The following is a 72,089-nucleotide window of genomic DNA, read 5'->3' on the forward strand; positions in this document are numbered from 1 at the left end:
TATCAGTTTTCTATGGAGATTTAAATGCTGCTTTAAAGGGTTGCTATGATCTGATTGTTGTTGGCTGCTAAGGTTTACTGACTATGATTTTCATACCTGAGCTCATTCTCTCTCGCTTTCTCCATTTTCTCTCTCTTTCTCTCTCTCTCTCTCTCTCTCTCTCTCTCTTTTATTTGGATTCCGTTATGTCTTGTATAAAGCTTACTGTTTGTATTGTCGTACGCATATTTACTCTATGTGATTTGTAGTTTGATGTATTACTAGTTGATTTATTAAAAACCCATATACTGACGATTGGCTTGGACTCCACCCCACTTACATTACGAGTCACTGAGATGTCTGATCTTTAGCTACAAGCTTTAAATTTAGAAACTAAATTTATCATAAGGATAGGATAATGTTTTCATGGCCAGAGAATATTTTTCCTTGAATTATCTGGACAAACCACTGTTTGATTTGCAGTAATTTACAGTAAGAGATATCACAATAATTGATATGAAGAATGGAATATTGACATATTAATGAGTAAGTTACAGTGCCCTGTAATTAGTTATTGGTATAGACAATTGAGCTATTTTTCATAATCAATAAAATTAAATATAACTGTCATCTGAGATTTATATTAATCATATTCCTGATTAATTATTCAAATTCCCTATATATCATTTGAGTTAATTACTATGTAAAACTCATTGTTGTTACATTTAGTACACAGCAGTCTCATCTGAAGAAATGCTCCAGGTTTAATCTGAGTTATGCTCTATCAGCAGCATTGCAACTTGTAATAGCAAAGTTGTTGGTAAATATATTTTGTGCTTATTCATGCTCCAGCTTTTCACTAGATGCTAGTTGAGTTGAGTTTTAAAATGTGACAAGGCAGGTTATTGGTGCAAAAAATTAATAAATAATTTTCTCTGAGCAGCACAACCTGAAATGCGTCAAAAATAACAAATTTAAAATGCCACAATAGGTCATTTAAAACAATTTCAAAGCATGGCGAATAAAAAAAAAAGGTTCATTAAAAATAAATTATAAAATGAACAATATCAACATCTAATTAAACCAGAGTTTCTGATATTAACACTATATTTTATAATTTCAAAATAATATCAAATATCATTACAATGATTAACAACCATTAATGTTTCTCTAATTATTAATTACTCAATAACTGATCATGGGTAATAATAATCATTTATTGTTGTTAGCTTAACAATAATTGAACAATAATTGTTAATAATAAAGTCTATTTAATGGATACATTTATAATTATCCATTTTAATATTTTAAAAGTCCTTTTCTTGTATCCCTGCACATCTCATGTGTAAATTACAGGGTATTCTGGCCTTCTGGCTAAACTGTCAAAACAGTGTGTATTTTAACATTCATTGCATTGCCCCATTTATTTCTGTCAACTAATATCTGTGCATCTGTGAAGGAGGAAGTATGTAACAAATTCATACATTTCATGTAATGTCGTTTCACATTCTACATTGCTCTTTTTCTCTGCCCCATTCGTCTGCTGCTCTTTCCTGTTTCATCTCTCTCTCTCTCTCTCTCTCCCTCACTCTCTCTCAAGAAAAGAGCAATTCTCCTGCCCTACAAATACTCCTCAAATTACCGCACTAGTCAATCAACAACTCTCGCCTGCCCCAACAGACACCCCCACCATAAATAGCAGCTACACACATACGCAACCAATGTGCACGCATGCTAAAAGAGGATGCGTGCAGCACTACCGAACCGATTACGCACCCCAGGATATGTGCCCCCCTACAGCAAATGACAAGTCCCTGCAGTTGGTGAGGTGTTTCCAACAATATTACAGCACTGAGCCAGAAAGAGAGAAGACGCATCCCCAATGGAACACTTCTAGATGAAAATATGGATGTAGGAAGGTAGTGGAGGGTAGCCCAACATCCCAAAGGCCCCACTGATGTGCTTGGAATTCGACAGGGCCTGCAGTTTGCCCATTTTCTGTAGGGACAAGAAGAAAAAAGGAAGAGGAAGAAGAAGAAGAAGAAAGAACAGGGTGGGTACATCCCTCTGAGTGGTGCGCATAAAATGGAGACAGATACAGCAGTGCTGGAGGAGGAAGAATTCATATGCACAGTTTCAGACACGAGGCTCCACTGCAGGAGGGAGAAAAGAGAGGGAGGGAGGGGCATCAAAAGCTCCAGATCCCACAGATAAATATTTACACAGTAAGAGACAAACCCCCCAGCCATGAAGAGAGAGAGAAAGAGATGCTCTAAAAAGAGGATGGTGAAGAACAATTCTGTTAAATTTACACAAAAGAAACAAAATACAAAGAGTAACATTTGAGAGTTTACAAAGGAACCTGGGAAATTGAATCCGTCAAACCGCCTGGGAAAACATTCAGGTCTTTTGCAGGGGTCAGGATGCTTGGAATGAAACTCCTGTATTCTAAAGATATCATCAGTGCAAAAATAAAAGGTAAGAGCAAAAGTGCATGTAAGCAACTTTTTGTGCTTCACAGTCCATCCAAATTTTCATCAGGCTCCGGATGAATAAATAAACCTGTCTAATAAAAACCTATCCACTATCACAACAACAACAAAAAAAAAAAAAAATCATCATCATCAATTATTTATATTATTAATCACAATATTAATAATTTCATTCATTTGAATTACTTATAATTATATGTGTGTGCAAATAATATTTATTCATGTCAGGGATCTGGGAAGGAGGACACAATTGCAGTGTAATAACAAAGTTTTATTGACAAGAAAGACTGATACAAGAGGTTGTGAAGAGCATAACAGATACCACAACAGGAACACAAAAAGAACAGCTAGGGAAGGCCACTGGGAAGGCTTCAGGAAACAACTGGCAGAAGACTTGGGCAACAGAGGGCGCAGCAAGACCAGGCTGATAGAGAAGGCCACACAAGCCACCATAGAGCAGAGCTCAGAAACTTGTTGACCACTGACTCTGGAGACAGACCAGATGACAAGCTGGTAGAACCAGGGCAGGACACATGGGGACAGGTCAGGAACGCAAACACAAGACTAAGACAAAGCTCCACAAAAACACAAGTTAAAGCCAAAACAAATAAATATAAACCAATGAACTAATAAAAAAGTAAAGTAACAATAAGAAATTACCAATTTAACCAACATAAGAGAATGATCAAACAAAACCAAGAACCAAGACTCGAAAACTAAATAAATATTACAAATGAAAGCAAAGGGCAAGAACAAACAAATTACTAAAACAAGGAGCAAGACAAGAACATAGAATAACAAGGACTAGACAAAACAAGGGCAAAAGAACAACCAGACATATTCAGCCACAGACAGAGGGGGTGAGAATGACAACGGAAAGGTGCACTATAAATAGGGAGGAAAATACATGAGGGACAGGTGAGCACAATTAGACCAACTAGGCTAACAAGAGGGTGTGCTAAAGAGGAAACAAGGAGGAGGGGCTAAAGGAGCACATGACCGAGAAAATAATCAACAAGGCCAAGTGCTGACACAATACACAAGAAACAAAAACATAAAACAAGGTGATAGTGCAAAACCCTGGGCCTGTACCATGAAGCTGGATTAGGTGGCTAGCCAGCTATGTTTCAGCTTAGTTTCCGCCAAACCCTGGGTTTTAGGTACTATGAAAGTAGCTCGGCTTTAATCGGTGTTCGTTGCCATGGTATCTTACGCTGCATGGCTAACCTGCTCCGGGGGAGGTTATGTTCTGGATTTAAGATCTCAAACTGAAGGTGAACCAATCAGATGTGAGAGAAGTGACACATGTCTGACACAAAGTCACTCCGGTTTATCTTGCTCCAAATTAAAGGTCCCTTATGCTTAAAAAAAAAAAATAAATAAATAAATAAATAAATAAATAAATAAATAAAATAAAAAAAAAAAAAATATATATATATATATATATATATATATATATATATATATATATATATATATATATATAAGTCTGGCTTTAATGATAACTGAGTCATTTTATGATTTATATAATTATTATGATTCATATTATTATTTATCTCTTACACACAAGCAATTTTAGTTTAACAGTTATTATAAATTATTTTAAATAAATATTAATGTATACAGATAATGTAATATAAATAAGCTGTAGTATCAAAAGATTGCACTATTTTAAAAATTACAAATCTGAACTTACATGTTCAAGTCCCTGTCGATATAATTTTTCAAATGTATAAACTAAGTTAACAAGTTCCACTTGTGACTAAACTGATGGAGCAAGATCATTTATTTTATTAGTCCTTCTTCATTTTTCATATGCCATTTAAATTTGTCATATTCTTCAATCTCTTAACCTTTAGCAAAACCTTTAACCTTTAGTTTTGAATCTCGCTGGGTCTCTCACGAGAAGTAAATCAAACTTGCTTTTTGTTGCAAGGCTCGTGATTGGCTGTTCGCCAGTGATGTCACACATTCATGTGCACGCGCTCCACAAACTCAGTATCAAAGCCTGAATTGACAAAGAAAGTTGATGAACAGCATCATGGTACCAACAAAGCCGGATTGGAGAGGTTTGGTTTTGTCAACTCAAAACTGATCCTGTAACTCTGAATTTGTTCAGCTACCATCATGGTACAGGCCCCCTGTCTCTCTCTCTCTCTCTCTCTCTCTCTCTCTCTCTCTCTCTCTCTCTCTCTCTATATATATATATATATATATATATATATATATATAAAATAGTAGTCAAATAAGTAATAATAATTAAGTACACCCCAAAACCTTACAGAAAATAAATGGTAATATACGTTGAATAATATACAGTAATGGTGTTTGGATTCTGGCTTAGCAAAAAGAACAAAACTAAAACAACTACAACAACAAATGTATGGCTATGAGTTTCCTGTTGTTTCGCAAGATAGGTAAGTTTGACAAGAAACGGTCAATAGATTGCTTCTCAAAGTACAGTATGAATGTTTGATGGTCTGAGGCATCAGAGCAGAGAGAGGACGGTGAGATGAGCAAGGTGATGAGAGGGAGTGGTGCTCCAGTCTGACAGCGGGGAGAGCAGGACGGCCATATGCGCCATCTCTCTGGGCCCTCGGGGAGACAGGGTGACGTACTGAACACGCACGTCCCTACAGGAGCACTGGAACAAAAACACAGGCCTGACAGTCACTCCAACAACCAGCCTCACACAGTGAAACGGCAGGAAACGGGACAAGATTAACGTAGTCAAAAGTTACAGTGATGAAGTCAATGATCATGTAAGATCATTAGTCTCGGCTCATCAGTTTTTCCTTACAAGACCTTGTGCACTAATCAATGTGCTGTATTTCACAAAAGATTAAAGTATACAGTGGCACTTTAATGAAACCCCCCTAAGGATGAATGAATTCTCTCTCTGTCTCCACAAGAACATGCTTTGCTTATTATGGTGGTATCATCTATTTTAGGTAAATCTGTCCTTTAACAACACATAAAAACAAAAGAAAAGATGTTTGAATACTTTACATGCCATTCAGAGCACACTAGTGTAGTATAGTTTAGTGTAGTAACTAGTGTACTGTACACTTCATGTACAGTACAACAATATTCTATTACTAATATTTATGGGTTTGCTATGACTGGATGACTAGTCAACCTGTTGAATCAGTATTAAATAGCCATGGATGGAGAAGTTTGTGTCTTTTATCATTATTAGTATGATTTTATGTTTTTCTATAGACAATCAAACACTGACTTTCTGACTAATCGAGTCAGAAGGATTAGTTATACAAGCCCTAGAATATGGTAATATGTAATACTGTTGCAGTGTTCATCTGGTTGCCAATTGTTTTGTACATTAATAGACTGTTTTCTCGTTGGAAGCTTTAAGATAATACACAACTAACAGTTCAATCAATATCCAATGTCTATGCGTTTATTTATTCATTGAGTGTCCATGAAATAAGTTCCACATCGGTCCTGATGACCATTAAACAGACTAACCATTTGCTATCCCTGATTAGAGCTGAAGACACACTCATTACTAAAATCATGTCTGGTCTGAGCACTATTAATGGTGATAAAGTCCATTAGCTGTGTGTTTACTGTAACTGGAAGCAATATCGGGCCCTCTGTGGTGTCTCATCCCACAAACACTCTCCCCATCTGTTCTCTGCATGAGGCTTAGATGAAATAATAAATGATCAATATCCACCCGGCAATTGCCACAGTGACTTAGCGCAGCCATCGATCTGGAGCCTGGAGGGATGTGATGAAAAAAGAAGTACCGTGACAGGTCGCATCGTCAGACATCAGCTCCCCAGACTCGGGATTGTATCTGGTAATCTAGAGCGTCATCTAAAGTCTGGGCACACCGCCGAGTGCAGGAGCCGCTGCGTTTGTCCTCGCTGTGTGTTTTTGGGTGAGGGAATGTGATTTGAGACAGAGTTGTGATTGAAAGAGTGATGGTTTGTAAGGGCTGACAAGGTATTGGTGCATTACTGAGTGCATGTGGAGCTGGGCAAAGGCCACGCGCTCACAGGCAAGGGAAGATTATCTACACTTATTTTCCCCGTCCACCTGAGCTTATTCCTATCAGTCCTATAGCTGAAAGAATCCCAAAAGAAATTGTACAGTGTTCTGATTAGCATTTTTCTGTAAAGCTGCCTTGAAACAATGTGTATTGTGAAAAGCACAATACAAATAAAATTGAATTTAATTGAACGGAGTTGAAAATGCTAAATTTTAATTGACTGTCATGGGAAACGTAAAATGTCCAGATATCATGAGAAATGCACAGCAAAACAACACTGAAACAGATAAGGTCCGATGAATCCAAACGACAGCATAATAATGGCTTAAAACCGCTCGTTTGATGATTTGATATTCTGGAACAGGGTGATTCAAGACAGCCTCTCACTGGAGGATTATCTCATCTGGTTTCTGAGGCCTTGATTAGTGCCTGATTTTAGTGATGTTGTTTTCGTGTGATTCAGGCTGAGAAGGATGCAGAGATACTTGACAGACTTGATTACACAAATACACGCTTTGCATTCATTGGCAGAAAATGTGCTGCTCACGCTTCACTAAGCAGAGGAATGGAAAACATCTTTAAGAGGCTGAAGATCAAAGAAAAACGCCTCATGTAAACATTCCTCTGTCAATCAAAGAGGCTGGCACATAAACGCCACTCATTTCAACCAGCTCCCATTTCCTCAATTAATATTCAAACTATATTATTAGCAACAACAACAACACAATAATTTATGAAAAAATATGGCATATACAATAATTATAAAGCATTACATACATTGCTAAGGAAGCTACTTTGATATCTCCCCAAATTATAATTTAAAAGTAGTTACAAAACTACTTGGAAACTATTTAAGGAATAGTTCAACCAAAAAGGAAAATTTGCTGAAATTTACCCACCCTCAGGTCAAGATGTAGCTGAGTTGGTTTCTTCATTGGAACAGATTTGGAGCAGTTTATCATTACATCACTTGCTCACCAGTGGATCCTCTGCAGTGAATGGGTGCCGTCAGAATAAGAGTACAGCTACAATAATAAAGACATCACAATAATCCACAACTTATTCATATGACTCCAGTCCATCAGTTAATGCTTATGAAGTGAAAAGTTTTGTTTTTAACTTCAAACCAAGGGTAAAATATTAGTTCGGTACTTATAATATTGCTATATTCTTAAGTGAAAAGGTAATCTAGCCTGAATCAGGAAATATACACAGATCAAGCAACGTTTACAAGCAAAAAAAAAAATAAAAATAAAAAAAAGTGAAAGTGTTTGTGGATTTGATGTGAAGGACAACAGGGAATGGGCTTTTTAATTGGAAGGAGCATTATTATGGATTGTGTACTTGTTTGTCTTGATGGATTTGTTTCTTAAACACGCAGCTTTTCATATCACAAGACACTAACTTATGGATTGTCGTGTTGTGAATTATTGTGATGTTTTATCAGCTGTTAGGACTCTCTCTCTGATGGCACCCATTCACTGCAGAGGATCCATTGGTGAGCAAGTGATGTGAAACCAAATCTGTTCAGTTGAAGAAACAACATCATCTACATCTTGGACGGCCTTAGGGTGAATACATTTTTGACAATTTTTAATTTTGAGGTGAACTATCCCTTTAGTTAGCAGCATTCATCCTTCATCCACACAATGATTATGCATAACTGTATAATGCATTACATATACAGCCTTCCCATAAAGATATATCAGATAAGTTTGTGTATGTCCTCATGTGGTTTATAGTGATGAAATGGGTGTAAAAAGCATTCAAAAGTTGGATCATTGATGCCTTAATATGATTTTGGTCCATACTTACTGCCGCTCCTCTATTAAAAGCACTTTCTAAAGCACTAAGATATCTCTAGGAGCATTTCCAAGCAGCAAAGGTGTATAGTTTTACTGCAGTAATACACTTGAGTGTTTGTTAGCACCCATTAGACTTATTCAATACCTTCTGCTCAAACTCGCAGAAGGTACAATGACCACAAAACGTCAAAACTAGCTGCAATGTCTCTCTTACACATCCAGTGATGAGAGAGGCTAGTTGCTCAGACACAGAACAAAGTGCTTGGGAAAAGATGCCAAATGTGATTAGCGTGAAACGCAATATTATAACTTGCTGCAGGTGTGCTTAAAACCTGACACAGGGCTGGAAATGGCTGTGGTTGCTTTGGAGCCATTGTCTCTCAAATCACTGGGGTGTATGACAGATGGGTAGAGTCATTTAGGCTTGTTGGCTTCTCTCCTTCCTGGAGCTATGGAGACTTCATAAAACTCTCATTCCTGGCAGCTCTGAAATACAGGAAACCTCCATGCTTTCTGAAACTGAGTAAAGCTTTTATCTGGGGCCTATCATTGAGATCCATTGTGACTGCAAGAGAAAGCATCACTAGTACTATTGTTCAGATTCATTTAAGCACACAGACATGAAAGTAAAAATAATAATAAAAAAAAGCTGGCACTTTCTTCTATCTCCCAGAGCCTCGTTTTCATTCCTGTCAGTTGCCTAGTATCCAGTCACCCAGCTTCGGTATTATGAAAATCTCCATATCAGTTCATTAACATTATATTCAGATAAACATATTTCAAATCAGGAATAAATTCTGACAACAGTGGGATCACATGTTGATCGAGTTAATGAGCATGCATATTCAAGAGTAAACAAACAAGTGATTGATTGTTTTAGCTCTATTCCAGCAGCCAAAATGCACTATTCAACACAGCACTGTAAACGTAAATTTTCTGACTGTTCTCTAAACTGTAAAGCAGTTGTCGTTTATTTTCTCATTCATAGCAAAAATGCTGTTGTTCCCTAGTGCCGCAGGTAATAACAACAAGCTGCATCTCAAAAAACATAACAAATGTGAGTGCCGTATTGCTTTTAGTTTAAAAAAAGAGGCAATGTTTAGCAATATTGCAGTTACAGTTTTACAATAAGCTCAAGTAAAACCAAAACAGAACTGACGGCTGTGTATCTCCTAGTGCGCGGTTTCATTCCTGAATGATTCAGTGTCCTGAACAAATCTGTTGAGTGAGACATTCGAATGGCTCACTCATCAGGGTTTGCTCCTGCTTTTGAACAAAGTGGTTGAATGAATCAATGAAATGACTCACACATTAAAACAGTTTATTTGTTCCTGAGAGAAAAAAAATAAAAAATAAAAAAGCAGATTTTTAACAAATCTTTTAAATGTATCAATTAAATGACTCACTTACTGAGAAGTTGTTTTGTTCGATTTTGAATGAATCGGTTGAATGAATCAAGCAAATGACTCACTTATAAACACAGTCACTTTTCACCCCCTACGATGTAACCTACATAAAGTATCACTGAAAATCATCTGTTGGCAAGCACCACTTCAAAAAATCTATTTTTTAATGAAAAAATTTAAATGTAGAACTTCAATTAATGTAAATCCACTCTAGAAGGATCAGTTCCATATTTTTCATCCGTGAAGCATTGTTACACCCTGGATTTACTTGCTAATACATAATGCAACAACTGCCACATAAAAATCATCTGCATGCATGCAATTTCCTCTTAGACATGTGATTATACATGTTGAACGCACCATCACGCATGTTGCCATGCCGAAATCAAAGATGTTGAGGAAGAGGTGGGCTAATCTTGCCTCCCCTTCCTATAAGTGCATTACACATCTCTGAGCCAACTTCATCTGCAAAGCAAATGCCTCGTGTAATGATTACAAACGCTGCTGATGTCAGCTCCAGCAGTAACACAGATACAGTTTACAGCAGATGTACTGTATGCTGGGTGATGCAACTGTCATTTAGACAAAAAAGGTTGTGAGAGAGATAGTGACGATGGGTCACTGGTACAGCTCATGACTCAGCTCTTCATATGAAAATATAAATGCATGTGTTTGTAAACCTTGCTTAGAAAAATCTGTTTCAACAAGATTGGTTGTAATGAGATGATATTACATAAAGTGCTCTTGAATGCAATGGCTTTTCTTGAATGGGAGGCTCAGTGCATATGTTTCTGGGTAGAAAACATTCCTTTGCACAATTCACCTTATGGATAAGAAATGCTGAAGGTCAGTAAGATTGTGTCTGTACCAATTCATAACCCAACACAATTGAGCCTCTACTGAGTGCTTTTTGTATTCACTGTAGCTCTTCGGGTCACTGGCTCAATTAAAAAGGCACAAAGCTTGTCAAAAAGCAGATTAATTATAGCCGGTTTCCTTGACTTCCCTGACAGCAAGCCCTTGCGGACAAAAACAATAAAAAGTTAGATTGATCTTGGTTAGTTTCAGTGTTCTGAAAATGAGACTACCAGAAATATGTCTACTAATCTACAATTTTTTTCAAATGACTCACTCACAAAGACACTTGTTAAGGGAAAGTCCGTTGTTTCGCTCCCGAATGAATCATCACAACAACAAATCAGCTGAATGAATGATTTAAATGACTCATTTATGGCCACCCACTGGCAATTCAAGGCAACCTAAGTCACTGAAAAATCACAGAACACATTAGCATCGCCCTAGCAGTCGCCCAGAAACGGTTTTCTACATAGATAGTAAACATTCCTTGAAATGTGCATATTAGAATGTGTATCAGTATTTCTGAAGGGTCAAGTGACACTGAAACTTTACTGAAAATTCAACTTTGCCATCATAGGAATCAATTACATTTTACAATATATTTAAAAAGAAAATAGTTCTATTAAATTGTAATCATATTTCACGATATAACAATTTTTACTGTATTTTGATCAAATAAATTTGGCACTGGAGGCCAAAAGCATTAATAGAACTTCATTAATAGAACACAATATTTTGAAATAAAATATCACATTAGATTAATCATGTTAAGTACTAAAGATCAATCATAATTCATTTTTAATCTACTAACCGTCTCAGCCTACATTCATTTATACAAAAGTGTTATATTTCGTTGTAATTTCATGCGTCATTGCAAGCCTTCATTTGCACCAAAGGAAGACCTTAGAGAGTCAATGAGCAGATTACTATCCTCCTACTGTCATCTCCACAGAAATAAAATAAGCACTGCATATCATCATTACCTCTGCAAGACAAAACACAAAAATATATAGTATGACACACATGTGAAAATAAAATGAATATTACGTGCTTTCCATTTGTGAACTGCATTGCAGGCTTTAAAATAAACCTCCAAAGATGTTCTCAGTTTGTTTCCTGGGGTTAGAGTTTACATCAATATATTAATGTGTGTTCCTCTCTGACGCCTGAACCAAAGGTGAAAATACCCTCAAAATCTAGTTATGAAGACAGAGCCAGTATCTCTGTAAACCACATATCCTTCATGTTCCTCAATGCCAAGGGCCATCCATACTTCTGCATCAGCTCCTAGTCCGTTGGATTTGTTACAGTCTGCTCATATATAACATGGCCAAATTCACATGTTTATACAGTAGTTAGCTATCACACATTCATGCATAAACTCTCCCACACTTGTTCATGCATGCTGATGACAGTGAGAGATTGAATTTCTGCCGTCTGCTCTCCAATTCCCAAAGTGTTCAGGTTGCATTAGGTGTGGCATCAGCTGATGGCCAGGCCTCAGAGATGACCCCACCACTGTCAGAGCTAGTTAGCCTCCGGCTGGCGAGCCAGGCGGGAATTCTGCATCTCCTTGCTGTTTCCGAACAATCTGACTTTGCTGTGCCCTGAGGCCTCTGCTAGAGAGCATGGAAGAGAGCAATGCTGTGGGACTCTTACCATAATTATAGCTGAGTAAGTGCTCCCTTCGGAGCTGGAGAGCAGGGTTGGCATTCGGACAGCCAGGCGCTGGGTTTAGAGACTGAGGGTGATTAGAGCTCACAGTGGGGCAGCAAGGGGACAAATCAGTCCAGGGCTAATAACGTCATATGAAAATGCATAATGAGATGGGGCCCTTTCCATAATACCAAAATATTCTCTTTGAGCTTAGAATCCTAATGAGCCAAGACATATTTTTCTGTCAGCTCCTCGCGATTAGGCAACAATTCCAGCTGACATAAATTAGGTTTTGTTTTGTAACTGCATACCAATGTTGTGGAAGTTTGATAGTGTAGATTGCAAAGCTACAAGATCAATTAAAGTCTTCAGAATTACTCTTTGAAAAAAATGGTTAACTATAAGCTTCAAAGAAAAAGCTATTTTGAAGCTTCTTAAGAGGACAATATCATTTAAATATAATTTATATATGACTATTTTTTTTTTTTTAATTTATACCAATTCATGCTAAATAGAACTGTGAACACTAGAATACAGGTCTAAAGCTTATGTTGAACAGCTGCATTTAGGGTAAATATTCTACAGAAATGTCATAAACTGACTCAGATCAGCACATCTGTTCTTTCATACAATCCAGAGGGCCATTTGAGAAGAAACAATTCACTAGAATTAACTGATGCTGGATCTCAATGTGCCTGTACTAAGCCCCTAAAGTATGTACTCTTTGGGTGAAGAAAATTTTGATTTGGCAAGCTAGGCAAGCTTTGGGACATACTATCACATCATACAATTGTGTCTTTAATGAACCGCTCTGTTTCATAGTTACACGCACCCAGTCACTGTAAACTGGCCTGTCAATCATTTTGTCACAGATAACATCCTTCACATTTCATTTCAAATTCCTACCGTACTGGAGAGAAAAGAAGTAGCACGTTGAGCTGCCAGCCATAGATCTTTCTGCGAGAACTCATAACATAATTAACTCAACCGGTTTAGTTGGTCGCGCTTCAACAGACTGCTTGAAGAGAGACACACATACATTACAGCTCTGAAAGAGCTCTGAGCAGCTCTGGTCTGAGAGATCAGAGAAAAGGTGGAAGGTCAGTGAAGTTTGAATGAATTAAAGAGCGTATAAAAAGAAATGCCGCTACACATACAGATAAATATATGTGGTGTCTCTGTTCGCTTCTGATCAGTAATGAAAGGACTGGATTTTTAAAGACTGCTACTGTATGTGATTGTGTTTTGCATTCATAATTGCTTATCAGTCTTTTTTCACCTTCTGTAAACTTCTTTCTATTGCTGACAGCTAAGACACAAGGACAATTAATCTTATTTACAGTGTTATTTACTGTTTCTTGTCGAGAGGACCTTCATTTGTGTCCGTCGGATAGCTGTACAGGTGTTTAAAGACAGCATAAAAAGATTCGATCGCAAGCTGTCTGCCATTGCCCTACACATTTAACATTATTCATTTACCTGTCCTTGCTGGTATCGCCATTATCGTCCTCTTCATTCAGAATCTTAAGAGTTTCTAAAGAAGAGCACAAGAAGGAGTTATTATAGCTCCTCTTCAGAACACTGGCAAAATGTTATATCATTTGGGACTAATGACTTCTTTGGTTTGTCTATTGATAGACTACATTGATGTTTCCAGTGAATAAGAAAGTTTCAAAGTACACAGTGCCAAAAAGAAAGGTCAAAAACTTGACGATATTAAAACTTTGACACTGGGCAAAAAACATACTTACTATAATGAGATTATATTTCGTTACCAAACTTTCCATTAAGCACTAATACATGTAGATATGAACTTTTAGTGCTCTCACAATTAACCAGAGGAATTATTGGAGATTTTTAAATCTTTCTTTGTTCATCCCTTTTCCTTTCATAAAAACCAACAGTTCTAAAAATTAACAGAATTAATTAGCAATAAATATAACTAAATTCCATTCATCTTCTTGGAATCAAGTGAGGCAACAACAAAGTAAACAAAATGTTTTTGCATGAAGCGTTTTAAGCATAATGGACAATAATATATTATTTTCTAGACAATGTGTCTTACTGACAGCAATTTTAACAGAATAGGACAGTTGTGAATTTTATCAGTGTACTACAATATGTCAGATTAAGGTGCATGTGTCAAATATGTACATTTCTTTTAGAGAAAAGGACTACCATATTTATATGCATATACCTATAAAGTTTTAGCATGATCAATTTATTGTTGTGGTAATATGCCACTTACTGTATTTACTTCATGACTGCAAATTGTGGTTAACGTAAAAAGATAAATGTTCATTCAAACAATCTTGTGCTCATTTTAAAACCATTTCTACCTAGGCTGCCAGTTGGCATTGTATGTCTTCATGTGCGATACGTTCTACTCAGTCGCCACAGGACATTCATAACAGCTGGCATTTCAACATGTCTGACAGACGAATCCCCTGCTATACTGATGCCACGGTGTATTCATAAAGCCAGACTTACAGATGTCTACATTTGGTTAAAACATTCATTTCCACAGTTCACTGCTGTTTTCCACATGTTGATGCAGCAGATCCAGACCTTCCTCCATGCTAATAGTGTGATGACTCTTCAGACTCATTCACACATCATTAAGCCCTGATTGGCTGCTTGATGACCTCAGGGCACCTGCCACCTGGCCCTTGAGTCTCCATGATGACCAATAGCTGACTGATATTCATCCTCTGCCTTGCACCCACAACACCTTCAAAAGCCAGTCCGGGGTCTCGGGTTGAGATAGTCGTGCTCGACACATATTGATTTTCCTCCGCTCGATATCAACGTGGATGTTTTCAACCTTAGACGGCACATATCTGTTATTATTTTACACCTCAGAGCATCGGACAGGCAGAAGCGAACAGAGACCAAGGAGCGAATTCTCACCGAATGTAGCTGGAAGGCAGAGCCTGCACGTCGACTCCCAGTGTGGGCTGATGGGAAATTGGAAGAAAGGGCACTAATGTACAAAGGGGGATATGGGAAAACAACACATAAGGAATGTTGAGAAAGCATGTTATATATATATATATATATATATATATATATATATATATATATATATATATATATATATATATATATATATATATATATATATATATATATATATATTTCAAGCCAGAGTTCTGCACACTGTCGACAGAGCAGACAGAATATTTAATTTGACGTGAACGAATATGAGACTGTGAGGGATGCAAGTGTAATCGTTCAATATGTTGAGCGATTGTGTAGTCGACTTGCGAGTCGATCGTACATCCCCAGGGTCTAAGAGCAGTCAGAAAAGTGCATGTGCACATAAAAACATACACTAAAGAGGCAAACTATATACTGTGCTTTCAGCTTGGCTTGAAAGAAAACATAACATGACATAATGGCCACACAGTACCCTTACTTCTTTTCACATATGAATGAGGCCTGAAACCGATCTGAGAATATCAGAATCCATGTGCTTTTTTTTCCTGCTTACACATTTATAGGACATATCCAAACTGTGCCACAATGGAGGAAAACATCAAAATTGGGCCACTTGAACATGCATTGTAAATGGGGCCTATAACTAAACAGAAGGTAGGTGGGTTTTCCATAATAAGATTACCAATCCAAACATATGGCTGCAAAAGAGACAGTAGGGGATCTGCAAAAACTTATGTAGAAACTGTAGATTTATGCAATTATTAACACTTTATTATTAATTAAAATTTACATATGTACATACATTTTTAATTTACATACATATTTAATATAGAATTAAATGTTGCCAACAACATGTCAATTATATATGAAAACTTGCTACCACCAAAGAAAAAAAAAAAAAAGTTTTATTATTATTACGAGTTTATAGCTTATAATTCAGAAAAAAATATATAGTATTTCCCTTTTTTCATGGTGGAAATGGACTTCCAAAACAATATGATATAATATCACACTTGCTGTTTTTCACACACAGAATACATTCGTTATATATTTTTATGAAAAAAGGGTCCTTTGAAAGAGATCATATTTGGGGGTCATTGGTTTCAAAAGGTTGGAAGATCTCTGTGCTATACTCCTTTTATCTCTTTTATAATTCTCTTTTATCATACACAATTTACAATCTCACATTTCACGGAGCAAACTGACCAAAAATGTTAAAATGCTGATTCATCCTGCACTGCGCTGATGTTTGTCCAATCAAATTCTCTCTAGACTGAGAAAGCTCCTCCCCCTAATACTACCAGCAACTGAACTGGCATATACACTGACTGAAGTCTTACTTTTTTAAAAACATCACTGTATTGTTGTAAAGATAGTACCTTTGTACAGAGAAAGAAGAACATCAACACCTTCTAATTTAAGAGTCATTTTTGGTTCCTTAAAAGAAGCATTTTTTTTCTTAGTGTGAAGAATGTTTTTTTAAGAGTGCACTTGGAGTTTTTCATGCCGGACTGATGACTGATGATTTACCGCACAATCACTGGGCCACACGCTGCGACACAAGCAGAGGGATACTAACAAGTCTCACCCTATGTTCATTTTCTCACTGATTTTCCTGTTTCACTCAAAATATTCCACACCAAGGCTACATTTATTTGATCAGAAGTACAGTAAGAATGGTAATATTGTGATGTGTTGTTTTCAAATATATAATATAAATGATTTCTGAAGGATCATGCAAGACTGAAAACTGGAGTTTTGGTTGTTGAAAATTCAGCTTTGCCATCACCTTTTAAAATATCGAAATACAAAACACACACAAAAAAAGTTTTACTCTAGCCTATTGTAGTTTAAATAAACACATTTGTGTGCATAATTATTCCCCACTACTAAGAGCGAAAGCACTGGTGCCAGATGCCACTATGGCTACGCTGTATGAGCTCAGAGCTCCTCATCCTTGTGTGAAGAGCTCTTGTCGTAGGCCTATGTGATTGTATTTAACTCATCCGTCCACATTCAATTTTAGCAATGCCACACTTGCAGGGTACTGGCTGCTGTCCCTGAGCTCAGATCGCTGATTAAAACCCAACCAAGGCCACAACGACACACACACACATACACACACACACACACACACACTACAGAGCTTCAACATACTAAACACAGCGTCAACCTCCGCACTGAACGGAGGAGAACGAGATCAAAGTACATTGCTCCTTTCCATTTCTTGTGTTTAACAAAGAGAGAAGGAAGCCAATCTGTTCAAAAGTAATCATTCAAATTGCCTACCTTTATTAGGCTACATTAGTGGAAAAGTTAGAACAGTCTCATTGATGTGACATCACCGCCACCCAGTGGTCGCAGGAGGACACTACACCCTTTGACGGACACGGAACCGGTTTGTCCCGCCGTGGGTTTATGCACAACCACTGATATCTATAATATATAACATAGTCACATATAGATCACTGTGCACAACAGTCTTCTGTGTTCTGTTAACATGGTCTCGTCGCTTCCGGTTCAAGCGTTGTGTATATGCTTCATTAATTATGAAGCAGTCCTCCCGAAAGCCACTTTCCAGCTAAATCGGCCCGTCCTTCTATAAAAACGGTGCTTAACACCTTGGCTTTATGAGCAAACAGGCTGATGAAACAGGTCAGCGCTTTTTAAAGTGTTTTTATTCGACCCCCGGGTGCTGTTGGTGTTAACTCTCAGGAAATGGTACATTCAGCACCCCAAAACAAACCCCTAAAATAACCCCTTCCCCGTAATTGTGTTTCTGTAGGCCTATTCTTCTTTGACATCGAGCTAAACATATCGATAACAACAACAACAACAAAAGCATTACCAAAAAGCATTATTAATAAAGAAAAAAAAAAAAAAAAAAACATTCATCACAGAGCATCATATCACTGTTTGTTTGCACACACTTATGTGTGTAATAATGGAATATGAATGGATTCAGTAAATGTGTTTTACTGAAACAATCACACTTTGACTTCAGACCAGATTTTTTTATTTATGATTATTTATTTTTTTAATAGAAACTCACTAGTCTGTTTCGGTATAAGTAGATACAAAAATGAAAATAAATCTAAAACAAACAAATAAATAAAATAATTAAAATGTCTAGACTGTGGCGTTCTTAAACTAAAGTCCAATAATAATAAAGTTTTTGTGACATATCAGGACACAACTCTGTATAATGACATGGTTATGACAGGTATTACAAGGAGAGGGTGACTTATGAGGACATAACCCATGGCCCCATTTTTCAAAACGCTTATAAACCATACAGAATTAGTTTTTTTGAGAAAGCAAAAATGCACAAAGTTTCCAGTGAGGGTTAGGGTTAGGTGTAGGGTTGGTGAAGGGCCATAGAATATACAGTTTGTACAGTATAAAAACCATTACGCCTATGGGATGTCCAAACGTGTGTGTGTGTGTGTGTCTTTAAAACCTTGAAAAAACAACATAAACTAGATTTTTACATTTTCTTAAAGTGAATAATGCATGCAGAACTTACAGCCAAGATGTAGTTGCAAGGGCATTGCTAGCCTTTTTATTCTAAATGGTTACTAGGACATTCCTAGGTAGTTTCTATGGTTTTCTGAGTGGTTGTCTACATGTCTAAGTCAAAAGAGAGTTCTCTGTGATATTCTGGTCCTCATGCCTTGGATCCACTCAATATACGTCTATAGTTTAGTCCATTCAACATGTGTATATGTATTTTCGTGTGATGTGGGACAAATTATGTACACATTATGAAGTGAACTGACATTGAAAAGACATCAAATTGATTGATCAAATATGCAAATCAAATTGACCTCAAAAACTTGACATGATGTTGATTTGATGTAAACTGAACATCAAACACATTGGCCTACGTATAGCCTACATTAAACCAATTTCAGCATGGGATCAACTTCCTGTTCACCCAATTACCGCTGGATGAAATTGTCATCCAAACTGGATGACATTAAAATGTTACAGCATTTTGATCAAGTCTTGACTAATATTAACGTCAAATTGATATCTAGGAGCAGGCTGGGCTGGTAATGTAAACAGATGTTTGTAAATCATTTTTTTGATCATGCAGAGAGAAAAAAAGAAGAAAAAAAAAACAGTCCTGCTCATCCTGTTGAAGATATCCCTCCAGAAGAGGGCAGCAGGATTTCACGCTTAAGTGATTGTAAATGGACAAAGACAGAGGGTCAACACAGACTCTTAACTCTTAAAATACTTTTCTGTAACAAAGGATTTAAACCTTTGCATTTGCAAACTCTCAAGGTTAAAACAAATCTCAGTTTGGTGTATTTTACCCCGGGCTGTTCTGGACCATCTGTGGATTCGGTATACTGTAAAATGGTTTTGATGACAGGGCATCTGCTAAATGATGAAGAAAATCTCATATCTAAAGCACTTGGGAGACATACAGAAACATCTCCATCTATCAAGTCAACAAAATAATATATATATATATATATATATATATATATATATATATATATATATTATTTTTTAAAATAAAGACAAACACAGGCAAAGTTGATAAATACTGTTGATTGAATAAGAGGTGAATAATACATTGAATATGAATATTACTGTACATGAATAGGTGAGATAATAAACACACTGTACATAGACAACATTTTTCAACTTTACATTGTCCGTAGCAGCTCACTATACATTCACCTGCCGTCTTTCTCACATACAAACATCAGAGAGAAGAGCAAACACACATGAACTCTGATGGACCACAGGCGTTTTTAGACACAAGGGAGGGAATTCAGAGTTGAAGTGCACCTGTTGTTGCTGTTTTCTGCATGCATGAACTGCCTCTTGTGAAGCCCATTTATGCCACATGAGGTGTAAGGTGCTTTGGTAAATCATACTTATTATTTAAAAAGGAAAAACATTAAGTCATATTTATGAGATGAAAAGTCAAAATTATGTCCTAAAAAGTCAAAATTCTAATATCAATCTGAGAAAAAAAAAGAAAAGAAAAAAAAAGTTATAACTAAATGAAACTGACAAAAGCTATAATTAGGACAAAACTGTCATACTTTTTACATTTATCTCATTATTATGACTACAGTGTATCATATTTTTTTCAGTCATAATTCCATTTTTTTTTTTTTTGCCAATTTCAACTTTTGATCTGAAATATGGAAGTATGACTTCCTGAAATGATTATGACTATATCTCACAATTACGACTTTTTATGTCATAATGATTATCTCATAAAATTAAACTGTTTTCAACTGTCATCTCAAAAATTTGACCTCAAATATGACTCAAATGTCTCATAATTTGGGCTTTTTATGTCAAAATTCTATCTCATAATTATGAGATATTTATTATAAATATGACTTTTATGTCATGATTATGATTTACCAAAGCATTTCCCCAAAAGGAACAAAATCTGTACTGCCATGTTTAACAGAAAATGTACACAAGCATCTCTTGAAATGAAAATAAAATGACATTTAACTGCAGTGTCTGGCTGTTAATTGCGGCAGGCAAACATCGGTAGGTTGTTTAAATAATTCACACTCCATAATGAGCCTAATTTGCATATGCATAAAGTAGGTATGTTTGCACTGAAAATAATGACAGTGACTTTATCGCCTGGTTAAGCAGGATTGCAGTTGCTTAAGGAATGTGATGCAGGTTTCGCACCGAAATACTGCAGATGAATTCGCCCCTCGATGTATCTTAGAAAAAAGTTCAGAACAAGCCGCTTCATCAGTCAGCATCTTCTAGGTTTCCTTAAACACAGGTTTCGTGTTGTTCCAAAGTAGAAAAAATCCCCAAAAACACTACTACTCAAAAACATTTGTTTCAATAAATGTTAAAGCCAAATGAGGTACCACTGAAGGGCTCTTTTGCCTTGTCTTGCTTTTTAGGAACACTAATCTCAATGTGTTCAACAACGTCCTTACATAACGACTTGTGCCTCAGGACTTACAAATTAAACTCATCCTTCATTTTTACCACCATAATTAGCATCGGGAGTGGATGGAATACAAACACTTACGAGTCATTACTCAGAGAGCTATTTGTTTAAGCCGACATGATTTTTGGATGTAATTTCCCAAGCTGATTGTTTTTGGAGGCAGGCCAGCACGAGAGAATGAAGCACTCGTGGAATGAGCGATCCAAGACCACACAAGAGATAAAATCACTCGGATTTATCTCACAACGGCTCTGATCTGAAAATCGGCTAAATTGATCGGTAAATTTCCTTTATTCCGATGTGCGCTCGCTTTGCTCTCTGTCCTGCAGAGATGCACATTTCGGCTTCAATGCATCTTTGCAGAATTACACACACTCTCTCACACACACACGCACAATTCAGTGAACATAAAATATCACACTCGTTCTTGGTTTTCACAACACTTAACATACACTGACAAAATGTGCATTTGGAATTAATACAGATATATTTACAAATATATAAAACCACCCAATGTGGACATAAAACGACACTGGAATGGAGGAGGCCAACATCTTATAAAGGTCTATGAGACCTACGAAAGAACTTGGAGTGAGTACCCCACTCCCACGACCACAGTATTTACAAAAAACATTTCCAAATCCTCCTCTGAATTCCGCTCTAAACCAAACATGGTGTATGGGAACCTCAGATGCTGATACGTTATGACAACTATGATTTTTTTGCCGCATGTCACTACAAGCAGGTCATGTCATCTCCGTTCAGGCTTGCGGACTAAATATCAACACTGGAAATGGATGGAAACACCTTTGACTATATAAACACCTACGCTGACGAATCGACAATCTGTAATGGCGACACGAGGAGGTGTTACTGAGGGACACAGTGACCTCTCTCATGTGTGTTTTCAAGTATTATCAGGAGCATAAACGCAAATAAAAAAGCCTTGTGTGTATACTCTTACCCATAGATTTTCGCTATGCTAACAGCTAACAGCTAATCGTTTATCGAGGGACTTTTTGAATGACACTGTTTATATGGGTTTTATATCAACAAGCACTTATAATCATAACACCCTCTTTCTCAATGAAGAGCGGCCGAAATATTTACGTCAGCTTTAACGCATTTAAAGAAAGGAACAACAGATTCCTGCTGGGATCGAAGTTTGTATCCATATATCAAGTCCTGGTCTGAATCCAGACTCAAACTTGGATTCAGTGTCTGATTCCAATATCCCAACTGAAGTACAGATTGTTAGTTTGATGGGTAATGTGTGGGTTGAATGTACATACGAATGCTTTGTAACGTACTGCAGCAAGATTTCTCTTCGAGGACTTGAGGTTTTTGGTTGGTGGCCAGGAATTGCTATTGATTCTTGAAACAGATTCTGGCTGCCCGTCCGCACTTCAGTCCAGTAATCTTTATCTTTCCGTATGGCTAGTTGTGAATTTAGCCTTTAGAGACTCTGTCTCCCAGCGCCTTGCTCTGCAGTTCTGGCATTATTAGGTGAACAAATTGCTTAAATACAGAGGAACAGTTTCAGCCGCAGTTCTAGCTCTTTGAGTAGTTTCTGAATATATGTTTCACGGCCAAGCTGGGAAAGTTCCCAAAAACGTTTTTTTTTAACAAGATGTAGTTCAGATGAACCCAAAATCAAGAAATGAACTGTCAGACTTATGGAGATTCTGTATTTTTGTTCTTATATCTCAGATCGTATGTTCAGTCCTGCTTATTCTCCATCAGTTGTTTATTTCTGAGTTTGGATAATGTTTGTATACTTTATGAATCCATCCAGTATAGAAGGCCACGTTCACAAAAATGGCTGGTCGGTTGTGTCGGGCACATCCTCTGCCGTTTATGCTCACGCCAACAATTACTTTACTGTTACTCTCTTGGCATACTAGAGGGCCGCCATAGTCCTTCTGTGAGAGTGGAAAAAAGGACTAAAATTAATATTTAGAAATACATCTAAAGTTTAACAAAAGTAAAAGTTCAACCAAAACCTTTATAATTTGATTCAGTTCAACAAAAAAATAATAATAAAAAGGTGGCATTTGTCTCAATATGTCAGTGATTTAAATAAGTAGCCGTTTACATAAAGAACCATTCAAAAGTTTGAGGTATGATTTAAATTTTTTATTTTTTTTATGTCTCACGAAAACTTTATTTATTTGATCAAAAATGTTTTCTATTTGAATATATTTTAAAATGTAATATATAAAAAAGTATTTCTGTAATGACAAAACTGAATTTTCAGGATCATTACTCCAGTCTTCAGTGTCACATGATTCTTCAGAAATCATTCTAGTATGATGATTGGCTGCTCAATAAACATTTATTGTTATAACTGACATTTTGCTGCCTATTATTTTTGTATAAAACCAAGATTCTTTTTTTTTCTTTTGTCCAGGGTTGTTTAATTAAAAGAACATTCAAAAGAATCATGTTAATTCTGAATAGGTTTTTTATTTTATTTTATTAAAATACTCTACTGGCAGTGAAATGAAAACTATTCATTACTGACCCCAAACTTCTGAATGGTAGCTCATTCTGCAGAGAGTAAATCTAGTGAATAAACTCACCTCACACACTCCTTCATCCCTTCTGCCACCAGCACACAGTTTTGAACTGGTGATCGGAATAGTACCTTTGTGAAGCTCCTGGCATCGTTCATTGCTCACTATGGGCAGATTTACCCATTTCAACGTTCCCTCATGTCCAGTGCCTGAGAAAGCCATAAAATACTTTATTAGAGACTATATTTGGCACATTTGCTTGAATGTGAACTCATATTTGTGTGCCTTCCCTCCTTCCATCCTGCTTTCACACTGTTACGCTATGTAATTCCAAACCGCAAAAAGCTTCCAAAATGCTTTCATCTCCAACATGAATTATTTTGGAAGCTGTTTATAAATGTTGCCTCTAGAAGCTAGAACTTTTTTTTGCACTCATGTTTTAAATATTTGTAGCTTTTTTGTTGCTTTTGGTAATTTTTTTTTCCCTAAGCCCTGGTTAATTTTCAACCCTGTCCCCATTTATAAAATATATTCAAATGCTGTTCTTTAGTCCGAACCCAGATTTGGGTAATGCATTTGTGTTAATAAAACAAACCAAACTTTATGGTCATTTGAAGCCACTGGGAGGTTGTTGTATTAGACTGGAAGCAAGACAGCAATGTTGTGTGCCTGTAAAGCAGTCAGGTGTTGGGGAGTCTCTGATGACTGAACCCACCTTTGGTCTCACCCCAGCCGTACACGGAGCATATGGTGTTCTCCTGAATGCTGCAGTCTGCCACAGGCAGCTGAATGACTCTCACATGCTCTCTTGGGAGCGCAGGCCTGTGAGAAAGAAGATCATGTCATCATCAACAAAGGAATAAGATCAGACATGGAATAAATTAATAATATACACATTTATTTATCGTCAGGTCTTACTGAGTCAGTCGGAGAAGAGCGAGACTTGAGCCTTCCGGGCCACAGATCACATGCGAGATTCTCCTCTCCTGTTTGTGGAAGTCATTGTCACCCGACTCATTCAAATGGGATATACCAAGCCAAACTCTGTATTCTGATAGGTCAGGCACACTGCGGTGAAAAAGCATTTCATAAAAATATGGTTTCAAGTTTTGGGCATAAATATTGTATAATGTGTGAATGTATGCATGTATTTATTTAGCCCAATAATTAAGTTTTTTTATAACCATTGTCTTCTCTTTTTGTACTCCTCCTCTACTGTGCCTTAAAAACTCTCACGTCAACAGCCTTTACGAATGTGGATTGAGAAATAGCTTATTTATTCTATTTTTTTATGACTATCTTCTAATCTTTCTCTGATGCTTAAAATGATACAGAACTGTTGTCTTTTTAAACTTTCCTGCCAACAGCGTTTTATAATGAGGTGCATTAAATTTACTAGCAAACTGAATGTTTACAAGTCCAAAATAGGTTTTCAGCCCCTTTGCAATGAAAAAGCTCAGAGTAGGCAATTATTGTAGCATTGATTTTATAAATTTTTTTAGAGTAGGAAGGATGTTACTGTATGTTTTCGTAGGAAAATGAATCTTCTTATCTCAAAAGTTCAAGCTCAATTTGATCCCTCATGACATGACCTCTTTAATATAAATTATTTTTGTGGATATGTTGATATATGGATGTTTCATGCTATAAGATGCATCATGTTCTAAAAGCATCCGCAGCTTTGATTTGTTGGGTTACATGCACAGGACAAATCATGAAAGCTTGCGGATCATTGACCCTGTGACCCTGAGAATCCAGAGGTCACGGCCAGGGCACGACGGTGACTGTGCAGCAAGGGTGGAGATAATTACCATGACGAGAAGCACTGTCTGTCTGTCAGCACCCACTCCTCCCTGACCAGAGATCCTCCGCACCAGTGAGTGCTCCTGAAGAGACCGAGAGACATGAGACATTGACGCATCTCCAACATGACTCTCTCACATTATAAAACATAACAGCGCAGGGCTTTACTTCTGAGGAGCTGTCGCAACTTCATGGATCACTGCACTTTTTTTTTGGGGGGGGGGGGGGGTTACAGACAATCTCCCTGCAATGGACTTATTAGGAAAACAGATTTTGTGTATACTTCTTGCTTGATATAAAGAAAGTGGATACAAAGATTTGGGAAAAAAAACACCCTGTAAAATTACTGTAACTTACTGTAAATACATTGGCAACACTTAATAGTATCACCTGTTAATAAGTCAGTAACATATACCTGTTAGTAGTTCGGTGGAGGATGAGTTGCATGCTAACATTTTTTATTTAAGAGGTTAGAGGTTTATTAAAAAAAATAAAAATAAATAAAAATGTGATACTTATTAGTGCACTATTTTTATTTATATATTTGTTTGGCTGTTTTTTTAATAATGCCATATGAGCAGCAAATTATATTTACAGTATTTTCCGGACTATAAGTCACACTTTTTTTCATAGTTTGGCTGGTCCTGCGACTTATAGTTAGGTGCAACTTTTTTATCAAAATGAATTTGACATGAACCAAGAGAAATGAACTGATACCTGAACCAAGAGAAAACATTGCCGTCTACAGCCGCGAGAGGGCGCTCTATGCTGCCAGAGATGCTGCTCAGTGCTCCTGTAGTCTACCCCTGAAAACATAGAGCGCCCTCCCGTGGCTGTAGACAGTAATGTTTTCTCTTGGTTCTTGGGTCTAAACAAATGCGACGTATAGTCAGTGCGACTTATATATGTTTTTTTCCTCGTCATGATATATTTTTGGGCTGATGCGATTTATAGTCCGAAAAATAGGTACATGGCAATTTCAAGAGTAGTAGATATAATAAAATAATCATGATAAGAGAAAAACTTCAGTGAATAAAGACAATTATATACTAGGGGTGTAAGGGGTGCTCCGATCATGATCGGCCGATTGTTATGCGCATCTCATCAGTAAAGCCGGTTCTCTAATCAGCGGTTAATTCCAAGAATACTAAGCTTCCAAGCTGTTACTACACAGAGCCGTTGTTAACTGAGAAGATGCGCCAATAAATGCTGAAAATGAACGTGGATTTGCGCATCTTCTCAGTTACCAACGGCTCTGTGTAGTAAATCACGCACCTGATGGAATTAACTGCTGATTAGAGAACCGGCTTTACTGACGAGATGCGCATTAACGATCAGCGGATCGTGATCGGATCACCCATATAGGGATGTGACAAGACACTTATCCCACGAGACGAGATGAGTCACGAGGTGAGATTTTCAATGGTGAAATATATAGGAAAAAATACTCTTTTATTCAACTGAAAAACACAAAATGCAAAAAATGTAGGTGCATTTTGAAATCAACTTATGAAATTAAACTTCTATTTTAATAAATGATATGCAGCAATAAAGAACATGTAAACTAGAGCTGCAAGATTCTGGATAAATTGAGAATCATGTTTATATAATATATATATAGGCCTTTAAATTGGAGATCACGATTCTCTCAATATTAGAAAATAAATAAATAAAAAAAATGGAAAATTAAACAAAATAACATAATTTACTAGTGGTTTTGATAAATTGTTCATTGCCTTTAAAAAAAAAATATTCATTTGAAAAAAAACAAAATTAAATGATGGAGTCAGTGTCTCAATTCATAAAGACCTGTTTCTCAATTAGAATCTTTTAAATGAACGATTCAATGACAAATACTTTTTTTAAACGGCAGTAGGAAGAGGATATTGCATTACAATACATACACGTGTTAAGATACTTAAGTTTTGATCACTACTCTGATATATAAATAGTGTTTAAAACCATAATCTAAACTTTAATCCCAGTCCTTCTGTTATCTAAATGTCTGTAAAACAGAAATAATGATGTGTGGTTGAAAAGACTGTTTGTGTTGCTCTCTCTGGATCACCTGCAGCATGAATTATTAATTAACAAAATGTGCTTCTCACGCTCCACTGCCACTCGTGATGTGAAACAGTCATAATAGACATAGCTGAATCGTTGTCATTCAGGAATAAGATCGCATGGGTGTTTGAATCAAGATCGCCATCTTTAAACAATTAATCTAGCAGCTCTTATGTAAACTGCTAATTGTTTTGCTAGGATTATCGTCTCGTGCCACGAGATCTCGTCACATCCCTATTATATGCCATAATTTAACAATATTTTTCTTAAAACAATACAAAAAAAAGCCCTTTACTAAAATAATACTAAAATGTTTAATAAACAAATAATATATAATGAAAAGTAGTAGTAGTAGTAATAATAATAATAATACATATATAAAAAAATGCCAATTAATTAAATCTCTGTTTTAAAACCATTGACTAATATCATTTAAAAGCAGGACATTCCATATAAATATGCATTATAGTCAATGAAGTCTTACAAAAATGACATACTGGTAGTTCATTCTTTTTTCTTCATCTTTCAATGATTACTCATGGGTAAGTCTTGAAGTACTGATTCTTAGTGCACCACAAATAATGTTTGTTAATAATGCTATTATTTATCAATGTTACCTACATTTTTTGCCAGTGGCTTACCCTCTCTGTATGCTGACCATCCAGCTGCCTTCTTCAATCCGGACAGGCCCACCACCGACGATTCTCACCTGCTTGTGAACAAAACATGAGGTCTTTGTACCCACATCTGAAAACAGATCGAAAAAAGACAAAATTAAGGGTTACACACAAGTTTATCAAAATACAGAAAAACACACAAATGCACAAACGTGTTTTTGAAACAATCGTTCTTAGGTAATCTGAAGCGAAAGAATCTCAGTTGGAAAACTGCACAGTTTAACTATACATGAAATAAGTGATTACCTTTTTGTGGCAGAATTTTATGTGAGGGTTCACCTAAAAAGAAAGGAAAAACAAAGGAACTTATTTTTGTTCTAAGCAATGAATAGGCATGAGAAATTAAAAAAAGATGTGGTCACCAGTGATGGCTGTTTAGAGTATAATTTGAGTGAAAGTGTGTGTGAGGTCTTTAGCATAGGACTAGTCTTGGTCCAGCATGTGGGACCAGTTAGACCCGCCCAGCACTGAAGTTTAACTTGTACATGCAAGTGTGTGTGAGACAGAGAGAGTGCTGAGTGCTGACAGTCTAAGCCACCTGGACTTTACACTCTTTAATTAAACTGAAACCTCTGTGGAAAGTGTGTGCATGTGTGTGTGAGTGATTGATGTGCGTATGTAGATTCGTAACACATGGCCTACATGCTGAACACAAGCCTGCGGTGTCAATGATGAGAGTATAAGTCAACAGGAAAGCATATGTGGGTACACAATGGTCAAATATATGGGTTTTTTATACAGAAAAAAATGCATGTATCAGCTAAGACACAAACTGATCAAAAGTGATAGTAAATACATTTATAATTTAAAACAAATATATATATATATATATATATATATATATATATATATATATATATATATACATACATATATATATATTAAATTCTATTCATCAAATAATTATGTTTCTTAAGCATCAAATCAGCATATTAAAATGATTTCTGAAGACAGTGATGACTGGAATGCAGCTTTGCCACCACATGAATAAATTGTATTTTAAAATATATTCAAATAGAAAACAATTGGGTTAGTTGTCTAACCGATTGAGACATTTGTGATTTCAATTCACAATTTAGTTCTAAATTAATTGTTCAGCTGCATTTTAGACTCAAACTGGTTCAACTAATTTAATACAAATAACAAGTTTAAACAAATATGAACATAATAAATCTACTTATTTGCACATTTACAACGGTTGGTAGTCACAAATTAAGTGTCTTGGAAAAGTGTTTAATTAAAAAATATCTAAAATATATATATTAATTATATTTAGTAGCCTTTCACACTTTTTATAGTTACTTTTTTATACTTCTATATTCTGCTCTAACTAGACACTTCTGGTTATTGTATGGTAACAGTTCATTCTAAATTAATAAAATACAGAATTTGTATCTATTTTAGGAATTATCTTTTTAGCATTTAACTATTTTGCTTTTAGTGGTTTACTTTACCCCCATTCTCAGCTTGTGTTAGACTCTTCATGTTTCACGTAGCATTTTTTGTGAACCCAAAGGTCTCAATCAGGTTGTAATGTTAGCACAGACAGCGTGCTGTTCACTCACAGGGTTTGAGAGAGCAGTAGTCCCAGGGGATGGATGAGCTGTTGGTATAACACCATGGGCCGTGTTTGTCCTTGTCCGGGTTTCTGCAGAAGTTCCCCGCCTGTTCAGCCATCAGCAAGTCCACATATCTTTCATTACTGAGAACAAAAACAAATCTCATCATTACAACACAGAAAATGTGCAGCTTTAATAGCAGCGTGCTATGAATGAAAATTAACTTATTAATATAAACATTCAAATTAGGTGTATCATTCAGGCAAATCCAGGGTCGTTTAACACTAATCAAACAGTTTATCCAGTGTTTGTAACAAAATAATAAATCCATAAATCTAAATCCATTTAAGAAAAGAATCCAAAGAAACCGCTTCTTCTCATAAGCCCCAGATGTGTGGAGCTCTTCTCAGGAGGCAAGGTGAAGTATTTAGCTTGTGCATTACTCATGACATGTTTCCCCAAGCTTTTCCACATTATCACTCAGATTCAGGAAGATGTAGAGATGCTACGATTCTCCAAAAAGTTCACCAGAGACCAAAAGTGCTGCGATGAAGAGCAAATGACACAGATGATTTTCTTGCCGTGCTACTCTAGGGTTCATACAAAGTAAACAATCTATTCCTAATGCCTGTCTGACAGTGACCTTTGAACCCGGACATAGTGGCTCACAGGCTGTGGGCCAAATAAAGGAGCTGATTGGCTTTGATGTGTTCATGGAGGAGGGTTAGGGCGAGGAAAAGGGTGAGAAGGTGGCTCTTAAGAATCCTGTTCCAGCTGGGTTGGCCTGTCTGTAATTTTTAAGGAATTGAGTCACTCCAACTGCTCCATGTTTACCATCAATTAGAGCTCTCCAGAAACGTGGTCCTGCACTAAAACGTGTTTTTCTTCCTCAAAAAACCACGAGGGTCTTATTTTCTCAACAAAGACAAACTCGACCTGACAATCCCTAAGCTCTGCATCAATGAGCTGCCGGGGTTCTGGAAAGGTCGACCTTTGACCTGGAACTTGTTCATAAAACACGGAAGTTATTTAACGCCACACATCTCAGGGTGAGTGTGGATGGCAGAAACAACACAGGCCTTTTGCGGAAACAATTGTTTGTCTCCTCTGAGACTTACACATGTGCTCATTGATAATGTGCCAATGCACATTAAACACAGGCAAAACCATAACGTAAAACTGTTAATGCATATTTGATAGCTCCATATGCTTACACATATACAAACACTTTCTGTGCTTGACCATTGAACCTAACCAAAGCAGCACAAAGGCATCATGAGATTGCCCTTGAGATCCTGCATAGCAAGATGTGGACCTAGTTTGGTTTCCATAGAAACTGAGTGAATGTCCATGACTGAATCTATGCACTGTACCACTATAAATGATGGTTCTGCGTAATACTAGATTATGGAAAATTCATAGAGAAAACTATGTATCTGCCCATACTGAATGACTATGAACAATCAATTTCTTATCTCTAAATATGAGCATGTTATTTATTCAGTTTAAAGCTGAAGTGATAAAAAAAAACCTCTCAAATTAATATGCAGATACATTTATTTTGAAGTCTAGACACGGATGGCCAACTCTCACCTTTCACTGTGATCATTCCATGGAGCACAAGGGATGCCAGAGCGTGTTTTAGATCGTTTTCCATTGTATTTGTCACCAATGCCTGTATAACACTCTGAAACAACACAGCCAAACAAAAAGCATTACATCTTCAAACTAAAGCAGATATTAGAAAGTGGGTGTGCAATAAAAGTAAAACGGAACATAAAATTTCCTCAACCAGCTGCCAGTAATTCATATTTTTTAATATACTAATACTTATTTAAAAAAAAATTAATTGTAGTTTTAGTAAGTTTGTTATGCTCTTCTGTTGTTTTTATTATAATTATTATATATATATATATATATATATATATATATATATATATATATATATATGCCGAGGTCTTAATTTGATTTTTAAATTCTTTTATTTTATTTTATTTTATTTTACTTAATTTTATTTTTATTAGTAACATGCCAACGTTTTTTTTTTATTCTGTTGTTTTAGTCCACGGCAGAAGGCTATTTTCATGGCAAAAAGAAAAAGAAATTAAAAAAAGGTAAATAAATTTAAAATGAAAGAAGTAATAAACAAATAGGCTAAACCAATTACACACAAAAAATAAAACCTACAGTATATAAGACTTTTTAGGTGCACTTTTGATAAAAAAAAAAATTATTGTGCCAAAGTTTAATTTCAAATTTTCGAAACCTACTAAGCCCACTAATATGCTTGGTAACCTTTGAATATATGCATAAAGTAAAAGATAAATGCAATGCAACATGATTAAATATAGATGTTTTAATGATTCCAATTAAAGCTTTGCTTTTAATCAATGCTGTTAACCTAAATGCCTCAAAATTATTATCAAACTCTGCAAGTCAAAGTGCTTAAAGAAACACAGCAGGTTTGTGGAAACATACTGCTTATGGAAACATAGCAGGGCTCCGAGCGCACAACAATAGTTGAACGATCATCCCAGTGGCCTCAATTGGAACACCGGCTAAATCGATCTTAACATCAGCGCTTGTGCGAGTCCTTCTATGAAGCGTCTCCTGGGCCCTGCCAGTCACATGAAGCTGTCAGCAGTGATTAATGCTTGACTCATGCTGTCTCATTCCCACACCACAGATCCTGCTCCCTGCACATGTTTCAAAGAGCCCCCATTAGTGGCCATAGAGATCGGACTACAGGGACCACCATATACCGATGCCAAGACAGCCAAGAAAGAGCAAATGAAAGAGAGAGAAAGGGAGGGAGAAAGTGCTACGACATTCTTGAGCAAAATGAAAATAAATTATATAGATATTATGTCTTGCTGGGGAGGATTAATAAGAACAAAGGCAAAGATGTTTTTTTGAGGGTCGTTTTGATATGCAAAGAAGGCACTACTTCAAAAGTTATAGCCTTCTTATTTTACCCAGCCAGAGGGACACAATTGGAAGAACGCCAGCGATAACATCATGGAAAACAAGATCAAGCTAGTAGATTATAAACATGTTTCTGAAAAGCAAATAAGTGTTTATGGTTACTGTCTCGCCTGGCGTACTGGAATTTTCACTCTTGCATAACTCACAGGACTGAAATACACATCTAGGCAGAGGTCAGACATGTCATAGTACTTCAGGAGCAATTCATGGGTTAAATGTCTCCGGTCAAGGGCACGGTGACAATGACTGGCTTGAAATACTCTACCAATAAGCTACAGCAGCCATGCTCCTTTTACAACATGAGTGATATATATAAAAAAAAAAAACAGTATGCAACAGTAACAACAAACTTAATATAATAAATATGAGGCAAATGCACTATAAATGACTCTTACCTTCATGTTCAGGTGGTGCAAAACCACAGCGAGGAATGTTGGAGCAGAATGCCACAGGTACATAGGGGTCAGTCGTAAAGCACCATGGGAGAGCACGACCATCAGGATTCCTACAGTAGTTCTCTCGGAGATCCCTGCAGTGTAGATGCTTACATTTAATCGTATAAACACACATCACACATGTTAGTGTTACAGAGCAAAAAGCTGAACAGACTGAGCTTGATCTTAAAAACTACTGGTTTGATGACATGTAATATTCAGGTTAGATTTTTCTGTTGACAGAAAAGAATCAACATACGAGGTGATTGTGTATTTTTTCTAAATATATCATAAGTGGTTAAATATATAAAACAATTTTGAATTGTATTTGTATTTACGTTGGTAATGGATATATGTATTGGTCTGTATTGGATATTTTATTTTGCATGTTCATCTTAAAATTGAGTTTAAATATAATGTTTATGTTTTTTTCTCTCTATTCTATATTTAAACAACATGGAATAAACTGTATCAATTGTGTTTAAATCATGTTTAATATCAGCCATTTATTAGTTTTCTGTCATAATAAAAAAATAATAATAATACATCCGCTTTCCACGATCAACCTAAATTCTAATATTCTAACAGAATATTCTAACAGAAAGAAATGTTGGTGTATGATGAAGGTCAATAAAAAGAACATCAAAGTTTTGCTGTACATGTGCACGAATCAAGTCTAAGTCCAGTCGACACATATTGCAACTGTACATGAATACTTAATGCATATGTTGCAGGAGCATTTTCTTACTTGCAATGGTAATTCTGTGGAGTATAAGAGTGTCGATGGGGAAACTGCGCATCCCATCTCTGACAGGTCACTCCCTCGGGGGTGATGCCAACCGTTCCACGATAACCCTCTCCACGTCCACGGAAACAAGTTGTTGTGTTGTCAGTGTCCCCACCGTTGTCTGAATCTGAGTAAATAGTGAAAAACATAAACAGAAAGACAAAGGGAGTGAGAGAATGAAGCATAATATCACTCCTTAGGCATGATGAACGCTGAATCATAGATTCACCATTAACTGTAAGACCGCACTGCCTGAGGGAGGAATAACAACAGCTTTATCCTGCTTAACAGAGAGAAATGCTTCCTGAATGAGTCAAAGCAGGCACTAAGTCTGTGACAAATGCTGAAACAGTACCCTACAGAGCTTTTTTAGGGTCAAACGTAAGCGTTTTATGAGTGCACAACAGATATATATTGTTTTTGCCCATGCATCTCATTGCAATAAATTACGCTCATTGGAGACACAGTTATTATGTTTACCTCCAATAAACTGATAGTGCTTCAGTCTGCTAATAATGAGGCTGGCAGTATGGGTATTTAGGCCAAGTCCTGCTAATAAAACCTGAAGTCAAACTCTCAAATGCATCCAATACACTGATAATATGAATAGTTGTACAGTGGATTTTATCCTAGCTAACAAAAAAAAAAATGTTTTAAGAACATTTTGATAAAGTTCCAATGAAGTTATGAAAACATTATTTCTAAATGTTTCATTTCTGAAACTTTTATTCATAACTTAGAGAGAACCTTAACAGAACATTAGCCAAAGTCCAGACAACATTCTCTGTTAGCTAGGATTATATTCATACAATGTTTGGTTAGCATTTTTTGCTGCGTTAAGGCAGTGGAGCGTAGCATCATGAAGACAAATGCGAAGGTCAAGCAATTGGAAACAATGAGGCACTTTGTTTACTGCAGCGCACGCACTGTATATTTTTAAGAGCGTGTTTAGGTTTATGGAGGATCAAATAGTCTTGTTAAGGACAACGTTCCTTCTGCTAGTGGATGAAAGCCATGTCTTGTAAAAGCAGATGCACCTATGGTGATTTCCATAGGTGGGACGCGTGAGACATAGATAGCTAAAGTCTGTTTTGCTGCTTATTGAGATGCCGAGGTGTTTGAAAAAAAGCTGTGTTCTGCCAAACAGCAAAGAGTGTGGTGAAAAGTTCTTACCATTACGGTGATCTTTGAGTATCCATCCCAGGGTTTTGCTCAAAGTTACAACTTGCACTTGCCAAGTAGCAAATGCGACCCCCGTTGCTCAGTCTAGAACGGTGAAGAGCGTGAGTGTCGGACGCCTGAGTTTATACTACATTTCCCACTTGAACCAACATGCCGTCGCCTCACTAATGAAAATAAACGAACGCAGTGCGGGGGTGGGGTCATTATAATAATAGGTTTTTGGGCACTTGTGAGCTTGTGTGTTTGAGTGACTTAACCCACATACGGTTTGTCTTTAGTATGGAAGGTTTACATAGCACTTGAAACTCAAGCACATTTCTCTTGTGCAGATAAGCCAGTGCTCTACTGCGCTGATGAGGAAAAATAAACACAGAGGCACGTTACCATAAAGATGGGGCAAGAGCGAGGAAAGAGAAAGAGAGGACAGAGAGTTTTATAAGTGGACCCTCCTCTTTCTCTTCTCCCGGTTACAAACAACATTCCTGTGAGGGTCCCAAACGAGAGGGGAGCCTTTGCTACAGGAAGAGGAAGTTGTAAATTTGGCAAACTCTGTCTCTTTTAATTCAATTTTTCCCTGGCTTCTTTTTGTTCTTCTCTCTGTCTCTTCATCTTACATATAAGACACAGACTCGCACACTCACCACACTGTTTGATGTTACAGTATTCCCATGGAGTGCTTGGATCGGTGGTGAAACACCAGGGTCTCTGGCGCCCGTCTGGGTTCCTGCAGTAGTTGTCCTTTAGACCTTTATCGGGGTACCTGTCATAGGAGGGGCAAAATGAACACGCTTAACACACCACATATCAACTATCCCAGTTCTGCGGAAGCTTTGATTTATAGGCAGGATAAAATTCTAATAACCTCCAGAAAACACGTTACATGCTTTCTGCTACTGGTACAACAGGACCTTTTAGGCAAAGCGCACAAAACAGAAGCCAATTGCTCTGCACAAATGCAAAGTCTCATAGTTATACAGCGATCAAAAGTGACAGAATGTTATGTACATTTATGATGTTACAAAATATTTATTTTCAGTGAATGCTGTTCTTTTAAACTTTCTGTTCACCAAAAAATCATGAGCACTTAATCAGCATATTAGAAAGGTTTCTGAAAGATCATGTGACACTGAAGACTGGAGTAATGACTGCTGAAAATTCAGCTTTGTCATCATAGGAATACTGTATATTACACTTACATATATTAAAACAGAATACAGTTATTTTTGTACAAATATTTCACAATATCACAAAAATAAATGTAGCCTTGCAGGGGACTTCTTTACATCAAATATTCAACAGTAGTGTATATTGGCTGACACTTATATTAATACATTTTTTATATATATATAACTTAGTCAATTTGAAATGAATATCTGATTGATTAAAATAGTAATGTTGTATTTACAATACAAACTGACACTTTTTGTGGCAGACTTGTCATGAAAGGAAAAAGAGCTTCTGTCTTGTTATGTTCAATGGGTTTTCATAGTTGCTTGCACTTCTGAAAAATAATAATAAAAAAGACTGGGTTCACACAAAGCAGTCATTTGATTTAGTGATTTATATCAAACGGGGGCATGACACAGTTCCCATGAGGTCAAGTGGAAAAAAATCTATTGATTTTTCAAATATTCTAAAAAGTTGCTCACAAATGCCATCCCGGATTAGGCCCGGATCATTTACCCTGAATGCAATCTGACATTTAAAAAAAAAAAGAAAACACTTTGATTATTTAGAGACTCTTGAGGGAGAGTATTCAAACAAACTGACATTTATTTCAAGATTAATGATATTGTTGTTTCCCAGAAATAGGAAAGATGTAACTGGGTCACTGGGAATGTCATGCAAAATGAAAATTCCATTTACTGAATGGAAAGTGCATGTACATCAGGTAACAATGTGGTCAACTATTTCAGTTGTTATTTTCCTCAAAATACTTGTGTAATTGCGTAAATATGTGCAAGGAAATTTAGAACTTTTTTTGTCCAATATGAACATGGTCCAAACAGATGATAGTTTTCCAAAACAAAGTGCAATTTTTCATATCTGCTGTTGGCCATCACTTTAAGATGCCTGCTCAAATTGTGGTTTCAGACAGATTAAAGCATAGCTGAGTTGTTTTTTTCACAATTAACATTAAATGACATGAGGCCAATGATCCACTCATGACCCCAGCTTTAATAACTTTCATCACCTAGAAAAGTAACAGCACACCTTTTTTCAACAAGCCACATGATCTGAGATATGATCAATAGTATCCAACAGGTGAACAAGAGATTTGCATTTTTGTAAGTATGCCAAATTGGCCAAGCCTCTCATATTGACTGAAAATCCGGACCTGAAGTTTTTCTGATGTTCGATGTTGTCCCTTACTGTTAGCATTTTTCTGGTGGGTCTCATACCTTTTAGGATGGAAAAGGTGTTTATGTGGTTCCTCAAGGTCCCAGCGCTGGCATTCCCGACCGCTCTTGGTGTGGTCCATTGGTCCACGGTAACTTTCTCCATTACACGTCATGCATTCCACTATGGATAAGGAACATGCCTGGTAAGAATGTTAATCAGGACGAGGCCCAAAAGATTCCAGCTGAGCAACATTACCATGCACGTAGAGGATGACTCAACAGGGTTCAACCGTTAAACGGTTAGAAGATTGTAACTGTGGCAGAATGCTGGTAGTAAATTAGTGCACATATTTGATACGCATAGGCTAATCACTAACGATTAATGACTGCAGGGATTGCAATCGCATTTTTCAAGAAGACAAGCAATTACGGAGCCACATGTGACCCCTAGATATTCTAAAAATAAATAATCTTCCGCTTCAATTTACTAGGCAGACGTACCACCCATTAGGCACTACTTTTGACCCCAAATGTATGTTGCAGCTCCTACCAAATTTCATAAGATTTTCATACAAAGGTTAAAGCAACATGCAATTATTACAGTACTTAGTAAAGAGCTTAGTCACTGTAGGATCAAACCAAATATCACAGCAGATGGAGGTCACCTCAGCTAGAATCATCTCTCCAAATACTGTTATTAGCTGTACAGTACACAGAGTATAAGGAGCAGACTGCTGTTGTAGAAACAGATTTTAATGTCAGCCACTCTCATGAAAGCATGATTTTACTTCCTTGTCTTTGTGCGTGTTTCTGATTATGGGAGATTAATTTATTAGCAGACCCTCCCAGCTTTATTTCACCATGCAACTCTTAGAATAGACACTGTTTTGTGATTTTCAATGATTTTCAAATTTCAGTAAATCTTCTCATAAAGACCAAATTATCTTTATAGAATTCACATTAATTTCATAGCTCCATATTCTTAAAGTACATGCTATCAACTATTGAGTGACCAAAAAGTTTTTTTTTTTTTTGTTTTTTTTTTAAAGCCAATGCCTTACCTTGGAAAGCAGGGGGCCTGATAGCCGATAAATATTGTTTTTTTTTTTTTTTTTTTTTTTTTTTTTTTTTTTTTTGATTAATTTGAAATCATTTGACAATGGATTAAAAAATGAATGTGTAAAATAAATATACTTATGCTTTAGATGACAAAGTATTTTTCACAAATAAATGAATATTTTATAAAAATATAATTAAAAAGGAAGTAAAGACTGTAACCAACAGGGCACTCAATATTCAGGGAAGTCTGTGTCCATTGTGAATCATATTTTTCAAATAAAGCCAAGTTAACATTCATTGTACAGTACATACAGCACACAGTGAAAATGACATGAATATGACAGCGGGCAAATACATAAAGCGCAGCTCACGAATTAAAAGTTTAAAGCATTCAATTCACACAGACCAGCCGTTACACAGAGAACACGTGATCATGCTGGATTAATTCAAGATCTTACAGTTGGATTTCACTAAGTTTGCAAGGTTTCTGAAATGAATGCCGATATTTGAAAATTGCCAATATCGGTCGACCACTACTATCAACAGTTTGGTTTATTGCAAAAATCTGAAAAAGTTAACACAAAAAACATAACTGAAAGCTGAATAATGATAATTCTGAACATTAAAATACAAAAAGTAGCTGGTCTTGAACTCACCCTCTGAGCATTGTGGGATGCTGCAGTCCTGGTGGCGTATTTTAGGGTCTGTGGTAAAGCACCAAGGACCTGTTGTGGTGTTGTCTGGATTACGACATAAATTCTCCTGTAGATCTCTGTGCTTGTGCCTCTGGGGTAAGAAACTAAAAGAGTGAAAAGAAAAACATGAAACAGAAGTGATGTTTATAAATCATAACCAAACAAAATTGCTCTAAATTTCTGGAACAACATACAATTAATCTTTGACACATTACTTGACATTTTAAGCTGCAGAGTAAGGGTCAATTTTTTTTTTTATTGATGTTAAAAATCCTTTGCAATTATTAGCTGTTTACTACAGTAGCATCCAATACTACAACTGAACTAAGAATCATTTACAAAGAATATTACTGGATGTCACAGGACATAGTTTTGACTTCCACCCAAGTACAACAGGAGATCTCAATAATTTATATTTACATTAATGAGAGTGGCATGACTAACAATATCTTCTAAATAATAATGCAGCTGGTATTGTTGCATCTTAATTTTTTTCTTTTTTTCTTTTTACTAAAAAAAAGAAAAAGTACAAAGGTTGAGTCTTAAAAAAACTAATGAATGTAGGTAAATAATGATTTTGGCAAGCGAACGGGGAAGTGTAAAGCCTTTGGTCAGAGAAGGTCAAAAACTACACAGTCCTTGAGTCAGACTACACTCATTATGAGCATTGATGCTTTAATAGCATTGTACTTTGGCTATTTAAACGTTATAAAAGCAGTATCACACAAAAACAAATGTTTTTGACTCCCAGTGCCATTGTACGACTACACAGTTCTTTCTTCCAATAAACCATTTATTCCGAAATGCAACGCTTTTAAAATAAATGTTATATTTTATAAATGTTATAAAATGTAATAGAATTAAAAAAGTTTTAATACAATAAATAAAATAGTTCAAAAACTATTTTACCCTTGACATGCAAATATTTGTAAAACAATTAATCATTGCCTTAAGCCAAACGGTAATTATCTTTTGTGTAGTTGCCTTTGGCATTCACAACACAAATCAACCAAGTTCATGAAGATTGATGAATAAAAATAAAAATGCAATCTGTGACAAATTAGCTGACCTACAGGCCTGTGCGGTATTTCAAAATGTTAAGGTCCATTGGTTTTTTGAGCCGATAAAACATGCCTGTGATGTTTCAGAGGCAAGCATATCAAAAGCTGGCTTTAAATCTGTACTGATGTCTATTAGAGAGATAAAAAGAGTTGAAGGGGAAAGAGGAAAGAGAGAGTGAAATATCTAGAGAGGGAAAGTTGGTATTATGGGTTCAAGGTCACTGTAAGGTAATCACATTTTCAGAATAATAAAAAAAAAAATGCATAAAACTTTTGTACATGTTTAAAAACAGGCCAGATAGAGCAGATCTATCGTAATTACTTGCAGTACAGGAAGTAAATCGAAAGCACCATGTGGTGTCCCTAATGAATTCCCGTAGCCGTAATGAACTCAAAGACGAGTTCTCCATTAGGAATCTTATCTTAGCTTTGTGCTGCTTTCTGTCAAACTCCCACTTATGGAAAAACCCTCAAAGCCTCTAAACATGACATCTGTTCCAGGCTCCATATGGTTTCTTGATGTTTATTCTTTTATGTTAATGTATACAAACATTTATATTTTGGGTAAACCTTCAATACATTATTAATGCATTGACATAATTGTAAACAAAGGCCTATTTTGGCAATGCAAGAACAGAAGTAATTGATTGAAAATGTACTGGTCGCTCATTGGTGTTCCTGCCATTGACCTAATTGTCTCCGTCGGTGCTCCACTTCTGAGAATCGTCGAGTTGCACTTACTGTCACGCTTACTGTAGAGCGAGAACCCTCTAACGAATCAAAGCCAGTGAGACAGCACGCATTAAACTGTGCATTCATCATCATTAGAAACTAATGGAGATTTTCACGACTCATATATTCTGTTTTGCCATTAGCTATCTAATAGCGTAATCTGTACATAAATAAATATACTAAATCATACCAAATATATGTTGATATCTATCTACACACCACAATACTTTTGATAGCCACAGAAATGCACATAGAGGGTAATTGAGTTTAATTGCCTGTAGAGAGAGACAAAACCAAGAATGGGAAATGAAGAGGTGAGTAAATATGAACACACTTACTTGTGTTCATGCGGCGTTTTGGAATTCCAGAGTTGGCACTGGACTCCACTCCTGGTCACCGATCTCTTTCCTTTGTAATTGAGTCCATTGCCAATTATGCATTCTCTCATGAAGTCTGAAGGATAATAATAGAAACACCTTAGGTAATGCAATCTTTATGTGCAACAATCGTTTTCTGAAACCAAAAATCTCACCAAATTGATTTTTTGTAATATACTAAACTTTCAAGACAAACCATGCACTCCTATACCTTCCTGTAATTTCTATAATCATATAGTTAAGACTACAGAAATCAGAGCCTGTGATGTCAAGTGCTGAGAAACAAAATGTCAATAAAAAAACAAAAAAATAAATGTCAAGCCTTAAGAATATCAAGTGTTTTAGACTTCAGAAAATTTGCAGTACTCTTAGAAACAGAAGGGACAAACAGTGGGGTATTTACTTCCAATGACTTGCGTAACTCATTTTGCTGTGTCACCCTCATCCTTTTTGTGGATAGATAGAACGGGTATGTGTATGCATGAGTGTGTCATCATCACATGGACACTGATCTCACATTTATTCACACTGAAACTTAATTGCTCCTTAATAGTCCAATTCTTGGCTACGGTTTGAGAACAGATCTTCATATTATGAAACCCATCAGTGGCAGATCATAATCTATCTATCTATCTATCTATCTATCTATCTATCTATCTATCTATCTATCTATCTATCTATCTATCTATCTATCTATCTATCTATCTATCTAGCATTAAAGTAACTCAGATATTGTCTTGTTAATTAAAAAGTAATGTGTTACTTTATTAGTTACTTAAAAAAATTATCTGATAACATAACTCGCATTACGTGTAATGTGTCACCCCCAACACTGTTAATAAGATTGTAAATGGTGTCATAGTTTTCAAACCTGGTATAGAAAAAGAGTGGTGCTTGAATAAAAAAAAAAAAAAAAATGTAAGCTTTTAATATTTGCTTAAGAGGGTCATATGGTTCGATTTCAATTTGTTTCTGCCCAAATGTTCCCGCAAAGAAATAAAGGAAAACTTTTATTCTTGCTGTAGTATTGTTGTTGCCGCCGCATCCACAGACGCTGTGTTTCGTTGTGAAAGTGAAACTACTTTGTTTGGCCTTCCAAAAGAGTATGATATCCACTTCGTCATGCCTAAAGCTGATCCGTGCTGGTCGCTGAGGAAATACATCAACTTTGCGCAGTGGATCGCCAGATCGGCTTTCACCGTGGACGCTTTTTGGAAGACTGTTTCCTGAACCTGCAGAATAGCCTACAATGGGTCTGTGCTCAAAGGCTGTTCTATAAAGTGGAGTGATTCCAACTTTGCAAGGAGAGTCTGGCACTTCTGACCCACAGCCTGTAAGTACATTTTTTATATTAAAAGAATTTGCCATTGATGATTCAAATGTGAGTTTTAAGCAGTGTAGAGTAGCGCTTGTTGTTTGTCATTTCTCTAATTACAAATGCAGACATGGTTTTATGTTAACGCAGCACGATACGCAACACAATGCGTAAAAACAAAGTATAAGTCATCATAATCAGTAATTATGTCCCCACTTGATGCAAAAAATGGCTCGTTTGTAATGGGTTTTGTTGGATGTGTCATTGTGTCGGGAGACTGCATTACAATACGTTAAGGACCATAACATTTCTGTCACATGCTTGAGGTATTCAGTGCACTGGATAGCTGGCCAATCAGCATACACCTCGCTTTTTAGAACAATGACCTTTGTAAAAATCAAAGCGTTTCAGAAAGGCGGGGCATAAAGTAGCAACAATAATGTACATTATGTGGAAAATCTTGTATTTTTGTACCTTTCTTTTCATATAGGTCGAAGTTGAAGTCATTCTCCATGCGGACACCAATGGTGAGGCTGTCGTAGGAGAATAAATGACACTTTGTAGTTTTCTGATCAAAGTTGAATGCTCTGTAAAGATATATGGCACATGATAATCCTATTAAATTATGTAAAGCAAATAAAAACAAAAGGATGGTGACAAAAATATTTAATGTCATCAGTAGATAGTATTCCCATGTAAAGCAAAGCATAAGCTATCGTTGTCAGATTTTAGTATTTTGAAGTCAGGTGATGCCTCCAAAAATAAAATTAAAAATTAAAACATTGCAAGAGCTAAGGATTAAATGTCATGCAACCTCATGCAAATTCTATCTACTAGGAGCTACGTTTTCTTTCTATGCAGAAGTAACCAGAGGTCATCGACCTGAAACATCAAAATAGGAAATACTTGGACTGCTGATTTTCGATTTCCACTGGTGAAAGAGATTCCAGCTGCTTCCTCTCACACTCTGTTGTAGACCATTCGCTAATCCAATTCTATTTAAAATCAGCCAGTTTCCAAGAGCAAACTGGGGGTTTACTCTTTTATTTAGACACACTTCAGGCTGTTTAGGATTACGTGTAAGGTGGAGTGTCTTTGTGGTTTAACCTCTGTACCTGCAGGTGAACTGGAGCTTCCTGTTGCGGCTACAGCGACGTGCACACTTTCCCACACTCATTTTGCGGGTTTTGGAAATGTAGGACACATCAGGGGGTGTTACCAAGCGCACGGCATCAGTTTTCTGGTAGTCTTGTAGGGCATGCCTCTTAGTTTCTGCCACACAGAACACACGTGTTAGGATGGGCAGAATCTCTAGTCGAATCCAAACATGTGTTTCATGACAGATGGTACATAATTTTCTTCCTCTTAATCAGTAAAGGCTGATGATAAGCCTCATAGGAGAGAATATAAAACAGAATATTAAATATGGAGCAATAAAAGGAACTAAGATGATGAAATTGTATTTCAACAATCTGCTTAGATCATAATGAGGATGTGCAAAACTACACAATTTCATAATAAACTTAACAGCTGGATGCCTAGATAACCAGCCTATGTTAAAGAATGAATATTTTATCATTTTATCATTTAATCATTCTCATGTCGCTTTAAAGCTGTATGCATTTCTTTCTTCTCCTGATCACAGGAGATATTTTCAAGAACGTTTCATGACTTTCTTTGTGTAAACAGAAAATAAACACATATTTTCCAAATATCCTCTTTTGAGTTACTTAGAAGAAGAACGTCATAGAGATTTGGACAGACATGATGATGAGTAAATGATGAAAATCTTCATTTTAGGGTGAACTATAATTTTTAGGAAACACTCTGTCATTAGGTGGAATCAACTCCACAAGGCCCTGGTCAGACTAAACCTTTAGTCAGTTTTACCAGGCTGTTGAATGTTATCATGGCACAAATCTCAGTTATTTAAAACTGCATCTATCTTTAAATGCAACACAGCTAAAATATCACACTTACAAAGATCCTAGTTGCCCCAAAACCTACTAGTAAGGTCACGAATTGACAAGTCAGTTAAAGTTTGGGTAGAATACTTGAAACAAAAGAAATCTGGCTCTGATCCTAGTGTGCGGCACCAAACCTTCTCAATTCACCATCCAAGCACATCCATGTCATGAGAACTATCTGTCAAGCACATGGATGGAAAGCTCACATGATGTAAGCCTTTTTATCGTAACATATGCTAAATTCACATTTAGCTAGGTTTTCTGAACATCTACATGACTCTGTATCGTTGAACAAAGGATTTTTACTCCCCATTATAAAGAATATATACTCTAAAATCAATAAAAACTGAACTGATCTAAACGTTGCGCAAGCAATAGGCCACATTGATCCTTCAATGTCACAGATGTACTGCAGATTAGAAACATAATGACTAAACACAGAATAATTAATATGATCTGTGCAATAAAGCAGTTCTGATTTCAAAAGAAAGAGTTTCAGAGTGCCACACGCCAATACTTCATCTCTCCCTTCAGCTCCATGCACACTGTCGTGACTCATTTATCCAGATGTTTTGCGAAGAAACAGCCCACTCACCATGAATGTCAACAACTGTGGAGTTTTCCGCAGTGAAACGTAATACAATGTTTGGGAACTGTGATGCTTTTGATACATGTGTAATTTGAGTCATGAACTTCTATTTGTTGGCATATTCAATGTATTTCAATAGTTTTAAAATAGATTTAAAAAAAAATAACAATAATAATTTAAGAGATTAATAATGATGGAAAATAATAGTGTTTAATCTGAGGATAAATTGTATGTAAAACAATCCTTAAGAGTATAGTTAGCACTGGTCTTCAAATTTGATTGGCTGAGGGACGTTCCAATAGTGCTGATATATATTACAGTCCAGCAACATGTTTAAGGTTTGCATCACTCTGCAGATCACAGTATTAGTGAAAAAACAAGACAAGACAACAGGCCATATTTTATAAGAAACATTAAAGGCGAACAATTTTATAGATTATTTTGAGGCATTTCAGAGTTACAAAAAAAAAGGAAAAGAAAAAGGAATGATAAAAAAGAGGGTGGGGCTTTATTTTAGCACACCTCCTCACCATCTCTAGGTCACAACAGACTGAAGATATGGAAGTAAGTTGGAAGTATGTTGGAAGTAAGTTGTTAAAGATGTCCAGCCCAAGCCGTCAATCTGACATCATCAGAAAAGGAATGCCATTTTAAAAGGTGAAGCAAATGTCTGATTTTGACTAGAAATTATGAGTACTTTAAAAAAAAAAAATATATATATATATATTATTATTAAATTGCATGGATGATTTGTTCACCGCAAGACTAGTAAGGTGCACTAACAATGTAAAACAGTTAATTTTAATTTAATTCATACTTTAACTATCCTATGAATACACTGTGCATTCACAGTGATAATGCTGTAAAAATATCATGTTTGCTTAAACTTATAGTAATATTATCCACAATTAGGAAATAATTTGTAAATAATCAATCTGTAGCTTAAAAGTAAACAGTGATTTTTAAGAAGTCAGCACATGAAATAACACATTTTATGAATAACAATGTTGCATTTAAAACCTATTGATACACCCAAAAATTAGACAGAAGGTTGCATCAATAGTATATTAGGCTGTTGTTTATTTGTCCATTACAAGGTGGACATTTATCTCAGACTCCGCCCTAATTTATTAAAATGTTTCTATGTGTAAATATAAGTAAACAAACAAAAAACAAACAAACAAACAAAAAAGATACTTATTAGTTAATTTTTCAAATCCCACAGGCACCATTAATGACCCAAAAATAGCATCAGGTAAACTCGCGCAGAGATAGAGCTTATCTCCAGAACACTGTTATAAAAAAAAAAACAAATTTAACCATGGTAACCACAGATTATTACACATTTAAAACACATTTACTACAGTTATTGTTATAACTGTAAAACATGAAACAGTTATTAAGGTAAAACATGAACATGATACATGATACAAAATAAGAAGATACTGAGGAAAAACAAAACTTACCTGAGTAAACCAAAACGGCCACACAGAGCAAAATTTTGTAAATCCACATGTTGTTTTGGATAGTTTTACGTGACCCCCAAAAATAAAAATGAGACGTCAGAAGTCTTGGCGTTTTCACGCTTTGACTGAGACTACTTGTACGACTGAAGTATGACAGCAGCGCGGTTGTAACGGTGCTCGAGCGGACAGTGAGCAAGCGCGCGATGGACTGACTGAAGATGAGCGCGAGCTGAGAGACTACCTCACGCGCTCCCTCCCCTTTCTCTCAGCCCATTTAAAGTCGCCCTGCCACTGTCCATTCCGCCTCATAATATTATTGCATATTATCGCATTTCCTGATAGACACCGAGGCCGTTGAACCGATCCGGGAAGTAAAATAAATGGAAATTGTTTATATTTGTTGCCTGTATAATTTATTGGAACGGATGGAAAGTGTTGAGGAGATGTCAACACAGCTGTGTGATGCTGACTAACCTCCCTAAGGATGTTTGAGAGGAAAGTTGTGAATTGATAAACTCTGGGCCACTCACGTTGTTTTAGTTTGTAAGACGAGATGGCTTATTTTACATTTGGTTATCGGCAACCCTCTTAGTCATGAACTCGGCAAGGAATTATTAATCAAGTTCATTTTATCATTCACAAACATGCTATCAATCCACTGCCTTTCAAAAAATTAGCATGGCCACCATAGTTTCTGCCAAAATATCATATATAAAACAGTTATAGTTTACACATAAAACTGATTATTGGCCAAATCAAATGAAATAAAAATATTAAAAATAAATAAATATAAAACATAAAATGTTCTGCTTAAATCATACAGCTTTGTTTGTAGGATACAAGTTATTGAATGAATGAATGAATGAATAGTCAGATACAACAAATGTACTGAAACTATTAAATTCACCAGTTTATTAATTGACTAAGTAACCAAGGAACTAAATGTACTATCTCTAGTAATATCTCTGTTTTTATAATTCATTCGCTTTATCATTCACAATCATGCTATCGTTTCACTGCCTTTCAATCTACGGCAACCATTTCTGTCAAAATATTATAGATAAAACAGTAATAGTTTCCACATATAATTGATTATATGGCAAATAAATACACATTAAAATAAATCAAGATAAATAAAAATAAATAAAAACATTAAATGTTCTGCATAAATCATACCGCTCTGTTTGTGGGACATAATATACTGAATGAATGAATGAATGAATGAATGAATGAATGAATGAATGAATGAATGAATGAATGAATGAACGAATGGTCAGATACTGCAAATGTACTGCAAACTATTAAACTAATTAGTAAATTAACCAACTAACTAACCAAACAGCTAACTAAATAAAGTATTAAGTAATCTCTCTGTGTATATTATCCTTTCACTTTATCATTCACAAACATTGAGCTGTTTTTCTTGAGATTTGATTTATGGATTCATCCCAACAGGCAGCACATTAAAATCCTGCATCTATGAAAATTCACAGAACCACACACGATGAAGCTTTAAATTAGCAACTGCTATCTGTTGGGAGATGGAGATCTACTCATTGTGATCAGAAGCTTGCAATATTGATGTCACGATGACGGAACTCATATTCCTGTGCCACGCATTTCAGATGGAGGGATGAGAGCAGGTTGGAAGCACGAGTTGTTTATTAAACAGCACTACACTCAAGATGCTCTCCTCTTCTCTTGGAACGGAAAGAGCTCTTCTATTGTGCTCTGTGATGGAAATACACTCCATCCGTTTATTTGTAGTACGTTCCTTTTTAAATAGGTATTCCAGACTGTTTTGCGTTTGGATGCATTTGAGCTTCTTTTTGTTTGGATAGACATTTTTCTCTCAGTTTGGCATGTTTGTAAATGGCTGGTTGTTAGCCGCACTGTGTTTGTTTTAGTTTAGTTAATAGGAACAGTGTTAAGTGAATGTCCTCCGTGTCTCTGTGATCGTATAGCTTCTCCTTCCTCTGATGATGGAGGTACAAACCACAAATGCCAAAGGACATGTCTGACGGCCTCATGGGAGTAATCAGTCAATGTGTGCATGTATCTAACACTGTTTCCAGGAGTTTCATTCCACATCCTGTCCTCTGATCTCTCCAGAACTCTGGGTGAATCTCACAACATGTCTAGAACACATTTTACCCATAAAATTAACAGAAAAACCCATACATTTTTTTTTCCCATGACGACAATGAAGGCTAATTTAGGGTCAAGACTTTTTTTTAATTATTATTATTATTCACATTTTGACAATGTTTTCAAGATCGCAAAAATTCTCATTACCACGTGTCAGGACATTTCCCCCCAATTCTTTCCAATTAAGAGGTGATTCTTATTATAGTCCCATTATTTACTATATATATATATATATATATATGTCACAGACACGCCATCTACACTGGTCTTGCACCGATCTCCTCACACTTACTTGAACGCCATTCGTCTGACCTACCTGATCTGCTGAACCCTCTTCGTCATCATCTGTATTCCTGTTCCCATCGTCTGAGTCTGCGTCGCCATCTGTATCACCATCACCTAAAGGAAAGTTGTGTTATCACTGTGTCATCTACATGTCAAGAGATTATCATTCTGTGTTTACTTCGTGTCAAGATTCACCTTTGTCTGAAACCTCTGATTCACATTAAACACTATTGCACTGAATCCTCTGTGTCCTCGTCTGTGTCTGACAGAAGACCAGACCAAATGCAGAGCTCTTCAGATACAGGCGAAGACCGCACCGCGGATCCCTTCACTGAACTGGTTCACGCTGTACGGTCCTCACTCATGCAACAAACTCAACTTTCCTCACCTGCTGTCAACAGTTCACCGCCATCAAACACCGCTACAACTCCGGTCACTTCTTCAGTTGCCCCTGCGAGTCCCATGGCCAAACCAGCGACATACAGCGGCTCGGCGGAGGATTGCAGCGGGTTTCTGCTACAATGTTCACTCTACATGGAGTCCAACGCTCACTTATTCACCACCGAACGCAGCTGAGTTTCATTTATCATCAATCTGCTCACAGGTAAAGCTCTCCAATGAGCTCAATCTCTCTGGGAGTCGAATTCATCTGCTACTGGATCTGTTACTGATTTCTGTTCTCAGTTAAAATCTGTCTTTGGTCAACAAACTTCTGAATTATCTGTCCATGATCAACTGTTTACAATTCGCCAACAGAGAAATGAGTCCGTGAGTGATTATGCTGTACACTTCCGTACACTCGCTTACATAAGCTGTTGGAATGAAACTGCCTTAATTACAGCATATCGCCACGGTTTATGTGAGAAGTTACAAAGTTTGATTGTTGTATATGAAGATTCACTGGGACTTGAGTGTCTTATTCAGAAATCCATCAGAGTCGCCCAGAGACTCACTGCATGTCATCAACTCACTCCCGCTGTACTTCCTCCGCCCGCTATACCATCTGTCGCTCCTCCAGCACCTGAACCCATGCAAGTAGAATCACACCACCTATCTACATCGGAACGTCAGCGGAGGATTAACACCGGGCTGTGTCTCTATTGTGGGGGAGATGGACACCTATTACCATCATGTCCAGTACGACCTCCACGCCCAGCGGTGAGTACCATCCATATACCACCTCAAACTGCTCATTTGACTAAAACCTGGGTTACTCTAAGACATCTCCACTCTTCTGTTTCAGTACAAGCCCTCATCGACTCCGGTTCGGCAGGGAACTTCATCAACCAGCAAACATTAACTCGTCTAAGTGTCAAGCATCATCGAAGCCCCGTCGAACTCAAAATAACAACTATACAAGGAAAGCCGCTGGGCATGGCCGCTATTTCTCCCCCACAATCATCCTCCGCGTGGGTCTCCTGCATGAGGAAGACATCACGTTCATGGTGCTGGAGGAATCCACCGCAGACATCATCCTGGGACGCCCATGGCTTAACCAACATTAACCACACGTCCATTGGCCCACAGGTGAGATCCTGAAATGGGGAAAATCCTGTCATTCTACCTGCCTCACTCCACCAGTTAAAGTTTTCAAGGTCATTCCTTCCATCAAGAAGTCATCCCTACCGGTCCAGTCCACATCAGTGGAAAGCCCCGAAACTAAGGTTGAACATACCATCCCTCTAGAATATCGGGCGTTCCAGGATGTGTTCAGCAAGCGGTTGGCAACAAAACTTCCACCTCATCGGCCATGGAACTGCGCTATTGACCTCCTGCCTGGAGCAACCCTTCCAAAGGGTCTATCCTCTGTCCATTCCGGAGCAGAAGGCCATGGAGGAGTACGTACAGGAAGCTCTCGCTCAAGAATTCATCCGACCATCTACTTCCCCTGACGCTTCCAGCTTTTTCTTCGTGGCCAAGAAGGACGGAGGCTTGAGGCCGTGTATAGACAATCGCCATCTCAACTCTCAAACAGTCAAATTCAGCTATCCTCTTCCCCTGGTCCCAGCTGCATTAGAACAACTACGCGGAGCCAAGATCTTCACGAAACTAGATTTGAGGAGCGCCTATAACTTAATCCGCATCCAGAAGGGGGACGAGTGGAAGACGGCTTTCATCACTCCTTCCGGGCACTATGAATACAGGGTCATGCCGTATGGGTTATACAACAGTCCATCCGTCTTTCAAAACTACATGAACGAAGTCTTCAGAGAATACCTTAACCAGTTCGTAATTGTCTATATCGACGATATCCTCATTTACTCCACATCCAAGGAGGAACACATCCAACACGTCATACTCGTACTCCGAAAACTCCGGGAACACCATCTGTACCTCAAGTTGGAAAAATATGAGTTCCACACGCCCTCAGTCCAGCTCCTGGGATACGTCATCGACCCACGTGGCGTGAAGATGGACCAGGGGAAGGTGGAAGCCATCACACACTGGCCCCAACCTGGTTCCATTAAAGAACTCCAACGCTTCCTGGGCTTTGCCAACTTTTATAGGAGATTCATCAAGAACTACAGTTTACTCAGCTCACCTCTAACCTCACTCCTCCGGAACCGGCCCAAGTCTCTGTCCTGGAACCCCATGGTCACTGAAGCTTTCCACCAGCTAAAACAAGCCTTCAAGACCACTCCGATCCTAGCTCACCCTGATCCCAACCGACAGTTCATCGTGGAAGTGGACGCCTCATCAACCGGGGTCGGAGCGGTACTCTCCCAGCGGCAGGGGGATCCTCCACGACTCCATCCATGTGCCTTCTTCTCAAAGAAACTATCCCCGGCAGAGCAGAATTACGACATTGGTAACCGTGAGCTACTGGCCATCAAGCTGGCTCTGGAAGAGTGGCGTCATTGGCTGGAGGGAGCCAAGGTCCCTTTCGAGGTTATACCTGACCACCGGAACCTGGAATACCTCCGTGAAGCTAAGAGACTGAATCATCACCAAGCTAGATGGGCCCTATTCTTCACGAGATTCGACTTTAAGGTCACTTATCGCCCTGGCTCCCAGAATAATAGAGCTGATGCTCTCTCCCGCCTTCATCAGGCAGATCCAGAACCGGAATCTCCTGAACCAATCCTCCCTCCAGCCATGATTGTAAGTCCCATTCAATGGGATATCAATCGTCTGATTAAACAAGACAACCTTCAACACCCTGCTACGCCGGGAGGTCCAGAAGGGAAACTCTTCGTCCCTACTCAACATTGGATTACCCTTCTGGACTTAGCTCATACCTCTCCGGGATCTGGACATCCAGACAGGAGGCGGACCCTCTCGCTCCTGTAACAACGTTACTGGTGGCCCTCGATGGATCAGGATACCTCCCGTTACCTCAAAGGATGCTCAGTCTGCGCCATAGCGGACACCCCTAGGAGACTCCCGGAAGGTAAACTGGTGCCTCTGCCCATTCCAGAACGTCCATGGACCCATATAGGTGTGGATTTCATGACTGACCTCCCCCATTCTCAAGGCAATACCTGTGTGCTGGTAGTAGTCGACAGGTTTTTGAAATCATGCAAACTCATCCCTCTCAAAGGACTTCCCACTGCATTTGAAGCGGCAGAGGCACTATTCCACAATGTGTTCCCTCCCTTTGGCATTCCAGAGAGGGTCTGGGACTCGGCTCACGTGCATCTCCAGCGGGCAGTTCGGAGGCATAAGGAGCAAGCAGACGCTTGTCAAAGACCTACGCCGCAATACCAACCTGGACAGCAAGTCTGGCTCTCAACGAGGGACATCCACCTCCGGCTGCCCTGCCGTAAGCTCAGTCCCCGATACATCGGACCATTCACGATTGAACGGCAACTGAACGAAGTGACCTATAGACTCCAGCTACCTGCACAGTACCGTATCTCACCTTCATTCCATGTTTCACTCCTCAAACCATTCACTGAACCTTTGTCTCCGCCATCCACAGAGCCTGGTGATGATGCCGTACCTCCTCCTCCCACCATCGAAGAAGACAACAACATCTTCCGGGTGAGAGCTATCCTCGACTCTCGACGACGGGGTCCTCAACTTGAATACCTTGTGGACTGGGAGAACTACGGCCCGGAGGAGCATTGCTGGGTTAATCGTAATGACATCCTGGACCCCAGTCTTCTCACCGACTTTCACCGAGACCATCCAGACCGCCCTGCTCCCCGTGGCCGTGGTAGACCCCGTCGTCGCACAAGATCCCAGCCGTCAGGAGCCGCCCGTGGAGGGGGGGGTACTGTCACAGCCACACCATCTACACTCCCTGAATCGGACACTTACACCACGCCCACTCGTTCCCAATCACCAGAATTCTGAACACCTGTGCATCATCACCAGTGCCACATATAAAACCCTCCGTCACCATCACCCATTGTCTGGTCTTGCACCGATCTCCTCACACTTACTTGAACGCCATTCGTCTGACCTACCTGATCTGCTGAACCCTCTTCGTCATCATCTGTATTCCTGTTCCCATCGTCTGAGTCTGAGTCGCCATCTGTATCACCATCACCTAAAGGAAAGTTGTGTTATCACTGTGTCACCTACGTGTCAAGAGATTATCATTCTTTTTTTGCTTCGTGTCAAGATTCACCTGTGTCTGAAACCTCTGATTCACATTAAACACTATTGCACTGAATCCTCTGTGTCCTCGTCTGTGTCTGACAATATATATATATATATATATATATATACACACACACACACACACACACACACATATATATATATATATATATATATATGTGTGTGTGTGTGTATATATATATACACACACATACACTTACACATGTATATAAAACTTTAATTCGACAAAGATGCATTGAATTGATCAAGTAACAATAATGACCTTCACATTATCACTATATATATATATATATATATATATATATATATATATATATATATATATATATATATATATATATATATTATATATATGTGTGTGTGTGTGTGTGCATGGGCATGTTTTTGTGACATATCAGGACACAACTTTGTATAATGACATGGGTATGACACAGGTATTACAAGGAGAGTGTGACCTATGAGGACATAACCCATGTCCCCATTTTTCAAAATGCTTATAAATCATACAGAATGAGGTTTTTTTTGAGAAAGTAAAAATGCACAAAGTTTCCTGTGAGGGTTAGGGTTAGGGGTAGGGTTGGTGAAGGGCGACAGAATATACAGTTTCTACATTATAAAAACCATTACACCTATGGGATGTCCCCACTTTTCACAAAAACAAACGTGTGTGTGTGTGCGTGCGTGTATGTATGTTACAGAGTGATAGGAATGAGAGACGTGTGGATCCATATGCCAGCTTTTTATTTAAAGACGTGGTCACAAACACAGGCGGGGTTGAAACACCAGCAAACAGATAAGGCTTGGGAAAAAAACACAAGAGCAGTCCAGTAAACAGGCATGGGTTGATTGACAGTGAACAATGTCCAACAGGGCAAGGCAAAGAGAGATAGTTCAGGTAGCCTACACAGCAATAATCTGGGCAGGGGCAAAGAGAGTCCAAACGACAAGACCAAAGGGGTAATCCGAGATACACAGACAAGAATCAGAACATGGGAAAACAGGCAAGGCAAGACTAAGACTCAACTGAGAACGATCGAACAGGCTCCGTTAAGAAGCTATCAACTAAATCAGTGATAAACGCTAAACAATACTGGGCGATTTGAGCAGGATCTGGGTGGGCGTTATATATTGTGTGTAATAGATTTCAGGTGAGCATGTGATTGGTTACAGCTGAGAGAAAAGGATGATGGGAAATGTAGTCCAGGGTATAGAGTAACAGTCTGAGTAGTGTGAGAGTCCATGTAGTGAGCGGGTGACCTCTGGTGGTGAGTGAACGGAAGTTCATAGACCGGATTCGTGACAATATATTGTAAATAAATGCCATACGTTTGAACTTTATACTCAATCCCCATCTGTTTAAAACAATGATAAAAAGTTAGAAATTAGAAATGTCTCTTGAGCTGGAATAAATTACATTTTATAACATGGTTAAAATAGAAACATTTTTAATAATAAACAGCGTTAAAAACATAAATTAAATAATATTTCACCATATTATTGTTTTTACTGTATTTTTAACAAAATAAATTAAGCCTTGTGTGTGTGTATGTATGTATGTATGTATATATGTGTATGTTTTTTTTTTTTTTTATCCTGGAGATGACTCATATTTTTTCTTTTCTTTTGAGAATTTGAAAATACATAAAGTTTTCTGTGAGGGGTAGGTTTAGGTTTAGGTTTAGGAATATTCAGTTTATAAAGTATAAAAACCATTACGCCTATGGAAAGATAATCAAATAAATGATTATCAGTGCATACTCTATCATAACGTTTTGATTTTCTGAAACCGTTCTTATCATCTCTTATGTTTACACATTTATATATACATATATGTATATATCATTTGAGTTACACTGACTTCACCCATATTAGTACTCGACACGCCAAGTCAATTAGCCTACTGTGTTTGCACAAGTTAACATCCTGCATTGTCGCATCATGCCCAGATGAATGACTTCTAGTTGCTTCACTGTTGCAAATCACTGTCAGCATAAATGTTCCGTCACTCCTCTACTCTTCCTGAAGCGCTGTCTATCTCCTTCTCTGCCAACATATGAGTGACTCTCTACAACACAAAAACAGTGTAGCAACATGGATCAACATGTCAGAAGCCCTTGCTCTGTGTAAAGAGGCTTCAAACCACCATAACTAAGAGCAGATGCATGCATATTGCACAAGTTTACATCTGAAGAATCCCACCGTTGAAGTCAGAATTACGATATCTGTGGTCAGCCAGGCCTCTTAGTTGCAAAAATTGCGTACAACACATATGTGGAGACTGACAATAAATTAAGAAGCATTCATTAAAAGACATTTATATGTATGAGAAAAGACATTGATCAGCTTCAGAATTTAACATGGAATTTGATTCACAGCCACATCAGTGAATAAGTGCAGTGAATGATATGTGTTCAGGGTGGTCAGAACCACACATCTAAAGGTCACTTTCAGTCTTCAAGGGAGAAGTTTTGAAAAAGTTCCTTAATTAAAGGGAGCGTTCATAAATTGTGCATGTGGAATCTGTTACTTCATAATGACAGCACAAAGGTACAGATGTGATTCCCACAAAACATGCTACTTTGTGAAAGTGAATCACATGAATCATATTCAGAATCTGCTGAAGTTGCAATATCTGGATCGCAACACAAACAGCGATTTTACCACATGTGGTTTGGTCTATGTGTTTAGCCCTTATTCCCACAAATAAACAAAACAACAGACTAATACACTCTGGTGTGTGTCTGGTGTCTAATGAAGACCATGTGCAGTGAACACACACACAAAAAGTAATTCAGTGTGGTGCTGATGGGGTAAAGATGTGCAGAGCTACAGAAAACAGACTAATTTACCTTTTAGTCATCAAAGGATGTGTTATTGCTGCTGTGCTTACAAACACAACCATACACATATTTACAAGCACACTTAAGCATCTATCTATCTATCTATCTATCTATCTATCTATCTATCTATCTATCTATCTATCTATCTATCTATCTATCTATCTATCTATCTATCTATCTATCTATCTATCTATCTATCTATCATTGTGGTCGTTATGTTTAGGTATGAGGTTGGTTTAAGGGATCTAGATTATGTTCATGCAGAATGAAGCATAAATATGTGCTTTATAAATCCTATTAAACAACCAATATATAAGTAATATGCAAGCTAATAAGCAACTAGTTAATAGTGAATAATGTTTTCTAATCCAAAGTGTAACCCTGCATAATTTTTGCCACCTCCATTTAAATTAAATTCAAAATGGGAAATTGAATTGGAAATTCAAAGATATTTTCAATTCAGTTCTGGGTGGTGTACAGACCTGCTAAATATATTTTAAAATCGGGTAACATAAACTTTCTAAATCCAGTTTTTACCAGTTTAGTAATTCGAAACAATGCTGATGTATACCTGCACTATGGCTTCTGACAATTACATAATGTTAGCCAATGGGATTTAAGCTTGCTGTTTGAGGATACATTTTATGCTTGCAACATTTTTCAGATGGTCTGTGAATGGTCAGAAAGCCTGACATCTCAATTCGAAGCCACACACACACATACACACATAAAATGATGTAACGATAAAGAGGAGTGGAAAACAAGGCAGAAAGTAAACAGAAGAGTCTACTCCAATAAACACACACTTCCTGTGTGTGACTCTCACTCTGGACTAATGATAGCCGAGAGTTGACACTCTTTCTTGAGATGCACTTCCCTGTGATAAAAAAAGACAAGACAAGACAAGAAAACACAGAAACCAGCTTTATAAATTAGTAGAAAACTGACTTATCATGACTGATGACATAAAAATTAAACCTTGCATGGGCTGGTTTCACAGAAAGAGATGAGATTAAGCCAGGTTCTTAGTTCAGTTAGGACATTTAAGAAGCTTTTATAAACATGTCTTATAAAAATAAATAAATAAATAAATAAATAACATTATTGGTGTACATCTTAAAATGTAAATGACAGTTGCATATTTCACGATAAGTCAGTGCAAGTTTCTTTCACTTAATAAAGTTCAACCCTACATTTTAGTCTTGGACTAGTCTTAAACCTTGTCTGTGAAACCAGCTGGGAAATGGGTTTATTTCACATAAATTAAAGCACGCATACACAGACACACACACACACACACACACACACACGTTTGCTTTTGTGAAAAGTGGGTTCATCCCATAGGCGTAATGATTTTTATACTGTAGAAACTGTATATTCTATCGCCCTTCACCAACCCTACACCTAACCCTAACCCTAACAGGAAACTTTGTACATTTTTACTTTCTCAAAAAAAATAAATAAATAAAATAAAACTCATTCTGTATGATTTATAAGTGTTCTGAAAAACGAGGACATGGGTTCTGTCCTCATAAGTCACCCTCTCCTTGTAATACCTGTCATAACCGTGTCATTATACAGAGTTGTGTCCTGATATGTCACAAAAACAGGAACACACACACACAGACGCACAGACACACACACACACACACACACACACACACACACACACACACACACATTTTTCAGTTCAAATTCTCTCTTTCTCTCATAATGTTTTGAAATTGATACAGGAATCATTCTATTAGAGGAAATTCAATAGTAATCAACATTTAAAACATGTTGAACAGTGAGTTAGTTTCAGTTACAATGAATTTGATTATTTTGAAGTAGTTTTACAAGAGCAAAGTTAAGGATGTTTTTTTGTTTTCCTTCATAAACAGTATTGTACTTTCCTTTGGGAGAGAAGTCTCCGGAACTTTCTCAAAGTCACGTACATTTACTTCACATGGCAAAAATGTGTACGTCATGTCAAATATTTATGGGTGTTACCACACGAAAGCCATAATGCATTGTATCTAGAGTCGACAGATCGGTCTTATGACAAAGCCTTTGTGTTTGTCTCAAGAAGTGTTTGGACGTAGCATCCTTTACCATAAACCTGTCACATCACATGACCTAGCAAACATCCCAAGAGTTTCCAGACAACACAAAAAAGATCAAACAAAATCAGTTAAGTAATACAATTTACCTCTGTTGTTCCTGAATGACCAGAAAGCTTCATGAAAGAATCTTATGACTTTCTTTTTGAAGATAAAGAAAACAATAGATGAAACAGGTGAACAAATCTCATAAATAGACTTAAAACAATATGCATTAAAACAAAAGAAAACAAAGCATAGTAGTAAAAAGTTAAAATAACTATGGCTACGATGAAAAATATATATATATTTGGAAACCTGTTCTCAGGTGTGAGGATTAACGAAATTAAATGAAATAAATAAATAAAATAAATAATAAATATTAAAATAAAATTTTGTTTGGGGGAAAAATAATAGTTTTAAAGTGTGAGAACAGAGAACTAAGCTTATTTGTTTCACAGATCACAAAACATTTAAACATTTTATTGTGATTGATTTATTATACGGCCACACTGAATACCATACATGTGAAAGTACAAAATAATATTGACTTTGGCTTAGAATGAGAAACTTTGTGAGAAGGACAAAGTGAGCTATCTTGTGTATGTGCAGTATACAAACATGTTGTTCTTTCTTTACTGTGTCTAATAGACCCAGTAGAGTAAAGTGTTTCAATCACTTAAGGCGATCCAAAGGAGCCTGGGTAAATGCATACACTAATGAGACAGTCGTAAACCCTTTATCTTTCACATGGCGACTGCAAATGTTTGAATGCATCCCATTTGGGGACAGTTTGGGGTACTGTTCAAATGACAAAATCTAATTTTTAATTCTTCAAAGAAACAAAACCCCGGCCACCTCAACTTGCACCTGAACACACAATAAACACACACACACACCAGTCTCTCTCAACCCCCTAAGCACCTGTCAATATGCATCCCCATAATTAGTTCTTTGATAGTAGCCAGATTTGGAGGGTCCATTACAGGCAGCTGCACACAAGTCACAAGGTCCTGGTTGACCTTAAAAAAGGAGCCAGCCTGAGGGGAACACCGGTTAACTTGTGCTTTGGGACCTGTGCGCACAGCTGGCCACTGACAGACCAAAGAAATGGAGAATGCCAACTCACACCACTGACGAGCCCCAAACGGAATGTGCAGAATATTTTTTTTTCTACTGCATAGATTTTGGGGGGAAAACTGTGGAACATATATAAGCACACATTTATTTGTACATGCAAATGTAAATACTGTGCATATATCAAATAAGTCCAATAGAAATACATATTATATACTTATATGTAAGATATATAGTTCCTATGATTTCACCAAGTACAACATGTTCCTGGATCAACATCCTTGCTGATAGAAAGCTCAGAATTCCATAGTGTATCTTCAATAAACAAACCATGCAAGGGAATGCAGATGCTGCAAACTTTGTGGATAACTGTCATTCCAAATCTGTGTAGGGTTAAGTGGAGTTCTGCTGGCTCATATTCTGTGTGGTCCTGTTTTTGACACCTACTGTACGCACACAAACACACACTTCAAGGCACATGCAGTGTACAGACACCAATCTGTGGTTATAAATACACACGGCACTCTTGGGCTTTTGGGAACCATATCTACAACGGCCCCATGTTTGCGTGATTAGCTCTTGATGAGGCAGTACTAACGCCATCTGTAAATGTTTTAGCTTACGCGCACGCACACACTCGCTCTCCTTTCAGCCCGATTAGGTCTGAAATAAGCACGATAGAGGTGCTTAAAACAAATGTCAGGGAGGTTTGTGTGCTTATGGCCCTGCTAGCCTGGTATAATAATTACCGTTGATGCTAAATGACCAACAGATGAGTCATTAGCACGTGTGTTATTCTGTCTTACATGTTTTCTTATGTGTACGATTTTGAATTTGTGTCTGGGTGTGTTGAATGTGGGTGGGAGGTTTTGGTAAATGTCATATAGTCATGGTTTTGGTACCAGGAAACTAGTGGAACTAGTCGTTGTTGACAGAGCATCATCTATCAAGTGGTCATATTGAAGGCAGCCGGAGGTCTTGTTGTTTTTTTTTTGCTCATTGTGGTTGATGCTAAGCCTTTTTTTTTTTTTTTTTTTGATAGGCTGTTTTAACATTGAAAAATACTGACAGAATAAATATAAAACTTTGTTCACACTGACAGTACACATGTTATTTTTAGGCAAATCTAACTGAAAACAAATTAGCATTTGTAGTCTGAATAGTAAATAAGCATTTTGGTCTGTTTGTTAATACGCAGATTTGGACTTATATTTCACGCAAATATGAAAATCCTGTCACCATTACTCAAAACAGGATTTATTTCAGCTCTGGAACACCAATGCAGATTTTTTATAAAATTTCTTTAATACAGATGTACAATATAAATATTTATCTCTTGATTAAGTTACCAGTTCCTTTTCCGGAAATACTTTTTTTCATTTATATATTAAAATAGGAAATTTAGCATCATCTTGTTGGCCAGCATCTCTCTGAACATTTTGCATTTTAAAACCAAATTGCAATATTGCATATTGTTTTAAATTGTGTATCATTCTATCAAATATTCTCCAAGATGGCATGGGGGGAGGCCCTGGTTTCCTTTTCCTTGTGAGAAATTCCCAAGGTGGAATGTCATTAATCTTGATGGCAAAAAGAAGACTAATAAAGGAGAACTTTGGAATTTGTAATGAAGATGTAATGGCTACAAATCCATCTTATGGCTTATTTGGGTCTTGGCAATTTAATGTGTCAAAGAGAATGAAATGTAATAGTCAATAAAGTAAGAGTAGAGGATTACATGATCATGTTTCAGCCTCTGTTCTCCGATCGTTTTTACACATGAGTGCATGCCCTGCACAACTGCCAGTTGAAGTTATGCTTATTGCACGTCTACTAGATCTAGAAAAGGGGGCTGCTGGAACATTGTGTGCATGTTTATTTGACTGGTTCTACTTTGCTGTCTTACTCTATCCTTACTCTCTTATACTACCATTAAAAAAGCTCCAGAGGATCATTACAGGCCCTTTACATATTAATGACTAATTACCATAGAGCTCAGTAATGAGAATAACATGTTGCTCCTAATGATCTGAAAGGTCTGGCAGTCATGAACACTGGCTCTTGCTTTAACACAGCACATAGAATACAATATATACTCATCAATATTTCATTGCACCTAAATTAGAACTAATTCTCCTCTCTCTGTGCAAGAAGGCTGCTCAATTTGAGTGGTTGCACAGATCTTTACAATTAGCCACTGAGGCGTGGAAATTACCTAAGGAGAAAGATTGGGCCCTGTTGTATTGTTTAATAAAGCCCCACATCAATATTTGCCAGAGCTGCACTATTAAGACTCTCAGCTAGTTTAATGTACGTTTGTAAGTATTTGTGTTTATTGCTTACAGGTGAGTCTGGCAATGGTCACTATTCCAGTGTTTGACTGCCATTATTCATGTATTCAAGTTGTTGCACATGCATCAGAACAGTATTTTATATATATATATATATATATATATATATATATATATATATATATATATATATATATATATATATATATATATATACAGTACAGACCAAAAGTTTGGACACACCTTCTCATTCAAAGAGTTTCCTTTATTTTCATGACTATGTAAATTGTCGAGTCACACTGAAGGCATCAAGGGCTATTTGACCAAGAAGGAGAGTGATGGGGTGCTGCGCCAGATGACCTGGCCTCCACAGTCACCGGACCTGAACCCAATCCAGATGGTTTAGGGGTGAGCTGGACCGCAGACAGAAGGCAAAAGGGACAACAAGTGCTAAGCATCTCTCGGAGAACTCCTTCAAGACTGTTGGAAGACCATTTCAGGTGACTACCTCTTGAGGCTCATCAAGAGAATGCCAAGAGTGTGCAAAGCAGTAATCAAAGCAAAAGGTGGCTACTTTGAAGAACCTAGAATATGACATATTTTCAGTTGTTTCACACTTTTTTGTTATGTATATCATTACACATGTGTTAATTCATAGTTTGATGCCTTCAGTGTGAATCTACAATTTTCGTAGTCATGAAAATAAAGAAAACTCTTTGAATGAGAAGGTGTGTCCATATATATATATATATATATATATATATATATATATATATATATATATATATATATAATCCAGCCCCATGCAAAGCATGCTGGAAATTCGAAAACCAGTTTCAGTTATTGCTTTGTTAACACCAGCAAAGATGGTTACATGTAATCTTAAATCAAGAATGTAAACTTTTATTTTACAAAACGGATGCAAAAAAATTGACAATATGTCCAAGAATTGTTTTGAATTGCCTACCTAGAGGTGAACACACCATTCTTTGTGTCCTTGGTCAAATTTGTTACTATCTCAAAGCACAATCTGTACTTTATTAAGGGACAGGAACTAATCCGTGACCCTCACACTCCTTACAGAAACAAACAGCACCTTTACAAATCTCAAACCAGCACTGACCAATTAAGTTTCAGTGCACAGAGGTCAGGGGTGAATTCAAAGAGTATGTCTGGCATTGTGGTTGTATAACCTTGTTTAATGGTAGCTACTAGACCTCCTGCATCAAATATCACTAAAAACACCATTAAAAAAATAGAACAGCTATAATCTGATCAAGTCATGTTGAAGGAAAGAAGAATATTGGGTACTTGTACCGCATTACAATTAAATTCATAGAACTGTGACCTACCAGCAAACTATTTAAAAAACCGGACACTATACTGTTCAAAAGTTTGGGGTCAATACAGTTTTTAATGTTTTAAAAGAAGTCTCTTATGTTCATCAGGGCAACATTTAATTGGTCCAAAAAATACAGTTAAAACAGTAATGTGAAATATTTTTACAATTTATTTTAATATATTTTAACATAGATTATTATTATTTTTTTCCTGTAATGGCAAAGCTAAATTTTATGCATCATAACTCTAGTCTTCAGTTCAGCATCACATGATCATTCAGAAATCATTTTAGTATCTATAAAAGCAGTTTGAAATGCAAGGGAGGATCACACCGCATATTGATTTGATTAAGGAAAATAAAATTAATTTACTGGCACTATTTCCAAAAATATCTAAACTTTTCCCCACAAATAATAGCTTAAACAAAAACTATAGGCAAATTTTATGACCTACAAATGTGACCGCTGCAAAACCTGCCACTGGGAATGTCTTTGTACACTGCCACAACACAAGCCCTATAATTGATTGCTGAGACTATAGTCGGGGACCCCGGAGGCCTCTGTGGCCCCACACAAGACCTCAGTACTGGATCACATTAAAGGGCCCAATGTTAATCTGGTCCCTCTGATTCTAAGAGATTGTTTGGCAGCCAAGAGAATATTGCAAGTTAGAAAAGTAATAGCACACATAAAATCACACCTGTCCAGCCATTATGTAATGACTGGAACATAGAGCTTAGACTAAACCTAAATAGATTTATCTGTATTTTATAGATACACACAAAAGACCAGGTTTTTAATCTAAATATAAACAGTATGTACATTTTATAAATCCCAGTGGATAACCTAAACATTACACGGATCGGTGTTCAACCCTCTGACAGTTTCTGCAACCTCCCAGTATCCTTGAAGTGTAATGAATACTGTTATTATTTAGACTTTGATTATCTATGCTCAGGTTTGGCGGAGGATAGATTTGTGAGGTCATATCTATCGGGAAGCAGAGCGATGGAGTGTCTCTCATATCACACCATGTTTGTTATTGGTCCATGACATGCTTGTTTTGAGATGGTAACCGTGCCCTGGGTCACAAGCTGTGCATCGACGACAAGGCATATCTCGTTACGGTGACCCCATGCCCCAGATAACCATCTTAAACCCATCCGCCGGCCCTAAAAGCATCCTGCACGCCAGAGTGTGGTGCATACACAGACACACATGCATCTGGAGCTCTTCTGCTCAATGGGTCGGAAATAACAGCCCAGGCCTGTCGTCATAGATAGCCTGTTAAAAGCCATCAAGAAGTCAGAAAAGTGCTCCAGAAGATTTGCTCTCCCAAAATCTGGACTAAGGTCCACGCTCCATCACCCTCAATCAAACGTTGTTTCATCTGCAGACGGGGATGTCCTCTTAGTGGCCGGGTGGGGTGTGCTTTCTGACTCCGTCTGTTCGTAAGATGGGGAGAGTGAACAGGAAATGACTTGCTCATGGTTGCGCTAACTTTTAAAAGGCCAGATTCCTGGGTGGGCATTCCTTTAGCAACTGACACAAAAACTAACAAAACAAAACTCGAATTGTAAATGTTTGCTAAAAAGTATTTTACAGAAAAGGGTAAAGACCTCCTGAATGAAACTGGACATGTAATCCAGAGATTTTTTTTTTTTAAGGTAGTTTATTTGAAAGTCTTTTATTCCAATCAAAGGCAGGTTTTTTTTTTTTTTTTTTTTTTCTCTTTTTTTTTTTCATTCATTATTCCAATCTTCTTCTTATCAATACTGAAAACAGTTGTGCTGCTTAAATTAATTTTTATTATTATTATTATTATTGTTATTATTATTATTTTTTTTGAAAAACATGAATTTTCTTTTCTTTTCAGGATTCTTTAAAAAAAAGAGTTCAGTTTAAAAGAACAGCTTTTATTATATATATATATATATATATATATATATATATATATATATATATATATATATATATATATATATAATACAAAAGTGTTACCACCACTTTTGAACAATTCAGTACTACCTTGAATAAAAAGTATTGATTTCTTTCTAATAAAAATCTATAGATAGAATGATAGGTAAATACATAGAACGATAAATAGAATGATAGATAGATAAAACAATAGACAGAACAATAGATAGATCAGACAGAATGATAGACCGGTAGACCGGTAGACCGATAGATAGATAGATAGATAGATAGATAGATAGATAGATAGATAGATAGACAGACAGACAGACAGACAGACAGACAGACAGATAGATAGAATGAAAACAAAATACAATAATAAACCTGAGGTAGTAATGATAAAATTTTATTGTGAATATATTGTATTTGCACAAGAATTACACATTTGTAAACTTTACAAACTTTTTTGTTTTATTTTCTTGAACAACATTGTTGTACAAATGTATACAAAATCATTTCAGGCGTGTCAAGTTCCACAAATATATATATATACCTAATCAAGTGAGGTGGATGGGGCTTTGGGGCACAAACCACACCTCTTCCCCCTCCCCACCAATGAACACACACAAATCAAAAAGTGACTTCGATAGACATTCAGAAAAATAAGCATAACCTCAAGAAAACTTTCCGGCACACCAAGCACCAACACCAGTAAATACAGACACACGGCAGCCCTATGAGACAGCACAGCAGCTGAGAGCAGCATTCAGAAAACATAACAATAAATACACGCATCCAATTCCTCATTACATGAGTGGGGCACGTCTGTACATGTCTAAGCTTTAATGGCAAGGTTGAAATGTGAAAGAGCATCGCAGGAGCACCGTGCAAACCTGAACACATTTAAAGATGTCTGTCCCCTCTCATGTAAAGTGGAATGCTTTTTACAAAACAGATTTTATTGATTTGAACTTTTTGGATATATGATGGAGATTTTGGAGTGTCCTGTTTTCACTACATACACTTTTAAAAATAAAGGTTCTTTATTGGCATCTATTGTTTGATGAAGCTACATTAACATCCATGGAAACTTTCCACTACAAAAAAAAAAAAAAAAAAAAAAAAGGTTCTTTATACTGGAAAAAAGGTTCTTTAGATGATTAAAATATTATTCACACCAATAAAAATGGTTCTTTTAAAGGAATAGTTCATCCATAAATACAAATGTGATGAAAAGTTACTTAAAAGTTAGTGAATTTGTCTCTTCATATGAACCACCAATAGACCCTGTGCAGTAAATGGGTGCCATCAGAATAAGAGTTCAAAACATCACAATAACACACAAGTTATGACTTCTGAAGCAAAAAAACTGCATTTGTAATAAAAAAAAAAAAAATCCATCTATTCCTCAATTCATAACATTGCCTGCTCCAGTGAAACTGTTTGTCTGAATAAGGAGAGAAATATGCACAGATTAAACGCTGTTTACAAGTGAAAACAATACAAAACAATTTAAAACAAATAGGGCTGCCCCCCATTAGTTGACTAACAGTTAGTCGATTGTTTGAAGTTAAAATGCCTTAAAGATGGATTTATTTCTTACAAACACACAGCTTTTCACTTCACAAGACATTAATTAATGGACTGGAGTGGTTGTGGATAATTGTGATGCTTTTATCAGCTGTTTGGACTCTCATTCGGACGGCACCCATTCACTGCAGAGGATCCACTGGATCCAAACTCCTCTACATCTCGAATAGTCTGAAAAATGCAAATTTTCATGTTTGGGTGAAATATTCCTATGAGAAATTTTCAGTTTGGTTTTTATCCTATGGGTTTATTCTACTTTTTTTAAATCATAATTTTTTTAAAACATGGCATTATATATATATATATATATATATATATATATATATATATATATATATATATATATATATATATATATATATATATATATATATATATATATATATATATATATATATATATATAGTGTGTGTGTGATATTAAAAGCAAAAATATAAATCTCTTGTACACCATTATGATTCAGAACATATGAAAACACTTTGTTTAGAAACGGGCCAATAAAATCCCCAGCTGAATGCTACTTATAGGTAATTCACTATTCTTGACTAACCGTGTAGGCACTGCCAGATTTCAAGTTTTTAGTTTTAGCATAATCATTTCATTAACCTGTTTCATGTTTTGCGGACGTTCTTTGTCGGACAAGGCATGGGATCAATTTGCATTCGAACGGTGAAGTGGCCTCTGCGGGGTTTCTATACATTTCGCTGGCATTTTAAACCTGGTATAGTTTGTAAAGAGGGGAGTTAGTTCAGCTCTCTTGAATCAAATCGCATCTCACGTTGTCGTTTAGTGAGGTATTTAAATGTTACATCCTATGTCCTCCACCCCAGGCCTGAGATGAGAAATCCAGACCCCGAAAGTCTCTGAGGAGTCCAAAAACGTCTGTAATGATTCATAAATGCCCTGCATATTTAGGTCTGTAACTCAATGCTACATCAGTGAAGACAGAAAGAAAAATGCATCTCATTCCGAAGGAAAAAGTCTGACGTGGACACACAGGTGCGAGCGATATTCACGGATATCCAGTAAACTAAACACACACTTATTATAAATCTACCTTGAGCGTTTCTTTACATTTCATTGTCATTTGGCAATAACTATGACTTTAAACCTTCCGCCTTTAAATTCAGTTGCATTTAATTTTATCACTGTAATTACGTCACTTTAACAGCCTCTTCATCAAAAAAGCTTTAAAAAAAATCTATAAAGCTCCATAGTGAGTAATAAAGCAATCATAATTTACTTTTTTTTTTTTTTGTATGAACAAAAAGCCGTAGAACTCAACACTGATTGTAAGTTTATATTTTAGAATAGACAAAGCTTTTAAGCCATCGAATGTTAAAACTTATTTGAAATGGAGAGAGAAGCATGTTACTTTATTTCTGGATACTTGGCTTTTGACTTGTAATGGATAAATATTTCATTTTTCAGAGCTCTAGGCATTGCCATTGGTTTTTGTTCTTCTTCCAGAACATTCAAAGGAACACAAAAATGTTCCCCCAATGGCAATAGCTTTGATTGATACCATCTAATCTCATGCACGGACCTTCTATCAAATAAATAAATAAAACAAACATACAAACATTCATCCATCATAAATGCACAATTCTCCAGGGTTGAGCATTTTTATAACCTGTCATGTGCTATGTTTTCACATAGCGGTTCAACATGTGGATGTAATAGCTGACACGCTTGTGATATCATGTCTGTAGTGCTGGAACAAAATCTGACAGATGAAGTATCTGGACGACATACAGTAAAACACGCAATCGTCTGATAGCAGGGGCCCTGTGGACAGGATGGGGAGAGTACAAAGCATATTCAGCATGCTCTGGACACTTAGACGCAAGCGTGTGACTTCTGACACAACAAAAAAAGCCTTTGCTATACTAATTGGAGACTGTTCAGACTTTAGAGTCGTCTGCATTTCACATCAGATGATGCACTCATATATAGTTTGATCGCATATGAAATTTTCCTTAGCAAATCATGACATTCAACATGGCACTTTTTTCTAACGTTTATATCAGATGCTTACAGTTACCTCAGATGATCTAGGTTCATAATCAGCAACAAAAGAACGCTAAGCCCAAAATACCTAGCAAAAATAATGATAACATTTGCATAAATTAAAATTCATACAGGGTGAATCGCACAAAAACTGCAAAGAAATGTCCAGATCATGTCACCTCAATTTTTTTTAATTCATAATAATAATAATAATAATAATAATAAAAAATCTGTATGAAGAACATTTATACTAAATCTAAGATTTTGTGACTTTGTTTTCTCCCAAAATGTTTTTTGTAATGTGAAATGCAAAATAATATTTTAAAATGTAAATTTCTGAAATCTAATACATAATGACATTTCTTCATGAAATTTCCCATACTGCACATACAAGATAAAAATAAAAATAATAATAATAAGATAAAACAAGAAAAACAGCCCTATGAAGGGCCTAAAGGGCTCGGGTGTGACATCACTGACCTACTACTGGTGCAAAGCTGATTTCGAGCTGAATTCATAATGAGAAATTCAGAAACCAGAGCTGAACAGTCTTTCCTGTCCCATTACACCCTGCTTCATATCCAGGCTGGTGCTGTGAGCCATCTCTGATTATATTAGCCTGTTTATGGCACTAAACATTTTACATGAACCATTCTGTGATCATAATGTGGTTCTGTGTTCCAAAGTCAAAAAGTAAGCATACAGTATATACGTCTCTCGTGTCTGGCTGTGTTGCTGTTTCAGGTTGGTCTGAGAGGGCAGTATTTGGCAGTGAGTTGAGTCCTCGGGTCAGTTTTACAGTAGAGTTTGTAACTGCATAAGTTGTATTGTTATGGGCTGACTAACAAACAATCGTAGGTCATATAGTCGATGTGTGGTTATGTTGTGGTCTGTATAATAAGCAATTCAGTCATTAGTTGTTTCTAGTCTGGAGATTTGCTCTGGTCAGGACAAATAGGTTCTGGTTCCAGTAAGCAGCCAGAGTAGAAGAAGCTGAAGACCCACCATCGGCCAGAGAGACGGACTCAAACTGCAGCCACCACCACAGTCGGTCGCGTCCTCCTGCGGTCAATACAGAGACGTTAGTGACTTCTACCTCAGATAGACACAAGTTTATAATATAGTTAGGTCATTTCAGTTTAGACAAAGCAGGAATCCAACTAATTTTTTAAACACCACATCTGGTTTGTTTATGGATCAAGATGGTCTGTCTGCTTTAACCAGTGTTGTATTGTTAACTAAAACTAAAATTGAAATAAGGCTGAAGTCAAATAAAACATGAATAATAATAATTTAAAAAACGCTCAACAATTCTAATAATTTTTTATTTTTATTTTTATTTTTTTACCTTGCTTAGGCAACTTACCCTATTAATTTAAGCCGAAGAACTAAAATTCTACAACTAAGACTGATACAAAAATAAATTAAAGCTAAATATAAATCTTAAAATAATAAAATCAAATAAAAAATTAAATAACAATAATAAGATGACGAAGAAGACTTAAGAAAAAAGCACAAAACAAAATCACTAAAATTACAAAAATAAAATGAAAGCTGAAATATAAAAATAAAAGGTAATTAATAAATACTACAACGATATACAATAATACTAACATAACATACTCGTGACCAGGTTGGACCAGAGTTATTATTATATAAATAATAATAATTAAAAAAAACATCTTTAACTGGATTAAGTTGGTTTTCCCAGCAGAAAGAAGATCCATAAAGGATGCAACTCAATCAATAGACAGTCTGATATACTTATATGTGAAATGAAAAATGAATATCGAAACATGTTTTGGCTGAACTGAGAAGGAATTAATCAAACCAATGGCACGCATGCATAAACTCTTGCTGTAGAAATAATGCATGACCAATAATGACTGATGGTCTATGTTCTGGTCTTCTGAAACACGACTTGCGTGCTAGAGTATGTGTGTCGGAGGGCTTGCCAATGAAAGTCCTGGGATGCCCCTGGTTTTAGAGGCAGAGGGGCGTATCATTAATGTTGCTGTCAAAAGGACGAAAACACATCTGGAGTTTCCTATGTTTATTACACTGAAAATCTCTCAGGGAACTAGCTGAAAATGCACTTCCTACTTTCACAGCAGGAGGAAAGAAGTGACGTCCTGCCTCTAGATCCATACTGAGGCACTGAGTAAACAATATAGGCAATTTTAACCTATGTCTACCCCCTTTTATGATACTATAACTAGATATTACTGTAAGTCCAGCAGGCTACAATTCATTCTTAGTTGGAGTTGTAAACAAGTTAAGGGAATAGTTTGAAATATAAATGGCAGCAAAACAATTAGATGAAACTGACCATCAAACACAAAGCAGAAACAGCAGCAAAATGAAGGACAGGTAATAGGTCAAAGAAGAAGAGCCACTGATTGGACACAAAGACTCATCCTAGCAGTGACAGGCATGATGAGCAACCAATGAGCATTCAACGTGCAAACAGAAAGGAGATTAATGTTAGGTTAAAAAAGAAAAACAAGAAGAAAAACAAGCATTGAATGATGGAGATGCATTCTGAGCATTGCCCATTTCGGTTATTACTTACATCCGCGTTGTTGTCAAAGCAGACGTCTGGTCCTTTCCTGTACCGAGGGTTCTGGGCCAGCACACATGGATCAGGACCAGTAGCTGAAAGAAATCGATAAGGACAATATCTAAGAAAAAATAAATAACACAAAAAAATAAAATAGAGAAGAGAGGGAAAAACTTGGATTCTTAAGGACTAATTCATTAAAAAAATAACCAATTTCTTGGATACTCAGACATAAATAAATAGTCCTTTCACTTTGTTTGTCAGTTCTTGGATGTCTTCCATGTGCTCTATGAATCCCATTTGAATTATTAAAGACTCTCATCTCATGAATTCCTCATTTTGTCGTTCCTGGGTGCTTGACTCCTCTTGTAGTGTGACATTGCCATTATAAAGCTTGGAAGAGTCAGGACTTTATATATATATATATATATATATATATATATATATATATATATATATATATATATATATAACTCTGATTGTTTTCGTCTGAACGAATAAAGTCAGATACACCCAAGATGGATTGAGAGTGAGTAAATCATGAGGTAATTTTGATTTTTGGGTGAACTATCCCTTTAAGAATTAAACCCATGACTCTGTTGTTTCTAGCACCATGTTCTACTGTTTGAACACTACAAGATGACACTGTAAGAAACAAGTGAAT

General features: G+C 36.8%; 2 protein-coding genes across 3 annotated transcripts in view; both read right to left on the reverse strand.

Moving 5' to 3' along the window:
• Nucleotides 1-19,698: 19,698 nt before the first annotated feature.
• LOC113073052 (hepatocyte growth factor-like) lies at nucleotides 19,699-47,191 on the reverse strand. The gene is made up of 18 exons (XM_026245924.1): nucleotides 46,721-47,191; nucleotides 43,814-43,970; nucleotides 43,173-43,285; nucleotides 41,345-41,459; nucleotides 39,175-39,317; nucleotides 37,520-37,640; nucleotides 35,759-35,877; nucleotides 33,897-34,062; nucleotides 33,110-33,243; nucleotides 31,323-31,416; nucleotides 29,736-29,872; nucleotides 28,417-28,449; nucleotides 28,135-28,240; nucleotides 25,438-25,512; nucleotides 24,545-24,694; nucleotides 24,342-24,448; nucleotides 23,693-23,835; nucleotides 19,699-23,032 (listed from the first exon to the last, which is right to left on the reverse strand). Exons 1-18 carry the CDS (start codon nucleotides 46,767-46,769, stop codon nucleotides 22,850-22,852), a joined length of 2,145 nt encoding a protein of 714 aa, XP_026101709.1. The 5' UTR covers nucleotides 46,770-47,191; the 3' UTR covers nucleotides 19,699-22,849.
• A 20,078-nt stretch (nucleotides 47,192-67,269) lies between these two features.
• The window catches only part of LOC113073053 (voltage-dependent calcium channel subunit alpha-2/delta-1-like), an 85,924-nt gene continuing 81,104 nt past the window's right edge, over nucleotides 67,270-72,089 (reverse strand). Inside the window, exons 37-38 of one of the 2 annotated variants that reach the window (XM_026245925.1) lie at nucleotides 71,438-71,520; nucleotides 67,270-69,927 (exon numbers count right to left, since the gene is read on the reverse strand). In XM_026245925.1, the coding sequence (XP_026101710.1) occupies nucleotides 69,811-69,927; nucleotides 71,438-71,520 (200 nt within the window). In that variant the 3' untranslated portion in view covers nucleotides 67,270-69,810. Of the gene's footprint in view, nucleotides 69,928-70,421; nucleotides 71,284-71,437; nucleotides 71,521-72,089 lie in introns of those variants that run through there. The other variant, XM_026245926.1, reaches the window with a different exon arrangement.

The sequence above is a fragment of the Carassius auratus genome, unplaced genomic scaffold, assembly GCF_003368295.1.
Source record: "Carassius auratus strain Wakin unplaced genomic scaffold, ASM336829v1 scaf_tig00011294, whole genome shotgun sequence".
In the NCBI taxonomy this organism is placed as follows: domain Eukaryota; kingdom Metazoa; phylum Chordata; class Actinopteri; order Cypriniformes; family Cyprinidae; genus Carassius; species Carassius auratus.

What these genes read in the sequence shown, in the direction of transcription:
- LOC113073052 (XM_026245924.1), bottom strand. Translation starts at nt 46,769, where the DNA reads ATGTGGATTTACAAAATTTTGCTCTGTGTGGCCGTTTTGGTTTACTCA. An exon ending in AAAACGCCGCATGAACACAA is followed by an intron (nt 39,318 to 41,344) that starts GTAAGTGTGTTC and finishes TCACTCTTTTAG; the next exon opens with TTTCTTACCCCAGAGGCACA. An exon ending in CATCCCACAATGCTCAGAGG is followed by an intron (nt 37,641 to 39,174) that starts GTGAGTTCAAGA and finishes CCTTATCCATAG; the next exon opens with TGGAATGCATGACGTGTAAT.